General features: G+C 34.9%; 4 protein-coding genes and 1 long non-coding RNA gene across 8 annotated transcripts; 1 reads left to right on the plus strand and 4 right to left on the minus strand.

Annotated features, from left to right (window-relative positions):
• Positions 1-23,171: 23,171 nt before the first annotated feature.
• Positions 23,172-27,990, plus strand: LOC126706687 (basic leucine zipper 23-like). Of its 4 annotated transcripts, XR_007648688.1 has the most exons (4): positions 23,178-24,688; positions 26,655-26,777; positions 27,216-27,268; positions 27,412-27,990. XR_007648688.1 is itself a non-coding variant. In XM_050406218.1 (3 exons), exons 2-3 carry the CDS (start codon positions 23,905-23,907, stop codon positions 26,681-26,683), a joined length of 813 nt encoding a protein of 270 aa, XP_050262175.1. In that variant the 5' UTR covers positions 23,178-23,503; positions 23,655-23,904; the 3' UTR covers positions 26,684-27,127. The 4 variants fall into 4 exon arrangements, 3 of the variants coding, with proteins under 3 accessions (XP_050262177.1, XP_050262175.1, XP_050262176.1); XM_050406218.1 differs by lacking the exons at positions 27,216-27,268; positions 27,412-27,990 and having other exon boundaries at positions 23,178-23,503; positions 23,655-24,688; positions 26,655-27,127; XM_050406219.1 differs by lacking the exons at positions 27,216-27,268; positions 27,412-27,990 and having other exon boundaries at positions 23,178-23,503; positions 23,752-24,688; positions 26,655-27,127.
• Positions 27,991-28,353: 363 nt separating this feature from the next.
• On the minus strand, positions 28,354-34,881 carry LOC126706685 (uncharacterized). Its single transcript, XM_050406215.1, has 2 exons — positions 33,311-34,881; positions 28,354-28,791 (listed from the first exon to the last, which is right to left on the minus strand). Exon 1 carries the CDS (start codon positions 34,622-34,624, stop codon positions 33,365-33,367), a length of 1,260 nt encoding a protein of 419 aa, XP_050262172.1. The 5' UTR covers positions 34,625-34,881; the 3' UTR covers positions 28,354-28,791; positions 33,311-33,364.
• Positions 34,882-36,949: 2,068 nt separating this feature from the next.
• On the minus strand, positions 36,950-41,296 carry LOC126706686 (WD-40 repeat-containing protein MSI3-like). The gene is made up of 6 exons (XM_050406216.1): positions 40,909-41,296; positions 40,284-40,607; positions 40,037-40,180; positions 39,469-39,593; positions 38,427-38,522; positions 36,950-37,464 (listed from the first exon to the last, which is right to left on the minus strand). Exons 1-6 carry the CDS (start codon positions 41,224-41,226, stop codon positions 37,245-37,247), a joined length of 1,227 nt encoding a protein of 408 aa, XP_050262173.1. The 5' UTR covers positions 41,227-41,296; the 3' UTR covers positions 36,950-37,244.
• A 4,562-nt stretch (positions 41,297-45,858) lies between these two features.
• LOC126705897 (heavy metal-associated isoprenylated plant protein 26-like) lies at positions 45,859-47,843 on the minus strand. The gene is made up of 2 exons (XM_050405118.1): positions 47,602-47,843; positions 45,859-46,533 (listed from the first exon to the last, which is right to left on the minus strand). The coding sequence occupies exons 1-2, from the start codon at positions 47,680-47,682 to the stop codon at positions 46,153-46,155; spliced, it is 462 nt and encodes a 153-aa protein (XP_050261075.1). The 5' UTR covers positions 47,683-47,843; the 3' UTR covers positions 45,859-46,152.
• Positions 47,844-53,781: 5,938 nt separating this feature from the next.
• On the minus strand, positions 53,782-54,895 carry LOC126706167 (uncharacterized). The gene is made up of 3 exons (XR_007648534.1): positions 54,529-54,895; positions 54,252-54,436; positions 53,782-54,109 (listed from the first exon to the last, which is right to left on the minus strand). It is a non-coding gene; the product is annotated as an uncharacterized LOC126706167 (long non-coding RNA).
• Between the last annotated feature and the right edge of the window lie 6,152 nt (positions 54,896-61,047).

The following is a 61,047-nucleotide window of genomic DNA, read 5'->3' on the forward strand; positions in this document are numbered from 1 at the left end:
CATATTCGGCTTCATTGTTCGTAGCCGGAAATCCGAGCCTCAGCGACTTTTCAATGGCGGCACCGTCTGGTGATATTAGAACTATCCCAACTCCAGATCCTCTCTAGTTGGCCGCGCTGTCCACGTAGACCTTCCAACGCAGGGCTCCCCCTGCCGAAATGACACCAACCGGTTTTCCATCCATGTCTTTCTTCTCGGTTATTGTTTCTATAGAGGGTTCAGCAAATTCTGCTACCAGGTCTGCGAGGACCTGACCTTTGATGGAGGATCTGGGCATATATTTAATGTCAAAGGCTCCCAAAAGCGCACTCCACATAGCGATCCTTCCTGTGTAATCAGCGCTTCGAAGCACTACTCGAAGGGGAAGCTGAGTTAGAACGATAACCGTATGCGCCTGAAAGTAATGAGGGAGCTTCCGGGTGGCATGTACTACCGCCAGAATTGCCTTTTCTAGAGGTAGGTATCGCATCTCGGCGTCATGTAATGATTTGCTCACGTAGTACACTGGTCGCTGCACCCCGTTATCATCCCGTATCAGTACCAGGCTTACGGCATGGGGAGCTACAGCGATGTACGCAAACAACACTTCGTCTGCTTTAGGGCTGGACATAATGGGGGGTCGTGACAGATATTCCTTAAGCTGCTGGAAAGCCCGAACACAATCCTCCGACCATTCAAACCCTTTCCACTTGTTTATCAGGAGGTAAAAAGGTCGGCATCTATCTGCTGACCGCGATATGAACCGGTTTAATGCTGCAATCATACCAGTAAGCTTCTGCACTTCCTTCGGGTTCCGAGGAGCCTGTAGGCTGTTTATTGCTTTGATTTGATCGGGGCTCACTTCTATTTCCCTGTGGGTTACCATGTACCCTAGAAATCTCCCCGACCCAACCCCGAAGGAACATTTGGAAGTGTTCAACCGCAACCGGTGTTCTCTTAGGATAGCGAAGATTTCTTCAAGGTCTTTCACGTGCTCGGACACCCTTTTACTCTTCACAACCATATCGTCTATGTAGACCTCAATGATCTTGCCCAGCTGTGGTTCGAACATCCGGGTCATCATCCTTTGGTAGGTTGAGCCTGCGTTCTTTAGCCCAAACGGCATCACCTTGTAGTGGTAGTTTCCGATAGGCGTCATGAAAGCCGTTTTCTCCTGGTCCTCTGGCGCAAGGGGGATCTGATGATAGCCCTGGAAGGCGTCCAGGAAGCTCATCCGAGGGTGACCCACGGTTGCATCCACTAACCTATCTATTCGTGGTAGGGGGAATGGGTCCTTTGGGCACGCTTTGTTCAGGTCCGTGAAGTCCACGCAGACCCTCCATTTACCTGTCTTCTTCTTTACTACCACCGTGTTTGCCAACCATTCGGGGTAAAAGACCTCTTTAATAGCCCCTGCTTTTTTCAGTTTTGCAACCTCGTCTTTCACGGCACTAGCGTGTTCCTTTGAAGGGCGTCGGGGTGGCTGCTTCTTCGGAGTGGAAGACGGGTTGACGTTAAGGTGGTGACAAATAAGACTAGGATCAACCCCCGGGGCGTCATAGGCGTCCCATGCAAATACGTCGACATTCCCTCTGAGAAACCTGACCAGTTCCTCTTTTTCTTGAGAAGGCAACTCAGAGCCGACCTGAAAAAACTTATCTGGATCGTTGTTGACAGCGATCTTATCTAATCCTTCGCACCTTATCTCCTCGGCTAGCCCATCGCCTTGCCTGACCGAGGAGGCTGGTTGCTACGAGCTCTGTGGGGCTGAGGACTCGGCAGCGGGCAGATGTAAGATTGCGGCAACCATACACTTCCTAGATACGGCCTGATCTCCTCGGATCTCTTCTACTTGTCCTCTGGATGGGTATTTTGCTTTTTGGTGGAGTGTGGAGGTCACGGCTTCTAGGGCGTGGATCCATGGCCTGGCAACTATTGCCGTATAGGGGGAGTAAGCGTCGACCAAAATAAAATTTACCTCCACCACTTCTGACCCAGCCTGCACGGGTAGCCGGATCTGCCCTTTCGGCGTAACCATCCTCCCTTCGAAGCTGAGAAGAGGGGAATCATAAGCTGCCAAGTCTTCCAGCTTGAGGTTCAGCCCCTTGTATAAATCAGGGTACATTATTTCTACCGCACTACCTGAGTCTACTAACACCCTTCTCACATCGAAGCCTCCAATTCTTAACGTAACCACCAAGGCATCGTCGTGAGGTTGAATAGTTCCCTTCTTATCCTCGTCCGAGAATCCCAGTGTCAAAGAGCTTCGCTTTTTCGACCTTTTGGGTTCCCTGTGCCTGCCCTCGGAGTAGGGCCGATCAACAGCCAATATTCTGGGGATGGGTGGCCCAGTTCTTCCTGGTGCAGCGAGAATGACATGTATCGTTCCAGTAGGGGGTCTTAAGGACACATCCTTTCGAGACTCTGGTATTGCTTGACCGGGGTGTCCGCTTGAGGGGTGTAAAAGGTGACGTAACTTCCCTTCTCGGACTAGCTGATCTAGGTGATTCCATAGATTCCTGCAATCCTCAGTGGTATGCCCATGGTCCTGGTGGTAGTGACAGTATAGGTCCTGGTTGCGCTTGGAAGGGTCTCCGGCCATCTTTCCTGGCCATCTAAAATAGGGCTCGTTCCTTACTTTCTCCAGCACCTGCTGTACTGGCTCCCTGAATACGGCATTCACTGTTTGTGCGTGGCTCTGTCCAGCCTGTCGCGAGAAATCTCTCCTCGGCTGGCTAGGGTTATATCGTTCCGACCTAAAGTCATTTGCTTTGGGGGGAATGACCTTTTCCTTTCCCTTTCCTTGCAGCTGATCTTCCTCCACCCTTTTGTACTTGTCGATCCTATCCATCAGCTGATGAACGTCGGCAACTGGTTTACCAGTGAGGGATTTCCTCAAGCCATGCTCGGTGGGGAGGCCGCTTTTGAACGTGCTGATAGCAACATCATCATGGTTGTCATCTAAGTCATTATACACCTCCCAATATCTATCCGAGTACGCTTTCAGGGTTTCCCCTTCGTGCATAGACAAGGATAGTAATGAACTAAAGGGTCGAGGGACTCTGGTGTTTGTGATAAAACGGGAGCAGAAAGCCTGAGTGAGCTGCTTGTAGGAGCCTATGGAATTTGTCTTCAAGCTGTTAAACCACCTCATCGCCATCGATCCCAAGCTGGATAGGAAGATCTTGCACATTAGGGCTTCGTTTTGGGAGTAGATTGCCATTTTCTGGTTAAACTGGCTCACGTGCTCTACCGGGTCTGCTCGGCCATTATAAATGACGAATGCCGGTTGGTTGAAGCGTCGTGGCAGCTTAGCCCCTTCAATTCTATATGTGAAGGGTGATCTCGAAACCTGGTCCAGCGCCTTCTTCATAACATCGTTCCCTGAACCCTTGCTGGACGGGTTCTCATATTTCCGTACAGGGCATGGTTCCCTCTCGTAGGAAAAGGTTTCTCTTGGGGGGGTCCTTAACCTCCGTCGGTAACTCGCATCCTCCGCATTAGAAGATTCGTCTGAGTCAGAGTGGGATTGTTTTCGCCGCACACGTCGTAACTCCCTTTTCAGATCGTCTATTTCCCGCTGCATGGCCTAATGACTATTTCGCCTCTGGGACACATGACTACCTGTGTGAGTGTGACTCTGGCTCGTCCGGATAGTATGCACACTTCCCTCACGATTCCCCCTGCCGCCTGGGTTGGTGGGGTTATTTTGCCTCTGGGACTCGACGGGTTGTGTTTGTTGGGAGTTTGCCTGGTGGGAATTCTCTTGGAGTGGGCCTAGTTCTGCCATACTTGACCGTTGTGCCAGCTGATGCTCTAGTTCTCCCCACAGACGGCGCCAATTGTAGTTGCACGATTTTTCTGGCCCAAACCCTTTTGATCAGGCCCTGGCCCAAAGCGCAACACACAATAAATGTTTGTAGAGGATGGGTGAAAGAACTTAGCCTCAGTGAACCTAGTCGGCCTTGTGTATGGAGAAGGTTGTAGCAGGGATAAAAACACCAGAATGAATATTCCCCAGAAGATTTTATTTCCTAAGTGATGAATACAGTTTTTTCCGTCCCCCCTCTTTGAGGGACTCTATTACATTATATAGCTCTATTATTCTTATCTGAACCTTACACTTGTTGATCATCTAAGCCCCCACTTGAGCACCTGTCCTATCAGACACCTTTATCATCCCCTTGTGAGTTGCAGTGGCCAAGGCAGTACTGTTCAGGGGTCTTTTCCTCAATAATGCGGCCAAGAGGGTGGTTGTGACACATTTAATGTGGCGGTAGCAGCTTTCCATGAGATATTTTGGGTTTTATTCTTTTTATATGCTTGGAGGATGAGCTGCAGTGGTAGGGGCGAGCTCTTGGTCTGGACTTCGTAGCGTCCGAGGAGATGTTACTCCTCGGACAGGTTTCTTTTACCGTAGTTGGGCTTGAATAACGTTTTGGCTATGACTTCTCCTCGGACATTATGCTTTTCGGACGGGCCTGTGTTTAGGTGGCCCATTGTTTTGGGCCGGGCCCCACAATATAAATTTGACAAGGGAATATATTTTCAGTAAGTATAAATAATAATAACTTTTAATTGTCTACTCTTTTTGTTGGTATACTAATTGTCTACTATGGTCAACCACAAGTCTCCAATATTATTCTAAATTATGTATTTACATAATGTACGTATAACATATCATCACTGCATAGTATCTGCCAACAAAAAAAGTATTTGCCAACAAATGCAATTCTCCTAAACAATTATCATTCATTATATAACAATATTATTAGTTTACAGTAAAGATTGTCCCATGTAAAAGCAATTTAGAGCAATATAGGTACTATGTTTAAAATTTTCATCTTTTACTTCATTCTTTCTTTCTTCTTCTTCTTCTTTTTATTTTATTTTTTATTTTTTTGCACTTTATGTATGAAAAAGAAGTAACTTTTGCCTAGAATCCATCAAACTGAAAATTTCTTAGAGAAAAAAGAAAATCAAGCTTGAAATTCAAAGCAAAGAATTGAGATTTTGGTAGAGAGGAATGAAATAATTACTACTACAAATTTGTTCTCCTTTGCAAGTCGGAGTTATTGACCGATCAGTGAAGGGAAAATAAAAATCTAATCAGAGAATTGCGTTACAGAGGGGAAGAGAAACATGGAGAAAAGAGAGAAGAAAGAGAGAGAGAGAGAGAGAGAGAGAGAGAGAGAGAGATCTATGGGAAGAGGAGAGACCAAAGTTAGTGACAGTGAGGGTGTGAGGAGAGAAAAAGTAAAGGGAAGAGAGAAAAAGTGAGAAAACTTACCATGAGAGAGAGAAGGCGCAAAAAATTATGTTTCCCACGGCTATAGACGAAGATAATATTTATAGGAGATGCAACGCGTGAGAAAGAGATTGTTTTCCAAAAAAAAAAATTGGAAAACGACCTATAGAAAATAAGTCTTATTTTTATTAGAGTTTTCTGTTGACCAAAGATAGTTTTCCATTGACCAGGTTTTTTTTGTGCTACCAAATACTGGAAAATGTGGAAAACTATCTTTACAGAAGGTTTTCCTGCGAAACAAACAGAACTTTCCTCTCACACCCTTCTCTCTATGCCCTCAACCCTAATTCACCTCTCTCAATCGGTTCCCATTCCTTACTCCATGTAATGGCACCACCATCACCAATTTCCACTGGTGTCGGCATCACTGAATTCCAATCCCCACAACCCAATTCCAAACACAGGAGCACACCCAAACCCAAAGATTTACAATAACCATACCCGAAATATATTTTTCCAAATCAAGCAAAACCTAACCACCCAGAGCCATGGGTGGCGCCATGTATAGTTTAGAGGGTTCAATTGAACCCCTAACCTAGCAATTATATACCTATATATATATATATATATATATATATATAGACACACATAATATGTGTTGTTTTTTTATTTGACCCTTCTAAATAAAAATTTGAACACCTTGATTCTAAATTTTTTTTTTTAAACCCACTTGAAATAAGTTTAATATAAATATGACAATCTGATTTTGATCTTTTTAAACACAAAAAGATGCATAACAACAATATGATTTTATCTAAAATCTGGGAGAAATACTAAGCCCAACAACAAAAGTTTTTTTTTTCATTTAAAATCTTTTTAAAAAGCCCATTTAGATCTTAATAAATTTGAAATAAACTAATGGAAAATTTATAGTTTACATTGTACTATCATTGTAATATTTATATTGTTTATAAACAAATGTGTATAGTATAATAATTTATAATGTAAATCTTACATTGATAGTACAATGTAAACATATAATCGTCCTAAACTAATAAATAAAAGTATTTTAAGCAGTAATAATTAAAATTCACTTAACAACAATAATTAATGTGGGGGTAAAGTTCGCCAGTCAACGTTGGGCCATACTACTTGTACTAAGCCCAACCACAATAAGAAGTGAAGACATGGGCAGAGGACCCCCCAGCCCAATCATGTTGGGCCGGGCTTGCTTAGGGGCGTCCGAGGAGGAGTACCTCCTTGGACGCACCAAATGGGAGTCCGATTCACACCCTTTACATGGCGAAAGGTCATCCAACATCAAGGAAGAGTGCATGACGCTCCGGGGGGGGGGGGGGCAACCACAACTGCCGCATTAAATGCCAAGGAGCTACTTTTCCAGCCGCATTAATGTGGAAAGGACAGGAGAACAGAATTATCTTGGCCAGTGCAACTCACAGAAAAGAAGGAGGATGTCCTATGGGACAGGCACTCAAGTAGAGGCCCAGATGATTAACAAGTGTAGGGTCATTATCGTAGAAAGGATGCTATATAAGAGAAGAAAATCCCCATGGCCAGGGCATCGCAAAAAGGAGGAAGAAAAAGCAGAGAGAAAGAGAAAAGGAATTGGAGAAACAAAGCATAAGATACAGCCCCCACGGACTGTTATCCCAGGAAGCATAGAGGAACGTCCCCACGTCCAAATGGTTGCATGGCTTGTTCATAACTATGTTTACTCTGTCAAGACCTAGTTCTGTAACCTGCTCTCTATAAATTCATTGTTGAGAGACTTTTGGGCCAAAATCGCTCGTCTGTTGGGCCTGAGCCCCAAAAACAGCCCCTACAATTAACATGATCATTATATTAAGAAAAAATATGTCAAATGAACGTATAGTTTATTTTTTATTCTATTACTAGTACGTACTATAGACAAATTTGTAATAAGGAAACCATGTAGACTGTAAGATTCATATTTTATCTAAGATGTATCTTCTTATTGACCCCTCTAAAAAAAATCCTAGAGCCGCCACTGCCAAGAACAAATCCAAACCCTAAACCTTTGCTAAGAAGAGAAGTAGAAACCTGAGCTAATATGGCTGGACGTCGACCAAATCCTCTTGGTCGTGCATATGGTCTTCCTTATCGTCCTCATGCTCCTCATCGTCCTCTTCTTTCTCCTCCTCGTCAATTGTGTGAAATCAATTACTTACCTACAATAGATGGGACACTCCCTATATCTTCATTTCGAAGGGATGAAACTTTAGAAACCTTACCCGAGCTACCAAATCTCATAAAAAATCTAGACAAAGTTAGCTCTATGGTAAATATTCCACTTGTTTCTTTTTTATATTGTTGTGTTCTCTTATGTTTTTTATATTTTGTTTTTGTTTTTGTTTTTTTTTTATAGAATTTTTCCAAACTAATTGCAGAGGTTCCAAACACTCTTATCTGGAGGGATTGGGAGAGAGACAAGGATGAGTATATCATACATTTTGGGGTAGGTTTTTGTTTTTTTTTTTCCTAAGATAGCTAAATTTCTTTATACAAATTTTTGTTAGGGTGAGTGTTCGGAGGATGTTCTAAACCGTCTTAGAATAAGGTGTGACCTAACCATCTACCACCCCTATGATTTTGTTAGGGACACTGACAATGTCGGGAGAAAATTTTATATAATGCACTTCAAATACCTAATATAATCTATGGTTTTGGGTTTTCAAAAGTAGAATATCTTTCAAAAAATTTCACTCTCACTTTTTCTGAGATTTATCTTAATCCTCAGGTAATTAGTAGCTATTTTATGTTCCAACTATTTAATCCAATTATCTATGGGGATTGGGAAAAATTTAAACTTTGCAATTCACTCTGTGATATGCGTATACATGATCAAGACCATTTCTATAGTTTATTTGGATATCATATTAAAATATATGGGTATGGTAAGTGATGGAAAAAAGTTGAAAATGAAAGACCGTGAATTAATTCTTGGCCATGTGTATCACTATGAGAATCCCAAAGGGGAAAAGTATGTCCGTGACGGCTTATTGCTGGTTTTCCTAAAGAATGGTCATGGCCAAGGTTATCAGGATTGAGATCATACACAACATCGATCATGGCAAAGTATTTTTGACACAAATTAGTAAAATTACTAATAAAGTACTAAATTACAAATCACTGCAAGGAAAAAAGCCTTATTGCAACGACATATTTTGTTGCAATAAACCTCTATTGCAATGAAAAACTTATGTTGCCCACTGTTGCAATAAAGTCTGTGGCAATAGACTATTGCAACAAAAAATTTCATTGCAATAGAGTTTTGTTGCAATAAAATATTTCTATTATTATTAAAAATACTTTATTGCAACAAAAAAATATTGTTGCTATAATTTGTTGCAACAAATTTTTTGTTGCGATAGATTACCACAACAGTACGGTTAATCATTAAAAACAACATTATCTTCATTATTGCAACAAAAATTTCGCTGCAACAAACCATACAACAACGTTGCCAAGTTTGTCTCTCTTTCAATTACAAACTTTGACACAAAAATAGAAACCCTAACACTAAGCATCGACGAGAAGAAGAAAATGAGTGATTTTCTCAACGTGGATTTATACCCTGACCTGAATATTATATATAAGAAACCATCGGCTCATCTAGGACACTTGATCGGTGAACTTTCTGAAGAGCTTGGACAAATATACGAGAAGAATGTTTTTGTTTGTTTTGTTTTGTTTTTTTTATTTTTTTTTATTTTTTTTATTTCATACTTTGTCTGACAAGAATGTTTTCTCTCTGTAGACTTTTCAGGATTTTATACGATCCATAAATAGATATACGATGTGGATACGGGACGCAAATCATAATATAGTCGAATTTAGCCCTGAAATCAAAGTTATGTCCATGAAAGTTGCAAGCATTGTTGCTGGGATTCACCTCAATGGTCAATGTACTGGGGATTTGATCAATCGTATAAGAATTTACGAAGATCTTTTCGTAAACTTCCCTTTTCCAAACAAGTCAACTGAAGGGGATACCACTTTGGTTGACGGCATTTTTACAGAACTTCTTCATTTCAGGCGAATGGTGGCCAAAGTTATAATTTCCACAATTCCTAATTTCGATGTTGAAATCCCATTTTATGTGAAACTATTTTTCTCGGAGATTTTCCTACAACATCCGGAAGAGTATGCCTATTTGTAGCTAATGCATCCGGTTTTCTATGATGCAAACCAAAGGTGTTCTTTTTTTCAACTCAACAAAGAATATATGGAAGAAAACAGTGTAGCTGGCAATGCACTCCATCTTCTCAGTGATGCGCGATTTCCATTTCATGCATGGTCTCAGAGATTTCTTAGTAACCAAGGATCTATTGAGAAGGCACTTTTTCGCCGCATGTATTGGCATAACCCTTCAACGTACAAACATGGCATGTCCTCTACCTTACCCATCTATATGCGGAATTTTCAGTATCACTGCCAGACTAAGAATATCCTGGTATACTTATTCTTTAACTACTATTCTTTCATTCTTTCGTTTTTATTGATTTATTTATTTCTTGCTAAAGCCTTCATAGCAAAGCTGTTAAAATGATAAAAAGTTATAGTTTTGCAACACAAATAACAAAAGCATGATACATCAAATATGCTAAACTTAAAACAGGAAACTGTCAAACATAATAGTTTACTGCAATCTTTTAAAAAATATTAATTTTTGTATTTAAAATTTACTGTAACTGTAATCTTATATTCTTTCTCTTCTTTTCTTAAAAAAATATTTATTTCTCTTTCTTCCTTAATGTTCTCTCTTCTTTCTCCTCTAATCATTTCCGTATCTATCACTTTCTTTCTTTATTTTCTCTCTCTTCTTCTCCTCTAGCTCAAACTCTCTCAATATATATATATATATATTTATATATATCAGTGGTGGCATGAGATGGCGGGTTTGGTAGTTGTGGGGGTGGCGGATGTAGTGGTGGTGCTGTGGTGGTGGTAAATGATTTTGGGTGTAGTGGCTAATGGTAGTTTGGGTTTTGGGTGAAGTGGCTGATTTTTTTTTCTTTTTAATATTCTGGTGGTGGCTGTGTGGGTTTATTGGGTTGAGAAGAGATAGGTGGGTTTGGTGTTTTAGGTGTGGTGACTAATGGTAGTTTGGGTTTTCAGGTGGGGTGGCTGATATTTTTTTTAATATTCCAGGGGTGGTGGTGGTGGCAATGTGGGTTTGCTGGATTGAGAAAAGGTAGCTAGGTTTGGACCGTTTGGTGTTTGATGAAGAGAGAGATACAGATAGGAAGAGAAAAATAAATATTGAATAAAGAATAAATAAATAAAATTTGAATGAAGTTTGTAAAATATAAAATTTTTGATGTTGGGTGTATTGCAAAGTGATATGTTAAAATAGATAAAATAGGGATTTGAGATGTTAAAAGCTAAAATATTTTCCTTCTTTGATGTGAATGCTAACACTTTCTTTTTTCTTTTCTTTTTTTCTTTTTTTAGAGACCTACTAATGAAGAAATGGATGCATTGTTACACGAAACGTATCCTGGTGTAGTAGAGGCCGTAGTGGATTCTCATATTCGGGGTAATCACATCATTTGGTTTCAACCACAATTTCTGCCTTAGAATCATGATTGTTGTTATCGAACACTTATGGATTACCTAATATCGAAACCATTTCCTTTTGTTATTCTTCCGTATGAGTACCAATATTGGTGAAGGATATATTCATGAACAGTTTTTAGGATATAATGTATAATTAATTTGAGATAATTCTAGCTTTTATATTTATATCTTTTCTAGCCTTTGTTATTACTATAGCTGCTATAATTGTTATTTAGATGTATAAATCATGATATTTTTAATTTTTATGCAAAGTAGAAGGAAAAATATCTTATATCATCCACTACATGTAATACCTTTCTTATATTGTGTGATTTTCATCCACATGTAAGATTTACACAACATGAGAGAGATGTTGCGAATATATTAGATACTGGACAAAGTTTCTCTACAACCTAAATTGGAGGAAATCTCTCCAAACTACAACATGTCAACACTAGAGAGTGACACGTGTCCTGGCTTAACTAATGCTTAAATTCAAAAATAATGCCGTTAACCCTAGATGTTAGAGCACTTTTTTCTTCTCTTCTACAGACCAATCAAACCTGAACCATCCTCTCTCTCTCTCTCTCTCTCTCTCCCCTAAATTCTCTCTAGTCCAGTAGCCAAAGCTCCAAACTCGTCCCTCATGGAAATCTTGTTCCATCCTCCACTTAATCCCTTCTTTGTCTTTTTGCCGGTCTTTCCAAACCTCCTTTGTCTCCGTCGGTCCCCCCCCCCCCCCCCCCCTGCGTCCATAATCTTGCCAAATCCTGTACAAAGGTTGGTTAGCAACCCAAACTCCACTGTCAAATCCTCCTCCAAGAATCTGCCACCCTCCTTCACAACTTCTAGTATCCTTCCTCAACCTTCTTTTGATCTAAAATATAAAAGAATCTTTAATTTGTTAGAGGCTTATAGTGAGACTTTTTTATTCTCTTGTTACCTTGATTTCTGTGTGTTACTAATTGTTCTTGTTCTAAATATTAGTTCCTTTACATCCTTTGAAAAATCAAACAATAACCCATAATAATTGGTACTTGTTTTATATATTAGTACCCCAAAAAGCCATTATAGGCATATGTTAAAGTAGGAATGATACACCAATACTCCTAATAACTGCATAATTTAGAGTAGACTAGGGGAATGATTCCAAGTTCAAGGGACAAATTGGGGGGACCAGCAAAGGGAGCATTGGTTGAGGGCTGAGAACAATGAAAAAAAGAGAAAAAGGATCTGGAACAGAGAGATGGAGAAGGGATTTGCGTTGAACGAAAGAGATAGATAGAGAGAGATGGACAGAGCGTTTAGGTGATGATGTTGGAAAATAGATTTTTTTTTTTTTTAAATAAAGAAAGATATGGAAAAGTAGTCTAACGTTTGGGTTAACGGAGTTTTATTTCTTGAATTTGAGCTTTAGTTAGGTCAAGACAAGTGTCACTCTTTGTTGTTGACACATCATAGTTTGGAGAAAGTTCCTCCAACTTAGGTTGTAGAGAAACTTTATCCTTAGATACTGCCTCCAAGAGTAAAAAAGTGAGATGTTTATGTTTAATAAAAGCAACAAACTTGTTAATTAAAGTCCACAACCTTCTCATACTTGAGATTAAACAAATGGAAGCAATGCTCCTCACCTAAATTCTTAACTATCTCCACACAACCACCCCTTCCACTTTTCTTCAATTCCTTGTAGTAATTCCCACCCACAACCATCAAAAGGTCCTTATTAGCAACAAAAATCAATAGCCTCTCACTAGAACCCTTGCAACTAGTTTCAACCTAGATCATCCAACCCACCATTTGTAGGAGTAGGACACATGTTCAGCCACATTTTATCGTCATCCATGCCACATTTTTATCCTTGCTGGATATATGGTTAAGACTTAATACTCTTCTTAAATTTATTAACTTTAATTAAGGGCATTTACGACTCAATTCAAACTCACGAGAAACCAAAAAGATAACAATATCCCATTAAGAAAAAATGAGAATAAAATGAAATGCTCAAAAATTAGATTATTATTATATTTTTTTAGGAGAAGATAAAGAAGCTTTATTCTAGGCCTAGTTAATTACCATACTAGTTAATTACCATACTAGTGATGGTGAGTGGTGACTATACAATAACAATTAAAGCTTTTCTTTATTATATTTTTTTTTAAAAAAAATTTACTAAGAATGTAGAATTTGTATTAATAAATGGACAAAAAGTACAAAAATAATAAAGGGTCCTGTTGCATATCAGTGCTACTCAATTAGCCTAGTATACAAGACAAGAAAAAATAATAAAGAAAGAAAAATATATCAACACTACCACTCCCTGAAGCCTATTATGTTTGTTGGTTTGCCACCAACTTCTGATATTATAATTAAATGTGCTTAAATCCCTGCTGTGATTACTTCAACTCTAACCACATGTTACAGACGATCTAACACACTAATGTGAATAGAGTGTACCCTATTAGTCATAGATGTCGTCTCTATCAATATCTGCTGGGGGGTAAGAGCACGCCTAAGAGAATCATCAGAGATTTTGGCTTAGAAAACCCTTTGACCTAAAGGGATGTTTGTATTCATATGTACTGCTGATGGCCTCACTTTCACGTCTTTGGCAAAACCACCTCTGATTTCTTGCACTTCTTGTTCTCGTTTACTCTCTGAGTACAACAAACATTAATGTTGCCAGCCTGTTCCTTAATTAAATGCTCTCTCTCCTCTGTTTCTACCAACTTTTTTGTCTTTTTTTTCCCTTCTTCAGAATCCAGCAAATCTCCACAAACCACTCTTGTTCTAAACCTCATTCATATCTTCTGAGATATTTTTTTCTCAAATGCACAACACGTGCGGTCCTTTCAAGCTATCTTTATAAGTTATATATTTTTGTCATTTTCTATATGTAACTCAATTGTGAAAAGAAAATTACTTTTTTTTTAGAAGGAAAACAAAATTACTTGATTAGATTCTTTTCCCAAAATGTAATAGTTTATCCTACATAAACTGATTCGAAATTAATGAAATACACTTAGACCACGTTATGATAATTGATAAATGAGAATACTATTAACGAGGATGATAGAGTATGGTAATAAAATTTTAAAGAAATTGCAGCAGTGAGCCGATGTGAGTGGTAAATTTTTTGCAAATAAATCGCTGATGAAGTTGGTTGTTGAATTTGAACATAGTTATTACTTATTAGTTATTTACTCGAGCACCCTTATTACTAATAACTGGTAAGTAACTAAACTAATTTCTTCTTTTTCTTTTTGATGAACTAGTTTCTTCTTAAATGCAAGAGTGATTTTCAATATACAACTATTCATGAATTTGAATCTTGTGTGTCTACCACCATTTCACCACCAAGAAGGCATCTTGAAAGTAATTCCTATTTTTTTCCATGAAGCACAAATTGAAATTCTTTTCTAAGTTTCCATGAAAATCATTAATAAAGATCCTAAACAAACATCCTCATAGAATTCCATATGTATTATCCCCTCATATGAACACATCTACACATGATCACAATTCACCAATTTATCTTAGAACCATCTTCACTCACAAACAACACTAAATCAATCAATCATCAAGCAAGAAATGTAAAGTGACTATATATAGCATAAGAGATGAAAGACATATATATATATATATATATATAGAGAGAGAGAGAGAGAGAGAGAGAGAGTCCAATAAATCTAAACCAATACGCTCCAACAAGTACTTCTGAATGGAAAGAATGGATAGAAGAGCACCACAATTGAGGTCAAGGATGATACAGTGTAGATAATGATCATATTCGTGATAGGTGACCAACAGAAGGCAGAATTTCAGATCATGTAAGTGGAGAAAACCACACCAGTCTGCATGAAATGTTCTCTCTCAGCAGTTAAAATGGGTTGAATTTTGAGCGCTCTTCGAGTCCACACACCCAAAGATATATCAAAACCATAAATGTCAGTCTCATCATTACTCTCAGGCAACTGGTCAGTCCAATAGAGGGTTGTGAAAGAAAGATTCGTGAACCAGCAGGTGATTCCAAGATCGCTTCGTTACATCATAGGTAATCAACTGGTCCTTCTTCATTGATTCTCCTCCAAGGGAGGGCCTATTCACCAAAATGTAGTTCTTGCCTTCCAAGACTAGGTGAGCATAAATGAAGTCATCTACGATTTCAATATAAATGGGGGGATTTTGTAAGGTATCTTAGGTTTCTGATTCGGGGTCATAAACCTCCATCCAACCAAAGCAAATATCTTAGGGTGGCAATAACATTATACCGCCAAGTACATAGAGCTTACCATCAATAACAATGGTTTGAGGGTTTAGTCTCTGATATTTCATGGGTGGAGCAGATTTCCAACCCTGGTCAGGACATTTGAGGTTGAGGGTCCAGACTTCCATAGTGCGGATAGAGCAATTGACATCATAAGAGTGTCTAGGTGAAGGTGGAACATGTATCCAACCTTCTGTGGTGGACATATAGTACTTGATTTCAAAAGGATGAGGGGTGTCGTCGAGAGTATAATTTTCAATACCTTCAAAAGTTAAAAGGTCAGTGTGATGAGGGAAAAAGATTTTGCCACCAACAGAATAAAGATGGTCGTTTAACACTAAATAGTAGTGAGCAAGATAAGGCCCTGACACTTTGTTGTCTACTTTCGAAATTGGAAATAGCTTCTTTGGGGTCAAGTTGTTGCTATTGCTGTTGAAGGATTAAGGTTTTGGTATTTGAATTCGATAAATCATAAACTCCTCGTGAACATTTTTTATGCATAAAGTGATGTCAAATATACAACCATTAACAACGTGTAACTTCTCCCAACTTTTCAGGACATCCTCATCCACCTCCACCTCTATAGGTGGTTTGACTTTCAATTGACAAAACAAAAGAGACTCCACCTTAGCTAAGGGGGTGTTTGGTACCGTTGTTTAAATAACAGTTTTCAGTATTTAAATACTGAAATGTATTTCACACGTATTTTCATAATATTTAGGGCCTGTTTGGTTGGAGGGATGGAAAAGTAGGAAGATATAAAAGATTTTATTCTCTCATTTTTGTTTAGTTGGGAGTAGAAAAGTGGAGGGATGAAAAAAATGAATTTGAATAAATATACTCATATACCCTTGTTAAAGAATAATGTCAAATTAAAACAAAAAAGTGACAAATAATCACAAAAAAAGAGCAATCACCCAAATTTATTAAAAACATAAAAATCATGTCCCAAAAAAAAAAATCATATCTAGTTAAAAAAAAAAAAAAAAAAAAAAAACAACTATCATGCCCAGGTTCTAGAAAATCAAAAGAAAAAAAAATAGAAAAAACTGCCCAGGAAAAAAAAATAAAAAAAAAAAGGCACGCCCAAGCTTAGAAAATCAAAAGAAAATAAAAAGAATAGAAAAAAGAAAATAAAAAAGAAGCAACACCTAGGCTTCACCATTTATTTTTTTTCCTTCTTACCCAACCAAACACATTCCAAAAAACTTTCCCTTCCCATTTTTTCTCCAAAGTTTTTCATCCATCCTATTTCACTTCCAAATAAACATACCTTTAAACAACAATATTAGAAATCTCTATTCAAACAGGCCTAAGGGTTTGGAATTGGGATTTGGAATGCAAGCGAATGAGAGATTTGGGACCTGTTTGGTAATGTTGTTCTAGTAACGTTGTTTGTATTTTTTGGAAATATGTGTGAGTAAAAAAAATGTGTGAAAAAATATGTAATGTTGTTTAAATACTAAAAATTGTTGTTTAAACAACAGTAACAAACGGACTCCTAAGTGAATATATATATATATATATGCGTCAACATGGCAGTGGAATGAATAAATATATTTTTTTTATACTAATTTTCTACATGGGCTTTTTTTTGGATCGTATAGTTTGGTCATACGGGCTATCTATTAGCTTAAATTTCTCTACCTGATTTGGGGTGGGCTCCGGGCCTTGGGCTTCAACCTTTGGCTCATTACTCATTAGTTCAACAGAAGCCGATCCATCCATGACTTTTTTAATAATCATCTAGTATATACTAAAACATTTTACAAAGGGAAGCAAAAGCAATTATGCTTTTCAAATAAAAATAAGAGAGTTTGCTCAAAATAATAATAATAATAATAATAAAAATAAGAGAGAGAGAGAGAGAGAGAGAGAGAGAGACCTACAAAGGAAGATCTAAACCTGTGCATGTGGATTCTGAACTTCTACCCCACTGAATTTATGAGATGAAAGTTTCAAGAACACTCATCAAGGTTTCCCTGTGTGTTCTCAGTATTGACAGAGTGATTTCACAGACCCTCAATAAAATTCCCTCATATCCAGTGATGCCGCCCAACCCAGGCAGCAACAACAGCCATCTGTTTCCAGCATATACCAAAAAAGAAAATGTGACTTTTAAAGAATGTGAAGTATGAAGAAATCAGCTACAAGTTGTCACCAAATTGAAGACTATTCTTAAGAGATCAGTGACTTACCATACTTTATCAGTTATTCTAAAACTGTTAAGAAAAGATAAGGGTTGCAATGGCTAATAGGCTTTTTTTTTTTTTTTTGCTTCAGAGTTTAGATGCTCCTTATTTTATTTGGATATTTACTTGATATGATATATTGATTCATGCTGGTTTCTTATTCAAAATTCTATAATTTGTAAAAAAGTTTAGTGTAAAGTATTGTCATATTTATTTCTTGTTCGACTAAAACTAATCATACAGTAATATACATGCAAATTGACACCTTGTAGTGATTGTAGTTTTAGATTCTTATAGTAATTAAGGACTGATTCCCACCATTGACATGTTGATTAACTAAAAGATTATTTTCGATGACATTTTCTTGCATTTGACAGTGTTCTTGTTTTGAAAAGGATTGCATATTACAGCATAAGTAATTATTATATTTTACGTGTACGTGAGACAAATGCTATGTTTATGTGCAATTAGATATTTCTAGTACCACATAAATTGCCATAATTTTCATTACAACTATCTTACATGTCAAATTGTGACTAGTTGTCTTTCACTTTCACATGGACCCATCATTTTTTTTTCACTGTTCATAATCTGCCACTTGGATAGTTGTTGTACAAGTTGTGCCATTTTATGTAGTCCTAGAAAATTTCATTAGATAGTCCCTTATGAAGTACTTAAACTTAGTTTATTTGAAATCATTGTAGATATCAAGTGATGTAAGGCTTCTTAAAATCTTCTACTTTTTTTAATATGTTTAAAGTTTATTGAACTATCTAGTGATGTAAAGCTACGATGAAATGAATTAGAAGCTATCTTTATTTAGTGGTTAGTTTATGTTTGCAGGGGTTTTAATTTTTTTGTTAAGTACTATTTATGCATTTAAGCTATTTCTGAAGCCATATTGAATTGTTTATAGATGAATATTTGTCCACCTTATTTTCCCCCCATGTTGAGTTTTGTTCCATGTTTGGGGGAATTCTTAATTTAATAAATGTATTATTTGCCTAAGCAAGTGTAAGTTGTACGATATGATGTGTAGTCTTGAAGATTGTGATGTGTTGTTAAGTGAAGGGCTTAGCAGGTATGGAAGAAGCTAAGATTGTGATGTGTTGTTAAGTGGAGGGCTTAGCAGGTATGGAAGAAGCTAACATATCAGCTTAAGCTCATTGAAAAGAGAATCAAAGGTCCAATTTGGTCAATCTTGGGATTGCAAAGACTTCATCTCTGATGCAGAAGATATGATGATAACCTTTTGAATATGAAGTTATAAGATATATGGGGCCATTTAGTAACTTTGTTCTAATAATGTTTTTTGTATTTTTTAGAAATATAATGGGTAAAAAAGTGTGTGAAAATACTTGTAATGTTGTTTAAAAACTAAAAATATGTGTTTAAACACATGTACCAAACAGACCCATATTCTCATAAAAAAATAAGGATAAATATTACTACATAAACAACAACTAAATGAATTATTAAGTAATTTAAGAAACTTACTTAATGTGTCTCATGCCTAGATCTGTGGTTGTTTGTAATGTCTGCGTATGTTTTATTTTATATTAAATTAAATTATTTGAACTAGACCATTGGATCCTTTAAATATAAAAAATAAGGCTTTTTACACCTAAAAACTTGTTGAACTACTCTTAATCAACTCAAAACAAAGGAAAACTAGCTCAACATTTTAAAAATTGACCCAAAATAAAAGGAATATCCAGATTTGGGCTAGGCCAAACCAACCCAAAAATTTGAAAGGCTCTCCTCAATTCAAGTAACAAAAGCTCTCCTCAATCCAAGTAACAAAAGCTCTCCTCAATCCAAGTAACTAATGCTCAAGACTTTTAAGTGTATTTTACTAACAAGTGGGCTGGCTAGTTACCATTCTCCTTGTGCGTGAGATTTGAAACTTTTGGAGTTCATTTGACAAGGAATATATAAAGAAATAGATAAAAATACATTTTCATTGGTCTTAAAAGTTAAAACTTCCTAAATAAATATTCCAAATGGTATACAATGTTCCAGAAAGAAATTTCTCATAAACTTCCTAAATGCCAATCAATCAATGTCAATGCATACCTTCTTCTAAAGTTACACATTTTCTCAAATTTTTATCACAATTTGATGAAAATTGTAATTGTGATGGGTGAGTCATCACTTTCACACAAATCTATTTATTTTTTCCCTATTATTCATAACATTGCATATAATGTTATTTTGTAGCAGTGGAGCTAAATAACTATAATACTATTTTAGCTCCACCAAAATACCAAAAAGGGCCACGCAGCAATGGAGGCATAGCAATAATTTTTAGCTAAACTGCTACAGTGCACGTCTATAGATAGATGTGCACTGTAGCAGTCATCTAAAAAAAAAAAAAAAAAAAAATATTCAGCACTCCCGATTAAAATAATACATTTTTTTTTTCATTCTTTTATTCTTCATCTCACCGTCCTCTCTCTCATCACTCTTAAGCTCCCATCTCTCCATCTCAGAGCATTAGCATTGGAAAATTGCAATGCTACTCTATTTTACAATTCTAAAAACCACTTTATCATTTATACCATACTATTTTACAATACCTCTACATCCCAAACTTCTATTTTTCCTCTTTTACTCATTAAAATAATATATCTACGTAATAAAATAATATATCTCAAAATTATATATTTTCTCTCCATCTCTCTCGTCTCTCTCATTTTCAGCCCTCTTCCGCTGGAGCCTTCATTTCCAGCGAGGTGGTGAAATAGTCCAACAATAACCCATCAACTCAAACATCCAAAACTTCATAGATCAACCAAAAACGCATCAATCAACAAAACCCACAAACAAAAAATCCTAAATTTCACAACTCGGCTTCAATAAAACCCAAAACTTCATTCGCTCCATGAGGAGCTCGTACTCGCACTGCTCCGGTCATGGATCGTGAGTCGTGGATCGCGAATTTGTGATATGGGTTTCGCTGTGCTCAATGGTTGTGATCCTGTGGGTTTCGCCGTGCTCGATGGTTGTGATCCGTGGATCGCGAATTCGTGATATGGCGTTGCCGTGTTGGTTTCGTCGTGCTTGATGGCGTGATATGGTGCTGGGTTGGCTGTGCTCTGTGGTGCTGGGTTGCGGGTGGCTGTTTCGGTTTTTGAGTTGGCTTCATATGGTGCTGGGTGGCTGTTTCGCCGTGGTGCGTGTGGCTGTTTCAATTTTTGGGTTGGCGTGATATGGTGCTGGGTGGGTGGCTATTTCGCCGGGGTGTTGGTTTTTGGGTTCAGCGATGGAAAGACAGAGATGAGAGACAGAGACGAGAGCTGAGAGACAGAGGAGAGAGAGTCAGATAATTTTTTTTTTTTTTTTTTTTTACAATACTTGCTACAGTGCAATTCTATGTTTAGAATTGTACTGTAGCAGTATTGCAAAAAAATTTGCAATACTTCTGTTTAGCATTTTCCAATGCAGATGGTTTTGGTGCTTAAAATTCCAAATTTCCCTTAGATTTGGCATTAGCATTCTCCAATGCTAATGCTCTCACCTCTCTGAAACTATCCGGTTCACTCTCACCATCTCACCATCTCTCAAGCTGACCGACGCCGTCCCAGTCGAAGCTCGACCCACCGCCGCCTCATCCCTCAGCTCGTCGGCCAGCTCCCTCATCGCCGATATGTTATGTTGACCTAGCTCGCCGACCCACCCCAAGCCCCATCGCCGATCTCCCCAAGCCTCATAGCCCAGTCCGTGCCTCTCTCTCTCTCTCTCAGTCACTCTCACCTCTCTCTCTCTCAGTCACTCTCACCTCTCTCTCTCTCAGCTCTTTGACCCAAACCAAGCCCCATCGCCGACCAGCTCGCCGATCTCCCTAAGCGCCATCGCCCAGTCCGTGCCTCTCTCTTTGCTGTGATTGAGTTTTTTTTTTTTTTTAAAATGTATTTTCATATGAGTTTGGTGGCTATGGTGGTGGTGGTGGTGGTTGATTTTGGCTATGGTAGTGGTGGTGGATGATTTTGACAGTAGGTTTGTGGATTTTGGTTGTGGTGGTGGAATGATGTTTGAATTTATTTATTTATTTTTTTTTTAATTTTTTTTTTGTGTGGGTTTGATGGCGATGGTGGTTGTTGTGGCTATGGTTTGGTGGTACGGTGTTTGATTTTTTTTTTCCCTGTGGGTTTGGTGGCTGTGGTGGTGGATTGGTGACTATGATGGTGGTTTGATTTTTTATTTTGTTTGTGGGTTTGGTTGTGTCTGGTGGTGGTGGTAGTGGTGGTTGTGGCTGTGGCTGATGGTAGAGGTTGGTGTGGATGGTGCTGGGTTGTTTTTTTGGGTAGTGGGATATATTATTTTATTGAATGGGATATATTATTTTATTGTGATGTTTATATTATTTTATTGCATTGATAGCTAAAATAGATCCACTGTGCAGTATGTGTGTAGGTATAATAGATAAAGTAATTTTTGGTGAAACTAAAAAGCTAAATTTTTAGCTCCATTATTGTGGATGTTCTAACAATAATTATAACAAAAATTGTGTCTATATACTATCCACCAAAATGAATCTTTTCTTTTTGGTGAATTAAATTAATCATTAACATGTACGACTAGTATTCTCCATAGATGCCACAAAGTGTAGTTCTATTTTAGTAGGTCTCACATGGGATGCCATTTGATTTTGACATTAGAATCTCGGTTGGCAATCATATCATGTAACTAGCTACACAAACAAACTATACTTCCATAGGAATACTTTTTGCCGACTAAGGAACACACGGTCAAGATTAAAAAAAGAAAAAAAAAAGTATACAACAAAAATTCACAATAAATTCATATATTCCTAAATTAGCATAATATTTTGTATATTTACCTACCAAAATTTGCAATTTAAATTCTTTTTTTAGTATCCATATATAAAGGGAAAAGTTAATTTAAGAATGATGTAAAATTATTGTGATTTAAAAAAAAATCAAAATTGGTTCCCTTGTGGTAAAAAAAATTTATGATGGGGAAGAAATCATGAATTTGCCTACATAAAAAAAGAAAAAGAAAAAAGAAAATAATCATGGTTTTGACCAAAAAATAAGAGTAATGTTACGTACATAAACTATTTTACAACATTTTTACCATCTTCTAATGTGGTAAATTCTTACTAGTTCTAATATGAGCCTATCAGTAATATCATATTTTTACTTACAATAACTATTTGGAAAATGCTAAAACCACATCAACAATTTATAAAAATATTACAAAATAATTTATGTCGGTAGCATTACTTGAAAAATAATAGATAGAAGAGAACGAAAGCTAGATGCCATAAATTTTTTTTTTTTTGAAAAGCAATATATTTTTTTTGAATAAAACGTAAATAATTGGACCCACAAATACATATGTGTACCATTGCCATAGTCTCTTGTAATGTCCATTCAATTTAAATAATAGGCTAAAATGTAAAACTAACCCTTTAACTTTTTTCAGATTTTATTTTAGTCTTCTAACTTTGTTTTCATTCATTTCAATCCTCTAAATTTCAGATTTATTCAATTAAGGCATTTTCGTTAACTTTTGTTAAAATTTAAAAAAAAATGTAAAAAATTTTCAATCATTAATTGAATATTTTTAATTTAAAAAATTTGAAGAAAAATTTATAAAATTAAAAAAATTAACCACAACATATAACAAAAGTTCATGAAAAAGTATTAATTGAATAGACTTGAAATTTAGAGGACTGAAATGAATAAAAACATACTTAGAAAACTGAAATAAAATTTAAAAAAACTTTGAAAGTCATTTTTATATTTTACCCTAAATAATATTATATATAAAAGTATTAGTTGGAATTTGGAAATAATAAAGACTTTTATTGACTTTGTCACTTTGAGAAACCGCCTTTGGAATCTCTGACTCTCAGCCAATCGTACCAGTCTCAATTATCTTTGTAACTTTTTCTGATTCGTTTATTTTTATGGGTTTTTCTCGATCAAAAAATGTGGGCTAAGTAAAAATCATTATAAGAAGACCATCACTGTCTTTCATTATTATCAGCTTCTCTCTAGGGTTACATATATTTGAGCCCACCTCAGACTCCTTAGGTTTTTCAATTTTTTATTCAAAGCTAGGATCTTTCTTCTATTCTCATCCTGATTTTTCAATCCCCATAACCTTAATCGCATCGAATTATTTGATTAGGCTCGTGATTTGAATCATGGGTATATTTCGTTTGGTATAAGGTTGTCTTGGTAACCGGTAAGCATTTTTCTTTTCTTGTTGAAAAATCTGTGTTTTTTTTTTTTTTTTTTTTTTTTGCCTTGAATTAAGTACCTGTTCGTCTTTGCTGCTATGAAATCTCATCTGGGTTTCTACTGAAATGGTGGAATTCATTGTGGTTGTCTCGTAGGGTTTTTGATTGATTTCTTGATTTAGACGTTTAGTTGTGGAAAATGGTTTTTGGGCATTCCTTAGTGGATTGATTGTGGTGATTTGTATCTGTTCAGAACTGAAATTTGCCATCTGGGTATTTGCTAATTGACATCAAAAAGGAAAATTGGGCTCAAAATTTCATCTGGGTCAAGTTCAAAAATCATAAATTGGGAACCTTTTGACTAGGTTTAGCATCTCTAAAGTGGTGGTTTGTTAACAATTTCGATATGGTAATGGACGACGGAGAGCTTGATTTCTCGAACAATCAAGATGTGTTGGACATGGGGGAGCTTCCAAGCAGTTGCTCAATGGATAGTTTCTTTGATGATTTACTTAAGGAAACTCATGCTTGCACTCACACTCACACTTGCAATCCACCCGGCCCTGATTTTTCTCAGCATACGCATACTTGTTTTCATGTGCACACTAAAATTTTGCCTTCTCAAAGTGAGGAAAAGGTTGCTTCAGATGATACCGCGGAGTCCACTGAAAAGAAAGGGAAGAAACGTCCGTTAGGAAACCGGGAAGCAGTTCGCAAGTACCGTGAGAAGAAGAAGGCCCGAACTGCGTCGCTGGAGGATGAAGTTGTAAGATTGAGAGCTTTGAATCAGCAGTTGATGAAGAAGTTGCAGGGTCAATCTGCATTGGAAGCAGAGATTGCAAGGCTGAAGTGTTTGCTTGTGGACATTCGGGGAAGGATTGAAGGCGAGATTGGATCATTTCCTTATCAAAAACCAGTCAATCCAAACTTGCCTAGTTCAAACATGCCCAACGCATATGTGATGAACCCCTGTAACGTGCAATGTGATGAACAAGTCTATTGTCTTCATCCAGGTATGGATGGCAATAGTGGAGAAGGTGTATCATTCAACGGGCAAGGCTATAGTGGTTGTGAATTTGAGAATCTTCAGTGTTTAGTGAATCAGAATCCGGTATCCAAGGAGCTTCCTGATTCTGGTGTTGGAAATGTGGCATCCGATGTCAATTCCTCTGGTACAAATAAGAGGAAAGGTGAATTTTGAGTGCTGTGCCCCTTTTGTTTATTTGAAATTGAATATAGTGATTAATTGGCACTTTATGTCATATTTTTATTGATTAATTTCTTTAGCAAAGTGTTTGTGATGTGGAACTTGTTGCTTGTCTCATTAGCAGGATTGTCATGATGCAAATTAGCAACTCTGATAGCAATATAGCATATCTGTTTTATGTGGAGCATGCCTTTTTTTTCCTCGTTAGGAGTATTGAGCTTATTATTGTGGCAATGATTGGTGGTTAAGTTATATAGCTGTATTGGATTTATGCCTTTGCCATAAAATAAGTTGTATTCTAAGTGGTTGCTTTGATATGGGACTGTGAATAAGTACTACTGGTCTTGTTTCAACTTAGTAGTTCATCTTATTGTTTTCTTTTATTTGTTGGAATGTATTATGGTTGCATTAGGAGATATGTTCTGAGGTAATGTTTGGCATTACAAGAATTCATAACCAAAGGCAATTCTCCTCTTCCTCCACACCACCCCACACCAAACCCCCCCACCCCCACCACCCCCCCCCCCCCCCCCCCACACACACACACACACACACACACACACACAACAACAAAACAAACCAAAAAAAAAAAAAAGCATGTGTGTTTAAGGTGCGAAGATAATTACTCAACAAACTAGCAAATGATACATGGTTGGACTAGCCTGTCCCCAGGCAGATTGGGTCTCTCCTAAGAGAGTTTGAGGATATTTTTTTGTGAGAATGAGATTGTGATACACACAAAATGCAGCCCCTGCAATGATGAACTATCCAGGTTAGCTACATGAGCCCTTTCTGCCATTTAGCAGGCTCTGGGGTTAGATTCTCTATGTTATTTTTATTGGAAACTGTAGGACTGGGCTTGGTTGAAGCAGTTAAAAAGTAAGTCATAACATGAGCCTCACTTGATATATACATGTACTTTTATTCTTAATTGATATGTCAATTGCAATGTAGTTTTGTTTACTTTATTTATCAAAAAAAAAAAAAAAGTAGTTTTGTTTACTTTGAGATTCTTGTAGTTGGTTTTGAACTTCTACAAGATTCAAACTTGAAAGAGTATTTCTGTGCACAAAGTCACATTCTCAAAATTGTTTTTTTTTTCCTCTTTGTATGAATTATTAAAATTTTGAAGTTGTCTTTCATGCATGTCTTACCATATGGTAAAACATTGTACTTCATGCACTTTAAAAAAGAAGTATCTATGTGATGTCTCATCCAAACTCAAGCAACCACATGACCTATATTATACTCAAGTTGTGGCATTGACATTTGGGGGAAGTGGATTTATTGCAGAAAGAGTATTTCTGTGCACAAAGTCACATTCTCAAAATTTTTTTTTTCCTCTTTGTATGAATTATTAAAATTTTGAAGTTGTCTTTCATGCATGTCTTACCATATGGTAAAACATTGTACTTCATGCACTTTAAAAAAGAAGTATCTATGTGATGTCTCATCCAAACTCAAGCAACCACATGACCTATATTATACTCAAGTTGTGGCATTGACATTTGGGGGAAGTGGATTTATTGCAGATAGTTTGCTTAATTTTTTTTTCAGTATTGTACTTGAGTTAAAATCCATTGAATGTACCTAGTTTAAGCCTAGGAAGTAGGAAGAGAAGGCCCATTGGTTTATGTTCATGTGAAAATGAGAAAAAGGTGTGGAGGCTATAACAGGTTTTATAATATTGTTTCCAGTGGAGATTGACAAAGTGCAGACATATTGGAGATCAGCTTATCTTAATAATAGTATATTTTCATATGTATAAATATATGTATGAGATTGCAGTGTTTTCAATCATACAATCTAGGTTTTTTGCATTGCTTATGATCCTGTTTTTTGGGTATTGATCAACAAATTAATGCACTTTAACACAATGTTAGGATTTGTACCACTTATTGCTTTTTAGCCTTTTATGACCCTGATTATTATGGTGTTTATTTTATTAGGAGGGGCTCGCAAAGCAACAGCAAATTGAAGAGCTGATTAATTGGCAATGTCTTTATGCTCAGGGGTACATATAGTGTTCCAATAAGTATTTTTGTTGAACTGCAGCACCAACTCTTCCTCAGGTCGTTTTGATCTTTTGTTATTTTAATTCTTCTTTAAAAAAAATCTGTTTTATCTTAACCCACTGTTGGGTTTGTGGAGCTACCGTGAGTTATCTATATCAAGCACAAGTTTTTCTGTACTTGCTGCTATCTCAGTTGGTGGGGCAATTTATGACATATAGTCTATTTTAATGTTTTGTAAAGTGGAGAGCTTAGTTGATGTGTAGTTGGTGGAACTTATGGCAGAGCCCAACTTTATGGTTTTCTATGAAGGTGAAATGCCTTTTAGTCTCAACCTTCATATTCTATACTGCTACACATAAACCAGTTAAATGAACTGCCATCATTCCATGTTGCGCCTTTTTGTTTGATTTTCGTTGTCTTTGTTCCTTTGGGTGGATGTTTACAGCAATTTTCTTCATATCTAAACCTTTTGAATTCTTGATTGCTGAATTACAGAAATTAGGGAGATGGGATGCCTTTCATCTTTCAATACTATGAGCTGTGAACAGGTGAGAGAACATATCTCACTTTGTGTGATCCATACTCATGATTTGTGTGGAAGGGTAGAATCACCATGCAATGTTTCCAGTATTTGTTATTCTGGTTTTAACTTTGCAACTTTATAACATAAGAAGTTTTTTCCTGACAAAAGAATGCCAGATTTCCATCGAAGGAAGCATGGTCTTCTAACTGAAGTTTTGAAAAGGTGTTAATGTCGTCCATGAGTTGTGACAAACTATTGGGTAAATTGCTCAGTGTGCTGTCTTTAATTGATGCAACTGGCCACTGCAACTACCAACCAATGGGACTCTCTTTCACATCATTAGGGTGAGAAATGAAGATGGCAAGGACGATATCTACGGGCTCATCGCCTTTTGATGGTCATCTCCTTAAATGAAGAGCCTGTTTGGTAATGTTGTTTTAGTAACATTGTTTAAGTGTTGTGAGAATACGTGTAAGGGAAAAAGTGTTGTGGAAATACGTGTTGTGTTGTTTAAACAACGAAAACTGTTGTTTAAACAAGACAACCTAACAGGCCCAAAATATCTTTTAGGTTGCAAACTTTTTGAACAGATACTAAATTCATTTGGCATATTTCAGCTTGGTTTTTCTATAGTCATACTTAAGGAGGCAAAAGAGCATATATGTTGGTAGGATGAGTTCTTTCCAGTTTGTACCTTTTTATGGTGGACTATTGCATACTCATAATAAGAACTCCAAGTTACAACTATTTTTGATACATTAGGTATGAATATCTGGTTGCGTGGATTTCATGTCGATTGAGTCATGAGGGAAGCCCTTCTTCTAACTATTGCTAAATAGTCAGTTTGAAGCCATAACAAACTAGAACTATAGAAACCTTTCTATTATGTTTGAAGCCATAGATGGTATATGTACAGTATGCAAGAAATAATTATTGTTTTTCTAACAAGGATTTACTGATAATCGCTGGAGAAAGAAAAAACAAGCCTTAAACGATCCCAATGGGAGCACTAGGGCACTGCAAAAACCCATAACAAGAGGATGTAAATCAAAAGAACGTTTAGAGTTGTCATTACAGTTTGGAAACCCAATATGCCCTGACCAAAAAGACACAACATCCAAGATGGTTCCAAACTAACAATGTTACCACATGACAATTTATATATTAGGACCCCAGAGTCTAGAAGATTTTCAAGTCTGGTGATTATTTCAAGCAAAAAGTTGAATATAGTTTCCACCTAAACCTCATAACTTAAGGTGAAAGATTGTCTATTCCACCTAAACCTCAAGGTGAAAGATTGACTTTAGAGCAATGGACCACATCCACGGTTAGTCAGCAGCAGCTTGCATGTCATCATCGTCTTCTCAATATAAACTCTCAGCCATTTGCCAGACCTGAACAGTCTCGTCATCACCTACACTCTCAATGACCCATGGCTGATATTTGTTCCACGAGAGATCTGATATTTTTGCCTTGTGATCCCGCAGGAAAATGGAAGCTCAGGAGGACCATCATCAGCATCTCCCTCTTAACTGTTCATCTCCAATCCTAAAAGGCATTACGCAACAATTAGACAAGGCTAAACATTCGTTGTGTGCAAAAGTCTAACAAATATATAAATCTAAACTTACACTTCAAAAATAAGAGGACACCATAACTTTAATGTTTTTCTGTAAAATACCTATCAAGAAATAGCTTCCCAAAGTTTCATTTAAGTTTTGGAAATGGACAAAGTTTTCTCCAAAGCAAGTTGGAGGAGTCCTCTAACCCCATTATGTAGAGATTCATAAGATTATCCACGTGTATTAAATCATGAGTTATTAATTAAATCTAAACAAGTCACAAGACCAATATTATACTTGGAAAGTCATGTGAATAGCCACTTAGTGGGCTAAACCGGTTTGGAGGACAATTCTGTCCACATTTGGTATTAATATGAAAACACCTCAATATTAAAGAAAATATTAATAATAACTAGAAAATTCTAATATTGAAATGCCAAACTTGCATCTAAATTATCATCATGCATGTTAGTGTATACTAATCATGATTCATAGATTGTGGTAAGGGATGTGTCGAGCATTAACCAGACACAGAGGATATGCAAGTAAACTCCATGACAAAACATTTGAACAACCGTTATTTCACTTCTACCTGAAAAGAAAATTAAATTAAAAAGGATGTTTCTAATTCCTCTTCTTTAGTAGCAACAAAGTTCGTGAATAAGAAAGATTTATATGGGGAAAAGCATGTGGAGAAAAAGTAAGATACACTCATACACATCAAACCTGCTCAGCTGTAAAAATATTGACTGCAATTAAGGTAAAGAAGCAGAACAAAAAGGGCATTGGTAAATCCTCATTCTTATTTCCTACATACAAACAAATATATAAATCACCAGGATTAATTTCATTAGCCTAGCTCATTTTTCAAAAACAAAAATCAATAATATCTTTTACTCAGAGATATTGAAGCAAATAACATGGTGAACTCAAAATAAGACTTAAGATACTACTTCCCTTCTTCAAAACAAAATTTAGAAACAATAGTATGAGAACACAGAGTGGGTGAGGTTAATCTCACAATAGGTAGGTTCAACACATTTGGCCCTAATGCAAGTAACATATGTACAGGCATACATTCCTACATGTATATATATATATGCGTACATATACATATGTACATATTTATACATCATATGTAGTGACCTTTCTCAGATAAATAATCATAATGACAGTTAACTAGTTTCAAGTTGATAAGGTCAGATAACCTAAGAGGCTAAGTGAGCCCAACAGGCACCCAAAACCAACAATTCATTTCAAGATGGTTACAGATGCTAATTAATTAAACAAGACCTTAATTTTAACTGCTTAAACCAGGCTTCAAATGTTGGGGTTCTGCTATTTAACTCTATTTAGCCCTGCGGCTGCACTACACTCAAAATTTTGATTTTAACACCAAGAGAACCACCAGAGTAATATATATGTGTATATATATATATATATATATATATATATATATCACTCTGGATTACAAGGTTGGTTTACTAGTGTTATATGAACAGAGTGCACTAAAAAGAAAAGACTTATACGCATATGCCACTTTGAATCATCTCAAAGAATTTTCTCATTACTCAGCCAGAAAAACACAGCTGCAAGAATTTTTAAATTGCATGGCTAAACCAAAAGGTCATATTAAGTATTAACAACCAAAGATTAATGATTTTTTTTATCTATGGCTAGTCAGTTAGTGTTCTTATAAATTTCAGCAGCATCAACATCTGCTAAGATAGACTATTTGCATGACTTCATGATTTTGTGCTGCAAAAGACCTCTAAATTTATAAAAAACATTTATTTACTTGCATACTTAAGGATTTTGATGATTAAGTCCTGCAGGTATTAATATTATTCTGTAAATAATTCTACTCAAAAGAATAAGAGAAAGAGAGAAAGAATGAAAGAATGAACATCTTTAATTTTAGATAAATCACTACCAAATACCCACACCATTTACATATTAATCACCCAAATAATTGACAAAATACCTTGTACAAAGCTAAATCATAATTCAGTAGTGTCACACTCACTGAATAAACGATGGTATTAAAATTCTAAATGGCATTACGCAACAATTAGACAAGGCTAAACATTCATTATGTGCAAAAGTCTAACAAATATATAAATCTAAACTTATACTTCAAAAATAAGAGGACACCATAACTTTAATGCTTTTCGGTAAAATACCTATCAAGAAATAGCTTCCCAAAGTTTCATTTAAGTTTTGGAAATGGACAAAGTTTTCTCCAAAGCAAGTTGGAGGAATCCTCTAACCCCATTATGTAGAGATTCATAAGATTATCCACGTGTATTAAATCATGAGTTATAAAGTAAATCTAAACAAGTCACAAGACCAATATTATACTTGGAAAGTCTTGTGAATATCCACTTAGTGGGCTAAACCGGTTTGGAGGACAATTCTGTCCACATTTGGTATTAATATGAAAACACCTCAATATTAAAGAAAATATTAATAATAACTAGAAAAATATAATATTGAAATGCCAAACTTGCATCTAAATTATCATTATGCATGATAGTGTATACTAATCATGATTCATAGATTGTGGTAAGGGATGTGTCGAGCATTAACCAGACAGAGAGGATATGCAAGTAAACTCCATGACAAAACATTTGAATAACTGTGATTTCACTTCTACCTGAAAATTAAATTAAAGAGGATGTTTCTGATTCCTCTTCTTTAGTAGCAACAAAGTTCGTGAATAAGAAAGATTTATATGGGGAAAAGCATGTGGAGAAAAAGTAAGATACACATCAAACCTGCTCAGCTGTAAACATATTGAGTGCAATTAAGGTAAAGAAGCAGAACAAAAAGGGCATTGGTAAATCCTCATTCTTATTTCCTACATACAAACAAATATATAAACCACCAGGATTAATTTCATTAGCCTAGCTCATTTTTCAAAAACAAAAATCAATAATATCTTTTACTCAGAGATATTGAAGCAAATAACATAGTGAACTCAAAATAAGAGTTAAGATACTACTTCCCTTCTTCAAAATAAAATTTAGAAACGATAGTACGAGAACACAGAATGGGTGAGGTTAATCTCACAATAGGTAGGTTCAACACATTTGGCCCTAATGCAAGTAACATATGTACAGGCATACATTCCTACATGTATATATATACGCATACATATACATATGTACATATTTATACATCATATGTAGTGACATTTCTCAGATAAATAATCACAATGACAGTTAACTGGTTTCAAGTTGATAAGATCAGATAACCTAAGTGAGACCAACATGCACCCAAAACCAACAATTCATTTCAAGATGGTTACAGATGCTAATTAATTAAACAAGGCTACAAATGTTGGGGTTCTGCCATTTAACTCTATTTAGCCCTGCGGCTGCACTACACTCAAAATTTTGATTTTAACACCAAGAGAACCACCAGAGTAATATATATATATATATATCACTCTGGATTACAAGGTTGGTTTACTAGTGTTATATGAACAGAGTGCACTAAAAAGAAAAGACTTATACGCATATGCCACTTTGAATCATCTCAAAGAAATTTCTCATTACTCAGCCACAAAAACACAGCTGCAAGAATTTTTAAATTGCATGGCTAAACCAAAAGGTCATATTAAGTATTAACAACCAAAGATTAATGATTTTTTTTATCTATGGCTGGCCAGTTAGTGTTCTTATAAATTTCAGCAGCATCAACATCTGCTAAGATAGACTATTTGCATGACTTCATGATTTTGTGCTGCAAAAGACCTCTAAATTTATAAAAACCATTTATTTACTTGCATACTTAAGGATTTTGATGATTAATTCCTGAAGGTATTGATATTATTCTGTAAATAATTCTACTCAAAAGAATAAGAGAAAGAGAGAAAGAATGAACATCTTTAATTTTAGATAAATCCCTACCAAATACCCACTCCATTTACATATTAATCACCCAAATAATTGACAAAATACCTTGTACAAAGCTAAATCATAATTCAGAAGTGTCACACTCACTGAATAAACGATGGTATTAAAACCTTTCATATAAATTATACACACATACACACACTTATCAGTCAGGCACACAGAGACAGAGACAGAGGGAGAGGTTCGTGAGCTAAGGATAATATTACGTAATTGGGGTGTGGAATTTTGGATTTAAAGGGAGTGGAGAAGCAATATTCACTAATCGCTGCACTCTCTGCTTTAAACTGTAAACAGTCAGGAAATTGCAAACACCAAAGCATGCAAAGAAAAAGTCCTTATCTCTATAATCTGCCAAGCCCAGCAATTAGGAAAAATTAAAGGAAAATAACAAAAAGGTTGTCAAATTTCACAATCATAATCAATTAAAATAACCACATATTGTGTTCAACCCCCATACATCATATCAATTTTCAACAAAGAGAAAAATTGAATCATCAAAGAAAGACATATATTAGAATGAAAATCTAAAGGTTACAATACAGCAAAATCACATCAGGAAAAAAAAAAATCAAAACATGTAAGCACCTAAGGTAAACATCACATCTGCAGAGGAGGAGCCACTTCCATCAACGGCTAACACTATGGCAGCAACACATTATCCCAGAGGGAATAAACTTCATTCAGGGGATACTTTTGGACAGAGATAATAGAAATACTCAACTTCAACTTGTGGAGGTGATCATCTTCTTCTTCTTCTTCTTCGTCGTCGTCATCATCATCAGATGATATTGGTGATGATATTGGTTCAATGTTAACTATGAGACAATAAAGGTAACTAGTAGTAGAAGAAGAAGAGTAGGCGTGCAAGAGAAGGCAGAAAATGTGATCACGTAAATGGAGCAAACGAGGTGAACTGTAAAAAGATCGGGGACCTTCATGCTTCCCAAAAAGTGGGCGAGTGTTGAGACGTCCAAGGAGCCACACATCCTTATCTAGATCATAAGCTTGAACATAGAAAAGATATAATTCGTGCGAGTCTTGAGAGAAAGCACCCCAATAGAGAGTAGTACCAACAGCTACAGCTCTTCTATCATCATCAGGAGGAAAGCAACCATACAATTTGCGCTTTAGGGGCTTAAGTGTTGTCCAACATCGAGTCACAACATCGAAAGCATATAATGTAAAAAAGTAAAGGTTATCATCATCGTTAACGAAGTGTTTAGCCAAAAGAATCTCCTTCTTGGATTCAAGAACCGCGCAAGTAAAATCATTGTGACGAATTTGATGACAAGATGGAGGAGGAGAAGGAGGATTAGGCAAGGATTCCCATGTCGCTAAGTCGGGATCAAAAACCTCCATCCACCCACATTCAGATGGTGGAGAATCAGTAAGAAGAGAATCTAAAGCATACAACTTGCCATCCAAAACCAGTGTTTGAGGATCCCATCTAGAAACATTCATGTTAGGACCGCGGTTCCAACCATCACTAGGAGAGTTAAGGTCTAGTCTCCAAGACACGATGCTATCTTCGGAAGAATTAGAAAAAACATCTTCATTGCCGCCAAGAGAATACAAATGTGACCCTATTGCTGCATTGTGGTTGTAGAGGTTACAAAAGCTTACCGAAATTGGTTTCAGAGTCTGGTCCGTGCTCAAAACTTTTCTCTTTTCCTTTGCTTCGTTTCCCTTTTCTCTCATCTTCAACTTTGACAGATAAGAAGAAGGATAGAGAGGAAGACAGTCTGTATCTGGGACGTTGATGACAAACCATCCTACGGGGGGACCTGATTCCTCTCTCTCAGATAAGCCTGCAGATTCTGCGTCAACAGACCCGCAGAATGCGATCTTATAGCGTTCTTCTTCATCTGCCCAAACACCTTCTTTCTTCTCCATCTCCATCTCCAGAAACTACTCCAATGGAAAATTTTATCTAAGAGAGCTGAGCTAGAGGGATAAAAACAGATTTGAGGACTGGCCTCCGCCTTTCCCTATATATATATATAGTATTTTGGGGTCGGTGCATGCACTTCAGGCAGGGAAGTTCTAACAAATATAATGGGTTCGGCAATTTGGTTAAAATAAAAGGCCACGTTAAGCTATCCTATTTCCCATTGCAATAGGATACGAATCCTAGTATAACACCATTTGTTGTTGTTGTTGTTTTCGGGTAGAAGTGTTAAGAATAAGAATATGAGTCCTAGTAAAACACCATTTGTTGAAGCTATTGAAGATAAAACTCCTTTACCAAAAAAAAAGGAAGAAGATAAAAGTCGCACAGCAGATAACTAGAGTTTATCTCTGTTTGTTGCAGTAATTTCTTTATTTTTCAAATGCTTGTAATTATCCTATAAATGAAAATCCATACGGAAGCCTGGAGATTGATTTGGCCATACGGAATGATTTTAGTCATTTTACCCATAAATAATAATAATATATACCTGTTTTAAGGATTGATTTTACCATAAATAATAAGGATAATAATATGTTTGTGAAGTTACTTCCTAGATACTTGAATTTCAGTCCTTACTCCTCACACCCTACAAACACTTATATATAATATATATATATATATATATAAAAATTAACTATCATGACAAAAGTGGTTATACCTACTCTAAAGTTGTGAATGAGTTTTGATCTTAATTAAATAATTCGAATAGGAAACCAAATAATATACTACTAGCCTCTGAGTCTCTTCTATTTTTTGGGTAAAAAAATAAATAAATAAATACATGGGATAAGTTTTGTAGATTGGAGGAGTTTTAAAACTAATAAAAGAGTGATTCTATTTTGTAGGGAATTAATGAGTAGAAGTAGGAATTTAAATCAACCTAAAAGTAGGAGTTTATTAGAAGCAGGAAGATAAAAAAAAAAATGAATACGTGGGATAAGTTTTGTAGATTGGAGGAGTTTTAAAACTAATAAAAGAGTGATTCTATTTTGTAGGGAATTAATGAGTAGAAGTAGGAATTTAAATCAACCTAAAAGTAGGAGTTTATTAGAAGCAGAAAGATATTTCAACGTAGAAGTAAAAATTTATTATTTTTGTCAATTTACTATTTTAACCCCATTTTTAAGTTTTAAGTAGGGATATTTTTGACAGTAAATAAAGCATTAACTAACTTTCTTTTGCCAATTTACTATTTTAATCTCATTTTTAAGTTGTTGGTTAATTAATTTAGGGGTATTTTTTACAGGAAAAAAAGAAATAACTAACTTTCTGAATCCTCTTAATATATACAGATAATAAAAATTAATTTTTTTAATTAAAAAGGCTAAATTTTCACAGCACAGGCTAAGATTATTATTTGTAAACATAGAAAATTCCATGATTTATTTCTAAAATCATGTGAAATTGATTTTTTTTTTTTTTTTTTTTTTGGAAGGAAGAAATTGAATTGATTCTAGTCTCATGTTTTCTTTGGGAGATGTCCCACAAAAGATGTCCACATTCCAAAATAAGTTTATAAAATGATACTTTTCAAAATTACCTTAAGAAACCAACGTCTTTCTGAAATTTTTTTAATTAGTGTTGGATAAATTATGCTTTTATGTGAATTATACAAACCAATAAATAATAATCCCTTGAAAGTTGAGTTTACAAAGATGCACAACTAATCTGGGGCAAGCAGGAAGGAGCATTGGAATTCAAATCATCGTATATTATTTTTTATGATAATGTTTTATCCGCTTCAAAATCAAACTCAGATACTGAACCAACCCATTGATGCGTAGGTTTTTTTTAATCACTATCCATCGATAGCACAGTAGATAACAAGGTTAGAGAACCGACCCATTGATAGCGTAGGTTAATATGATCTTCATTCACTAATGAATATGAAGGATCCCTTGTCGATTGCACTTCTCATGAACATTACGAAGAATGATCTGCTAGATAATACTAAGCATGGGGAGCATATGCCAAAAACCAAGCACACCATTAACAAAGAATGTAATGGCTAATGTGATCCATTTCAAATGGACCTTGGTATGGTAAAGTGTCCCAGAGAGGAAGCTCATAACAAACTAGAACCTTAAGAAACCTTATGTTAAGTGTGAAGCCCACAGGTAAGAAAAAGAGATAATATATGTACAATATGCATGAAATAATTATTGTCTTTCTAACAAGGATATACTGATAATGGCTGGAAAAAGAAAAATAACAAACCATAAGTGATCCCAGTGGGAGCACTAGGGCTCTGCAAAAACCATAACAAGAGGATGTAAATCAAAAGAACATACAGAATTATCACTACAGTATGGAACCCCAAGATGTTCTGACCCAAAAGACACAACACCTAAGATGGTTCCAAACTGACAATGTTACCACACGTCAATATATTAAGGAATCCAGAATCTACAGAATTTTCAAGTTTGGTGATCATTTCAAGCAAAAGTTGAAAATATGGTTTCCACCTAAATCTCGCAACTATAACTGAAACTGAAAGTAAAAGATTGCCTATTCCACCTAAAACTCTAAGTGAAAGATTGACTTTAGAGCAACGGACCACATCCATAATTAGTCATCAGCATCTTGCACGTCATCATCGTCTTCTCGATATATACTCTCAGCCATTTGCCAGACCTGAACAGTGTTGTCATCGCCTACACTCGCAATGACCCATGGTTGATACTTATTCCATGAGAAATCTGATATCTTTGCCTTGTGACCCCCGTGGGAAAATAGAAGCTCTGGAGGACCATCTTCAGCATCTCCCTCTAATTGCTCATCTCCAATCCTGAAGGCATTACGTAACAGTTAGACAAGGCAAAAGATTCATTGTGTGCAAAACTCAAACAAATATATGAATCTAAACTCAGTATGATATACTTCAAAAATAAGAGGACACCATAACTTTAATTCCTTTCTGTAAAATTTCTACCAAGAAATAGCTTCCCGAAATTTCAATGAAGTTTTGGAAATGGACAAAGTTTTCTCTAAAGCAAGTTGAAGGAGTCCTCCAACCCATTATGTAGCGATTCATAATACCTTCCACGTGTATTAAATCACATGAGATTAAATAAATCTTAACAAGTCACAGACCAATAGTATACAAAGATGGTCTTGTAAACAGCCACATAGTGGGCCAAACCAGTTTGGAGGACAATTCAGTTTGTATTTGGTAATAAGATGAAAGCACATCAATATTGAAATTAAAGATTAATAATAGCTAGAAAAAGCTAATATTTAAATGCCAAAATTGCTTCTTAACTATCATTATGCATGATTTAATGTATACTAATCAAGATTCATAGATTGTGGTAAGGGAAGTGTCAAACATCAACTAGACAGAGGTGATATGCAAATAAATTTCATGACAAAGTATTTAAACGATTGTGATTAATGCATGCATTGACCACATGTTCAGCAAGAGGTTCCACTGAGAATAATTACTGATAGCTTTATCTGGTATTCCTATTATATGCCTTCCATCATTTTGTCTAGAGCAAAATATAACAGTGGTGACTGTATGGTTGGGTAAGTCAACTATATTCGATTGCCAAGTCAGTCCAATTATGAGACATATCTGAAATGGCAGGTGCTAATGTCCTGTACTCAATCAACCAAATGTTGCATAAAGAAATAAATAGAAGTAAGAAAAATATATAGTGGCTGTAAATGTTTTTTTATTTTTATTTTTAAAAAAAGAAGGAAATAAAACTGAGGATATTCCTAACAGCTAGTCCTGATGTGCAGTACCTGTTAAGATCCCAAACCATCAACCTTCTATCATCAGCAGATGATGCCAGCACGGTTTCATGATTAGGGTCCCATTCTACCTGGAAGACTTCCTCCCTGTAAGAAACAAATCCAGGGTGAGATATTGCCATTCCATACTTCATACTCTAATTTATCTCAAAACAATATGACAAGACCCACAGAGATTTCTTGGCATAAAAGAATACAATGTCAAACTATAGTAAGAACATAAAATAGAGAATCATATAAACACATTTGAGTATCAACCAAGATGTCAAGCAAGTATAATTTGCTTCTCTTGTGCCATATTAGTTTGTTAAAGAGTAAATCAATCAATTGACCAAGCAGCAAAAGTATCAGTTTGCACTTAACACTCCCAAGAAACAAAGTTTGAGATAATGATAATCTATAACCCTAATTCCATTGCTAGACAAAAATGAGTCAAAAAATGTTATAATCTAATGGCCCATGGAAGTCTAAACTTAACAGTATAGACCCCCAGCATTCAAGGAAATATCAAGGATATCAATATTATTAGCTCTTAAGAGAACAAGAAAATGAGGGGTTTCACCAAGAACTTATTGACTACCATGCAAAAAATGGAACCACTGCTTCAAGAATCAATTAAAAATTAGTTCTTGATATACATACTACACATGCTTTGAACATGTAAAATAGTTTAATTTTGTCAACAGATTTGATTTCAAAGTAATATACTGACTAAAGGTGCACCAAAAGCCAAATATCACTTCATTTTCATAGCCCATAATTCATTAAAAATTATTTATGAGAACCTTTTTAGTCTGTCTATTTTGGGGAGTTGGCAAGAATTCTGACATGATGAAAACATTGCATAGATGATAGTTTCAACTACAATAGCCATTAAGAGAAGCACACATTTGAGAATAAATGTTATTAAAATTAGCATTGCAAGAGAAAAAGAGGAAGAGGGGGAAGGGGGGGGGGGGGGATTGGGGCAAACAAAGGGCAGGTCATTCACAGATAATTCACTCATGATACCGAAATATGAAGAAGAGCATACGTGTGACTGCTTAAAACATGCAGTGGCACGCTTAGCTTCCTTGTATCAAAGAGACCAATGGTGGTATCTGAAGATGCTGTAGCCAATATCCATTCATTGTAAGGATTGAAAGAAAGATAGTTCACCTGGAATCACCATAAAAGAATCATCTCCATAATATTCATACTAGAACCAAGAATTGCAGAAAATCAGAGGCCAACAATGTTTGCATTTCAAGAGATGGAGATGCAGAGAGAGACAGAGGGTAACAAAGATCTCAATTCAATATCAGTAACAAAGGTTGGTTGACACTATGAAACAGAACTTGCTAGTATATATGTTATACATAAACTAACCAGCAGGCTTTCCCAAGACCTTATAATTAATTGCATCAATAAAACACAATTAAAGATTTTTTTTTTTTTTTTTTTTTTGCTGAGGACAAAACAAAATAAAATGCATCCAGCACACTTATTATTATGGAAATTCAGAAAAAAAATTCATAGAAAATTTAGAGCACATGGTAGGTAAGACATAAACAATTGGAGAGCCACTGTCACAGAAATGAATATGCTTTCAAGATTGTCACCTCTCTCTCGTGAGCTTTGACAGATTGTTGGGGTTGGTTTGTGCGCAAGTCCCAAATCATCAAATGACAATCGTCCCCCACAGACCCAAACAAATTTTCATTCTTTGAATGCCAGGATACATCTTCCACCAACATTTCATGAGCCTGTGAGATACATTCGCAAGTCCCATAAGCAAAGTATCAAAAGCAGCATGACTAACACACCAACATCAACCACCAATATGTAAAATTTGACTTGGAAAATTACCTTGTAAACATGCAATGCATCAAGCACCTTATCTTGAGCCGCAGCAGACACATCCCACATACATATCTTACAGTCGTGCGAGCCACTCAAGAGGTATCCCTCCTTACAGGGACTCCAAGACAACCCATATCCTTCCATATCATGACCCCTTAACCTCAAATCAGGCTCACAGTCACCCCCTTGTTGCTTCTCCAATTGCTTGCCACAATCAAATACATACACATCACACCCACTTGTCTTTGCACCCACAACTACCGGGTTCTGTGGCATACACCGTGCCCTATTCACTTCTCCATCAACACGTATCTTCTGCGTCACCTCCACCTACAAACATTCCAAACAAAACAATCAAACCTTGAAATCTCAACACTGAGTACCCACAAAACAATTCTTGAAAGGAATACTCTTGAGTCATTTTGTTGCCCATGAAACCACCAAAGACTCAGTTCATATAAATACATTCAGCTAGACATTTTAACAAACACTTGGTACGCACAAAAAATTCATAAAAATATCAAAATACAAGAAGACCCACAAAACAATTCACAAAAACACTAAACACCCACAAAATAACTCTCCAAAACAAGCAATAAAAACCACAAAAAAAAAAAAAAAAAACACGGACCTTAGGTGTGATGGGGTTTTCGGCATCGCCATTGATGTTGGCTTCAGAAGCTTTGCTAGGAAGGTGAGCATCGGCGACCATGAGAAAATTAGGGACACCCGAGGAAGTGTGGGTCCCGAAGACGAGTTTTTGAACGGCGAAAGATGAATCCGAGGTGTGGGTGGGCGGTTGTGGGACCCATTGGACAGTGAGAGACGGCCATTCGATAGGGTGGGATATGATCAAATCGTAGAGGAACGGCGAGTTCTTCTTCCACACTGTGTACTCTTCCTCTAATTGAACCAGACTCGGCTCGTCTTCTCGTTGTTGTTCCGCCATTTCTTTTCTGTGAGAGTTGGATATCGGTTTCCCGCCAGAAAAAAAAATATGGGTATGGAGGGAAATAAGGGAAAGGGAGGGTTTTGAGGGTTTTATATATGTGGTATAGAATGGGACTTGGAACTTGGAAGAATCAACTTTTTTTGGGGGCCAGTGGGCTTTTTGGGCTTTTATATTGTTTAGATAAGCCCAAAATGGAAATTCATAGTTCAGGTTTATAAGTGCCAGGTCCAAATAAAAGGATGTAGAAGATGGGTCCAAATAAACTATTGATAATTTTACTGTTTTGTCAATGATGTTAGATTTTTCTTTTGGAAAAAAATAATGTTATGAAATAATCAATATGACATTGATTTTGGTGTCAAATTGTGGGTTAGGTGTCAGATCGGGCAATAGTTTTGTTTACTTTTTCACTACTTGAAATCACTAGATCATTAAGAAGAATTGAGGTTAGATTATGGTTCAACCCACATGAATGAGCACTTGTAACTCTCTTACTAGCCCTCTTACAAGTTACTACATTAGTTCTTAAAAGTATTGATGTTTCTTTTGGAAGCAAAAATGTTATGAAATAGAGCATTTTATTTTTCTTTGAAGTTTAAATAATCAATATGACATTGTTGTGGTTAAGGTTTTGGTGCTGGGTTATGAGGACTAATAAATTAGAATCCTTAGATAATGAATTCAAACTTTAAGAAACAACGGTGTGATGGTCTTAACTCAGAGATTATTACTTTTTACTACTTTGAATCACCAAATCTTCAAGTGGAATATTGAAGTTAGACCATGGCTCAATCCACATGAACTAGCACTTACAGGTTGCAGCCCTCTAACCACATAAGTTCTTGGGGATTGATTTTTCGACGGGAAAGGAGCAATTATAGTTACATTGGGATAGAATTTTCACAAATTATTTCCGCTTTACCCTTCTTATTTTTTATTTATTAAAATTAAAAAAAAAAAAATCAATATGTGATACATGACCATGTAATGTTCACGTACTAGACAGTAGACCTCATGTCTAGCATATCACAAACTGTTATTTAACTTATTTCCAAGTGGATAACTTTGGTCCTTTGGCAATTTGCAATTTTTTTTTCATAATTTCTACCCTTTTTTTTTGTTTGACAATGACTTCTTTCATTGCTACGTAGTTTACTTGGGTCAACTTATGATTATTCTTTACAGACAATACATACACAATGCAATATGCGACAAATAAAGAACCGATAAATTTGCAAATACTTTGTGTCAACTGTGTCAAGTAGATGGAAAATAAGATTATCCTTCAATCTGAATTTGTCAAATGTTTTCAGAATGCTACACATTCAAACCGCCCAATTGAGATTAAGAATCCAACTATATTTAAACTCTCTACTTTCTCAATAGTGATGGCGATGTACATAGAAAAGTCATGCATAAGGATCTCCGAGAAGGAAACAGGAAAAATCCCAGTTGTTGTTACTTGGTTTCCAATCTAAGATTACGTGATGTAATTGTAAAAAATGACCCCTAGTACAGTCCTGCAATGGATGTAACCAAAGAATTAATCATTTGTTTAACATTTTTGGGTATAAGTGCTGAAACTTGAAACTAATATAATATATGAAAAGCCTAAAATGCATTTTGAAAAAAAAAAAGAAAGTTTTAGGGGTCAAGATTTGGGCGGTTGGTTTACGACTTTTAAGTTTTAACATTGATTTTCCAATTTCCAATTTCCTGGAAAGAGCAGTAGCTCTTGTTAAGAACTAGCCTACCACTAGTTCAAAACTCATAAACTAATATGTCAAACATCTTTATCCATTTCACCTTTTTTTCCTTTTAATTTTCTCACCACTTTTGGTAACTAGTTTTACTAAGGGCATTGTTTAGTAGTAATTCTTAAATATATATCCTTGTCAGATGAACTTTTCTTTTCCCTCAAATAAACTCTTATTTTTTTACATAACCATTTAAGATGGAAAATACAATCCTATGAAAACACTCATAACTTATGTTCGTTAAAATAGTATCTTTGATTTTTTGTAACATATTTTATTGGTAATGATTAATGATAAATTCATTGATTGGACAGTTGACATAAATAATAGACACTTGCAAAATGAGTGGTTATATCGATAGTGATGTGTTGCTGGCTATCAATTATCCGATGTTTAAGTTAATGGATATTTTTAGAGAAAAAAAATAATTGTAAGGTATTTTAATGGTTTGTTGTACGTATGTTGTTCTTTTTTCTCCTTATAATCTTTATGGCTCGTTATGTTCCTATAAATTTTTATCATAGTTAATGAGAAATAGTAGTCATAAACTCATAATTATTACCACAAATCTAGGAATGCAGGCTGATCAGTTTCTTGGCAAGCAAGTTAATGTCATCCTTGTTTCTATTAGGTTGTTGAATTGAGCCAGTATCAAGATATTTGGCTTTGTCCTGCTAGGTAGATTATGTGGATCGAGTACCGACCATATCCATATCGATCATGAAGTTGATGGAATTGGTGCACGTAACCACATCAAACTAATTTGACATAAAGAAAAAAGAAAAAAAAAAGTATATTATTATCTTTACAGACTATAATTTTTGTTTTTTTTTTTTGAGAAACTTTACAGACTATAATTAAAGTGGGAGAATTATTGGAGTTTTTTTTTTTAAACCTCTAAATAGATATACCACATTTACTGTATATACACACAATCCTTTGACTTATCGTTTTGTATGATACTTGGCAGGAGTTAAGTGGTTCGAAAAGTAGCGCTTCACCAAATGTGTTGTGCTCACACCTTATGATAATAGTCATATCAAGATCCAATAAAACACGAGATATTATCCATTATCGCCGTGTGACGTGAAGTTGATGAGTTCACACCAGAAATCTCCTTTTTTTTTTCATTTATTAATAATAAAAATACTAAGTTGTGTTAAACGTCTGTTTGGATATCACTTATTGCTGAAAACTGAAAACGCCATAGTAAAATAATTTTTAAATATGTGAATAGTACCATGAGGCCCTGTTTTAATAAAAATTTTACTGAATTCCGTACTTGTGAATCCTATGAACAGTACACAGAACCCACTATTTAAAACGCAAACACACTAAATTTCGTTTTCAGCGTAATCCAAACTAGCACTAAATCACACAAATATCTTCATGACAGCGGTTGTTTTGGTTTGAGCATGATTGGACCATAGAATTTTCCCACCACGCGTTTCCGATTTGTCAAGCGTCATTCATGCTTGTTGATACAAGATTAGCATCCTGTCATCCATCCTCAATATGAATATATATAAACTTGTGGACCATACTTGAGCTTTGATTATTCAAGCTTCAATTATGTTACCCAGGTAGCAATCCCCCCACCTTTCATCTATGTATGCTTAGAGTAATATGGACCACTAGAGCAATAATGATCTCCACCACCATATATCACCAAACCCATCCAGTACCACAATGAGAGAGACATATCACACACAATTGCACATTCATAGTTGGGCCAACTTAGTGAATGAAGACAAATATATGGATAGAAATGGAACACAGCTACTTTTGAGAATTTTATGGAATGAGGCATAGAATTTACATATATAGCAAAAATACATATTTCACACTAATGAAAATAGAAAGTTCGAGTTTATGTTAGTCATAGATAGATAGTGAAATTAAATTCTTTGAGATCTAAGTTTATCTTGTGAAAGCACATGCCTATGTATAGGGGTACTACAAATAATTCAAAAAAAGCAAACCCTATTTTGATCAAGATCTAGTAACATAACTTTTTTCTTTTTAAAATTATTAATATAATGATCTATAAAATGATTTTTTTTTTTTTTTTGGGGGTAATAAGTGTGGTACATATTGACTTTTAACTACAAAATTTTATTTGCATCTCAAATATATTCACAACTTTTGTTTTTGTTTTTTTTTTTTTTTGATAATCAACAAATTATATTAACAAAGAAACCAAAAACTACAGAAAAGAAGCCAAAATCTTATGTACTAGCTCTTGAGCAATACATAAGATTAGTTGTGATGTATTAGCTCTTGAGCAAGCTAACACAACTTTTTCTTTTTGAAATTGTTTATGATCCATAAATTATAATGATTTCCTTTTGGTAATAAGTGTCAGAATTGAATATTGATGTTCAACAAACTAACTTATAATTCCTTTTGGTAATAATTGTGGTTCATGATGTTAGAATTGAATATTGATCTTTCAACAAACTAGTCAAATTGATCTATAAGACTTCACTATAAAAAAATTTGGAATTATACCAACACGATTCATAAAAATATATAAAAAAATTGGAATTATACCAACACAATTCATAAAAATATACAACAAAAAAAAGAACATAATGAAACATTTGAATCTAAGATCTAAACAATTCATTCGATAATTTTTACCTGGACTACTCCCCCAATTCAAAGAAATAATAAGTGTGATTCATAATGACAATTTTATATATAACTACCACTATAAACGAATATCACAGCTAATTTGATCAAGATCTAATAACTCAACTTTTTATTTTTGTAATTGTTTATGATCTATGAGCTAATTTTTAGCTGGACTACTCTCCAAATTCAAAGCAACAAAGTTTTAATATCAAAATTTCAGAATTGAATATTGATCTTCAACAAACTAGTCAAATTGATCTAGTCATAGAATTTTCCCTTAAAAAAAAATATTGAAATTATACCAATACAATTCATAAAAATATACAACAAAAAAGAACATAATGAAACATTTTTGAACCTAAGACCTAAAAAGACCAAAAATTCAAAATAAAAATTGCAACTTCACACAAATCCCAATACAAATTTATGAACCTGGGGGTCCTAAAACATTAAAAGTCCATCTTCTTCTTCTTCATCATCATTAATAATAATAAAGGTCACAATTTCTATCTTTCTTTTCATTCAAATTTCACATGATGGAACAAGCAGTTGGGTTCTCATCACTAAATGCTGTGGTGTACCGCACCTCAAGCGAGCTGGCACGTGCCAGCTGCGAGACTTGCTGGTCTGGGTTTCGCACGTACCCGGCAGGGGCTTTTCTGTCATAAACCCCAGCGGCGTAAGGGTGGGCAACTTCGTCGTACGGCACGTATGGCCAGAGCTCGGCCTTCTTGCCCGTTCGATGTTGGACACGTGACACTACCTTCGCTGGTTCAACGTATCCGACGACTGTTAGCTTGTGGGCTTTGCGCTGTATGTCCACTTGCTTCACACCCTTCATTCCCTCCACTGCCTTTCTTACCCTCCTCTCGCATCCTTCACAGTCTATTTTTACCTTGATCTCCACCGTCTGATCGTATCACAAAACCAAAATCATCAATCAGTTCATACGTGCCAAAATTTTATTGGGGTTTATTTTAAGTGTACAAAATGCAAAGAAAATTAATGATACTTCAATTACAAATTTATCACTTCAATTTTAAAATCCATTGTAAAAGAATTTGGACAATAGTGAAAATAGGTGTGAGAAAGTGTTGTGAAATTCGTGTTTAAATACTGAAAAAAAAATATTTAAAAATTTGACATATTCATTTGTTTATCAACAATTTATTAAAACCTCAAAAATCCATCTTTCACCAAATCATTTTTTGACCAAATTTCGGCAAATAGGCAATAAGTAATAACAAAAAACTAAATCGAACAGCAAACCCATTATCAACTTAATTTGTAAATCTCTTATAATTTAAAGTTTAGCATTTCTTTAAAATGTTGTGTTTTTAAGCGGCTGTTATGGATAAATAAAAAAATAATTTAAGTTTTGAATTCAAATAATTAAAATAAAGGTGAAAAGAAAAGGTCATCAATTAGGTGGGCCTAACACTCAAAAGAGCATCATTGTAGTTTTGGACTATTATGGGTATATTCCAGAAAGACACGTTACACAGCCTGGTTTTCAGGTGAGAGCTGAGCAAATTAAAGACTTTTTTGATGGACCAAACTGAAACTACACCTTCTGTTTCACCATCTCAGCTCAGGCTTGAGAGATAAAGCCATAAAAAATACCTATATTCGAAACTTTTTCAAGAACAAAACAGTAGGATAAAGATTCAAATCAAAGAAGTAAAAAACCAAGGTGCTATCAGCTATGTACTATATCTAGTCTAAACTACTAAATTTAGAAACTTTGTCAGTCTCTTTTGAACAAAATGGACACTGTACTAGATCGAACAGTAAAAAAGGACAGTCCACAACATATAGCATCCAATATTAATCAAAATCTCGTCTCTTTTTAAGTTGGAAAAAAGCTAAGAAAAGACTCAGCCAAGCTTGATGATCATCTCAAACACTAGGATTGAAGTTCATATATGTACAAATAAATCAAAAGAAATGGTTGAGAGATTTAAGAGTATAGTTATACCTGTAATTGCTTGCGTTTGTGGAGCTTGGAGCTGCTAGTAGAGCAATCAAAGAGATGAGAAAAATGATCAAGAGCACCCATTATCACACTTCGATATTGGACCTAAAAGAGTGTCTTTAAGAAATGGGAATTATAGGAATTGTGAGCAAAGAAAATATCTTGAAAGCTTTTGTTATTGTTGTTGCTGTTGTTGTTGTTGTTGTTTAAGAATGATTATGATAAGTATGGGACACAAGAGTCAGTGAGGGGGGTCCTCTACTTTTATAAGCTAGCTCTAGTGTGTGAATGGTACGTAGTCCCACATCGAAAATCTGAGGGGTTGTTTGGTTATGGGCGATGAAAACCGAGAGTGATGGGATTGAAAATAACCAATCCAAACAGTCCTGAGTCGTCGGTCACTCTGTTTGGGTACTGGGTTTGCGCCACGTGTCCCTGTTAGGCTGGCTTGAGATTCGATAATTGACGCGTCTATTCATGCAGGTGAGTATTCTCATTTCACACGCAGACCGACCAATTGGGAAAGTGGACCCCACTGTGTTTGGCTTTGGCTTTGATTTTGGGACCGGGAGCTTTAGAAATGGGACCCAGTGATTGGTTTTGGGTTAGCTCATTGGTGGGTCCACAGTGAATATGGGCTGTGTGTGGAGAAGCAAGTGTGGAGGAACTATCCTTGGCTTTGGATTTGCGGTGTTTGAATTGAAAACTCTTTTTTTATTTTTTGGGATTTTGTGAAACATTGAAAGCTGAAGTAGCATAGTTTCGCTTTTCTTTTTTTCTTTTTGATAATCGCATAGTTTCGCATATTAGAGTACAAGTAATGTAGAAGTCCAATGCATATGTTTACAAACAGTAATAATTTTGACCCAAAGTTACCAAAGATATGTCTCACATTGGCCTGGCCTATGGCTTAGGCTTTGGTATGGGTGCTTGTATTTTCCCAACCCATGATTCGAATCTAGAGAAAATAAAACCCCTACCCATTGAGAAATTAAATACTTTTGGATAGATACTCGACCTAAGTTATGATGTACATTCTATATGATTTTTCATTTTAAAAACTCAATATATATATATATATATATATTTTTATAATCTTGTTTGTGCATATATATGATATTCAATTATAAATTTCTTATTCGATAAGAAACAATTTTACAATTTTGGCTAATTATAACTTACTATTATTGTTTTAAGAATTATAAAGATTCATGAGCAGGAAAAAAGGTGGGGGTATTAAGAAGCTAAGATTAATAAGAATTTTCCAGAGTTTTAGATTTTTTTTACTTTTTTCAAGGATTAGTATGTTAAAATACATATTTTTTTTGGTCATGATAGCAAGTGTTTTTAAAACAATGGTTAATAAATAATAATAGGAAAGTTTTGATATTATGTTTATGAAAAATATAAAAATTTATCAATAAAATTAATTATTTTATCATTTTTTCATAAAATATTTATAAAAATAATTTTTAAATCAATGCCATTAAGAAATTCGTTAGCATTTTTTTTTTTTCTTTTTTGGCTGGATAGTGAATAGTTAAGAGGACAGCTTACCCGCAAATTGAAACAAATGGTGTTGCTTCTTGCTTGAAATGCAATTTATCTAAAAAATGTCACGAGTGATAGATGGCTCAGCTAAATAGTTCACCGGGTTATATAGGATTTTGTAGACCAGCACTACCAGCTGTTTCCTTATTATCTTTTCCATGCGAGACATATCTTAAGAATGAAAATTAAGAAGCAATTATTATCTGTGTTGAAATAGAGTCAATCATTTAGATTAACTGTCATTTCATGTTTGTTAAATCAGTCTTGCACTGAAATGATACAATAACCAATAAATTTATGTGTTGGATAAAGGCTCTACTTTTCTTTTCTTTTTTGATGATAAAAAAAAGGCTCATTTAAGCTATTGACAACCAAAATGACAACCACATTTAAGCTGCTTCTTCTTCTTATTTTTCTTTTCTTTTTTTTAATAGAAAAAAAAAGGGCACATTTAAGCTAATTATATATCTTTATCTCAAAAAAGAAAAGGCTAATTGTTTATCTAATTTGATAATGGATTTGTGCCGCTTAAGGTTAATATCACGTTCCTTGTTCGGTTTGATATTAGTTTTCGTACTAAAAGAGGATAATGAGTAAAATATATATACAAATTTTACATAAATATTAATTTTTTTCAATGATAACATTTTGCTTCACAATTTGGCCCTTTGGGAGACCTTTTGTAATTGGGTGAGCTCGTCTTCTTCTTCTTTATTTCTTCTTGGGTTCTTATTTCAGAAGTTGGAGATGGGCTGTAACCCTCTTTTTTTTCTTCTTAATATATTCTTGTTCATAAAATAAAATAAAATAAAATAAAAACTGAAGCTTGCAAAAACAAAGAATTACTTCTAGTTTTCAAAGTTTTCAATTGCAATTAAATATGAGTCATGTTAACATATACTCTTAAGATAATTGTTAATAAATCATAAGAGAAAAATTTTAATACAACTTTCATGAAGAATATAAAAATTTGTCAATAACATTTATTATTTTATCATTCTCCTAATAAAATGTTTCTAAAAATAATTCGTAAACCAATACCCTAGAAGTATTGGTTAACATTTCCCGTTAAATATAGATGATTTTGTCTTTCTTTTGTCAAGATGTATAGGTTTTTGTTTGATATTGGTTTACCATAAACACATCAATTTAGGGACAGAATTTTCTTTATTATACAAAGCCAAATCTCAACTATGATCTCTAGTATATCAGTACTTAGGGTCCGTTTGGATATAATTGAAAACTGAAAAACACTGTAGCAAAATAATTTTTAAATATGTGAATAGTATTGTGGGACTCATTTTTAATGAAAAAGTTGTTGAAAAGTGAAATTTGTGGATCCATAAACAATGCACTTCATGGGAAAAGTCAAACATTTCAACCAAAAAAAAAAGAAACAGCTAAAACGCAAAACGTGCGTTTGGAAAGCGCAAACGCGCTTCCCAAACGCTTTGCGCTTTCCAAACGCACACTTAGTTACTTCAATACTATAAGTTTACATTAGTATTTTAGTGTCATCATTCATGTTGAGCACATGCCCAACATAGTATATTATTATTATAATTATATATATTTAACATAATGATAAATTAATATGCTAGTAGACCCGTCATAGATCCCATAATTTTTTTCCAAAATAAAATTAATTATTCTATTTAACAAAAAATAGATTCTAAAGGGCCAAATCTCACTGCTTTCTTGTTGTCGTTTTTGCTTATTCAATCTCTATTACACAGTTGATGTTGCCGCTTGCCACATGGCACATGTAGGTGCATAACGCTCCGAGATATAAAATTGGTCGGTGTTCACAATTTTAAAACAACATTATCCTGAGTGCTATAAATAGATGTGGTTACTTGTTACTGGTTGTATATGCCAGATCTCACATTTATTTTGTGTTATTATTATTATTATTATTTAAAGAATCAATAGGAACTTCAATAGTTGAAAGTTGAAACTGTTCAATAGTATCTACCTTGTTCATCTCAACTTAGGGGTAGAAAGGATAAAACATAAAATAATAATAATAATGATTTCAACTTGCAAGGCTTAGTAAATAAGGAATAGATTTTTAAGAGTTATGCTAACGGTGCTCTTAGGGTAATAGTTAACCATTCATTTTAAAAAAGTTTTTACATCTCTTTTATGGGAAATAGAAAAAGTTATCAAAATATTAGTTACTTTTTTTTTTTTTTCCTTTTACCATAAAAACTTTTTTTAAATGAATTATTAATCATTACCCAAAGGACATCTGTTAGCATTTCTCATTTTATAATTATATTTTTCCATGGGTTTAAAAGTTAACATGTAGCTCAACTGGTATTTTTTGGTGTTTTTAACTTTCTAACAAAGGTATGTTTCAGTTAGCTCAACTAGTAAAGTTTTTGATGTTTGAATAAAAGACCTGGGGTTCAATCCCCGTCTACACCAAAAATCGATTAGTGTACTAGTCTGATGATAAAGAGCTATTATCAAGAGCAGATGCTATAGGTTGAAACTCTCTAAAAAAAAAATTCTCAAAAAAAAAAAAAAAAAATCTAACAAAGATGTCCATGATTTTTTTTTCTATGTTGGATCCAAATCTTTAACTCATTCCCTCCCCCCCTACTATAATATATGTTCCGACTCTATATCTCTTATTCAAAAAAAATGTGATTTTACTTGTTGAATTAATTGAAACTCACAAAAATTTTCACCTTCATTATTTATTTGTTTTTTTTTTTTTTACTATAAGTTCCAATTTTATCTGATGCACTCAAAGGGGTTCTTTTCATAGCTTAATGTTAAAAATAATGTTCATATTCAGATGTGTAAGTAACATTGATCTCTAATTTAGAGGTCTTATGGAGAAAGCGAGTGAAGCAGAGTAGATTGGGAAATTATAAGTTGAGCCCTTGGGGGTAAGAAGGACAAGGTCTCCCCCTCGATATAATAGAAGTACATTGAAAATTTTCAACATACAGTTTATTATTTCTTTAGAAACACTATAAAATTATTGTAAACTCTTTATTATCTAATAGTGAAAATTATATGGTCACATAGACAAACTACATATGTTATGCATGTGGCTTGACTTTGGCAATACAAAGTCCGTGGCTTTGCTATAGTGGCTCATAGGAAATCAATTCCTAATTGGTTTTGGATTCGTGTAAGACAAGACTATTGTTGTCTACTCCAAATAAAGTAGGAAGCACAAACCAACCTAGCCTAATATAAACATATGGCTATGGCTAATATTATTTATAATTTCATATAGTTGAATTGTATTGTCCTACTATTGTAATCTCTTTATTTTATAGTGGAACTTTCTTTATTATTGAAACTGTTTGTAGGCATATTGCCGAATCTTGTAAATTTTTTGTTTCTATTTTTCTTCTCTCTTCTTTAATCTTATGTAAGTGGATTTATTTTCACAACAACATAAATCTCTATCTCTATGTTTCTCTCTATTTTTCACTAATATTGCTAAGATAGGAAATTGACAACACTTTACCAAGTTGACTTCCTAGGAGTTCGAGCTAGGAATAACCCGAGCCCAGTGCCTCTGAACTTTGGAGTACCATATTCAAGCACTAAATCTGAAGAGATTGTTGCTCTACATTATAGAAAATCAGCACCATAATGAAGTTGGATATCACCATTTTAGACCAATTAAAAAATCACTAAGAAAAGTGACTAAAAATAAGGAAACACCCGACAATCCTATATACACAAGGAAATTACCTAATCAGAGACAAGTGTGAGATCACAATTATATTTAGTGAATAAGTTATTTCAATTGGACTTAAGAATTGGTCTATTAAACTCTAAAAATAAGTATTAAAGACAAGTGTGAGATCACAATTAGAGTTGTTAGGTTAGTGTCACACCGATATCACTCCAATTTTTCTCTACTTTTGGTAAACAGTCATTCTATCAGTCAACATTTATAAACCAACTACATGAAAAACTAATATGGGGAAACATAACAAGCTATGTTTGATAATATGAGAGACACATAATCATCATTTTGCCATTAATAATATACAAAGTCCTCTTGATCTCTGTTGGCTAAACAGGTGTCCTATAACTTTAAGCAAGTCTGGAACCTCATTCAGCAAAAAATAAAATAAAAAAAAGTCCGGTAGGACATATATTAACCATCCATTTTACTAAAGTTTTTATGAAAAATTGAAAAAGCTACCAAAACAGTGAATTATTTTTTTCGTATTTCTATAAAAAGTTTTCTATATTTTTTTTAAGAAGAAATTTAAAAAAAAAAATGAATTACTAATATATAACCTAGGTACGTTACTAAATCCCAATAAAAAAAAAGCAGGCTGGAACCTCAACTCTGAATAATGGCTGCCCAGTCCACCAAACAGAGAGACATGCAACCTCACAAGGCATGGGCCCTTGTACCCCCCAAGGAAATGCCACACTTTCATGGTCACTCATATAAAGGCTGCCCAGAGCGCTCAGTCCTCCAAAAAGAGAGACATTCAATTTCAATCCCCACAAGGCATGGGGCCTTGTACCATAGTCTTCTTGAGGAGACTTTACTGTCTAGGGTCAGATATTACTCATGGCACTAATAACTCATAGTAATAAGCATGTCTTAATAAATAAATAAAATAAAATAAAATAAAAACCTTATAATAAGCATTTCTAAGGGGATCTTTATTCAATGAAAATTCTTAAAAGTGCAGTATGAATAAAAATTCTTAAAATTGCAGTATCTTTCAGTTGAAATTGTGCGTTCTTCCAAAAAAAAAAAAAAAAAAAAAATGAAAAAGTGTGAAGAAAACACTCATAGGAGCATTTCATTCTTTCATAGGTGCCGCTTGGTCCAACATATCTCACAACTCACAAGTACCAAGTTGGTGGCTGGATTGGATGTGAGCCTCAAGGCATTGATCATTAGCAATATTATTCATGCAACCTGGTCCGCAGCAAAGTGCCTCCACCGAATCTAGTTTAACTACATTTGTCAGAGTTAGCAATAAATAAAATTTCAACAATTTAGAAAGACAGTTTTTTTTTTTTTTTCCTCCCAAGAACAATGTTACCAGATCATCTACAATATCAACTAAAGAAGGATATCTAGAAGCAAAGCAACTCACTATGTGATTTGTCATGCTTTTGCAGTTTTGATGAAAATCTGAAAGCCATTCCACACCCTATTCGTGTCATGCATGTTACCTTGGCCACAGTTTTCTTTGTGCTAAAGAAGATGCAGATGCTGAGTCAAGTGGTCCTTTCTTCAATAGCTGGAATGGCAATCATCAACTGGACAAGTGTGTGGCCTCTACAAGCAACAAAATTATAAGTTTTAAAAGCAACACAGACAAAGGTAATTACAACTATATCTACATATGCACGAACAGGAAGCCTCCAAACCTCAAATTCTTCGGACATCCACTGCTTCACACTTTCAAAATCCATAAGATTTTTGTCTTTCTCAAGCAATAACTCATGCAAAACAATTCATCTTCAATTGACATAGACACAGTTGACACTTGACAATTAGGAAATAAAGCAGCAGCATTCGGGCAATGTCCTCAAGAAAGCACCCTCCTGGACCACTCATAAAGCTGACTTTTGCTGCTAGGAGATAGCTAGCCATAACCAGTTATGTTTATGTATTTTCTACAAAAAATTAATTTAGTTGGCTAAAAAGTGCAAATCAGTTTCTAGAACAAATTTCACCACATGTTAGATTGTAACATAGAAAAAAGCTGCAATTAGCTACCAGTATTTATATATATATATATATATATAAAATCAGTTTGGTTTACCACTACTATGTTGTAGTTGGTCTTAATGGAACATATTAACCACAAATTTTAGTTTATGAAGTTTAAATTTACCCTTTATTAACTATGCAGCGGATTTATCAATTAAGTTCCAATTAATCAATTACGTGATCACATTTTTGACAATTCAAATACCACAATCTATAGCAAGTCACCAAAACATAAAAAAAATAAATAAACATAAAGCAATCAACATAAAGATATGGCAACGAAGTGGAAAATTGATAGAAAACAATTCCAAAGGGAAAACTATTACGGGTATCCAATAGACAAATAAAAGTTTTACAATCTAATTCATAACCATGAACCTGGACTTTACTCAATTGATAAATTTACTTAGCTTTAGATCTTCTGAAATCTTCTTTAAGAATCTCTTCTCTCATGAACCTTGTACGTGATCATAATAAGTCTCTCTAATCGACTCCAAGGACCACATTAAAGATTTGATCTCCTCAACAACAATATTGGGATTAAGATTATGTTGTTCCTAGCTCATGATCGTTCGAATGGACATAACCTAATAAGAATGTGCTCTTCTAAATTTGTAGGCACATCAAGATGAAGACTAAGATGTACTCTATGAATAGCTTAGGGTTTTTGCCTAAGAAAAAGAGTGAGATAGAAATTTTAAGCAAAGCTTAAGGCAAACAAAAATATTTTTAAGAACCAAACACAAAATTGTGTGACTAAAAAGACCAACAATAAAGATTTCTCATAAACCCCCACAATCAATTCAATTGACTGGGATCATGCGCATAGGAGAACAAACTATGTTATTGAGCTACAAGGCTCTGAGGAACAAATAACTGTATTGCATTATTATATTAACTTTTTGACTCAAATCAAGCCTACAATCAATGTTTAGGCTCAAACTTGTCAAAAAGTAAAAAAAAAAATCGGGCTTGGCTTGGCACGGTTTATTTCATTAGTCAAGCTAAACCTGAGCTTAATATTAAGATCTTGAACTCGAAATTCAATACAAGTAAATTATTAAGCCCATATCAAGCTTATTATTGAGCTCATTTGGTTTGAACGAGTGGTTTCAACTTCTAATTAATTAAAGGTTTAGTAAGATATGAATTTATTTGTCAAGTCCATTTCAAGTTTATTACCAAGCCCATAAACAAGCATAAGCTAAGCTTGTTTTGGTTGAATCCTTTTATTTACAAGTCTGTTTATAGACAATTTATTTTGCCTAAACTTGGTTCATTTATTAAACAAACTTAAAACTAAGGCTTAACTAGAATTATTTATAAACAAATAAACAAAAATGAATGAGTTTTTTTTTATCGAGTCCAATCTAACCATTTATGAATGGCTTGGTTCATTTATAACTGTACTTATGAGTAGTGTTAAAATTGTAGATAGCAATGAGAAGAATCTGGTCCAAAGTGCCTTGTCTTGATGAGGTTCCACGTCATAAAAAAAAAGGGTCAAAACAATAGATGATTATAGTGAGCAGTTTTTCCCTTGGAAAAGCATTTGGAAGCAGAAGATTTCCTCTAGAGTGGCTTTCTTTGTAAGGACCACAACCTTGGGGAAATGTCTGACAATTGACAACTTAAGGAATAGAAAGGTTTGCATTTTGGATTGGTGTTATATGTGCAAGTGTAATAGTGAAACTATTGACCATCTTTTCCTTCATTGCCCGGTTGCTTTGGAATTGTGGGATATGGTTTTTGGGTTTTTTGGAGTTTGCTGGGTTATGCCATTCTCTATTGTTGGGCTTTTGGCTTGCTGGCAAGGTCGTTTGGTCGCTATCATAATGGAGATATATGGATGGTTGTTCCTCATTGTTTGATGTGGTGTATTTGGAAGGAGAGAAATAGTAGGTGTTTTGAAGACAAGGAGCGTTCCATGCCTGATCTCAAGCTTCTTTTTTTTAGAACCTTACTTGATTGGTTCTCTATGTGGAGAAACCATCCTTTTTCTTCTATTTTGGATTTTCTTGATTTTTGTAATGTTCGTTTTTGATTTGTTCACCCCTGTATACTCCCTGTGTACTTGGGTGTCTCTCTGTCTTTTTGATATCAATGAATCTTTATTACTTATCAAAAAAAAAAAAGCTTCCAAAAATTTTAAAATGCAAAACATTAGTCAAGGTGATGACACCTAGATTTTGGGACCTTCATATATATCATTATAAATCAACTTGCAATAGGAAGTTTGGAGCATCTCCCAGTATAACTTATTGAATTATTTGATCCTAAATAAGGTCAATTACGAGTTGAGGCTTATCCTTTTTCTTATTATTATTATCACTAAGTTGTACGTGCACCACCCATGACTTCACCCTACACATTGTTTTTACAAAGGGACAAGATGCTACTTGAACTATAGCTCATTGGTGAAGGGGTAGGTAAACATCCAAACTTCTAAAAAGTTATATTTATTGGAAACTTCCTACAATCCACAAGATTGATGCTTTGATTCACCAATCCTAGGGTCATCTATGCCCTTTTGCAAATAGCAAAGTGATTTTGAAGCTTGGATGCATACATGTTTTTCCCAATATTAGCAATTCTCTCTTGATGTAAAAACAATGTTTAAGGCCTATGAGATGATTTTGGAATAGGTACACTTGCAAGGAGATGATGTATGTGTGTTTTCTATTCCTAAAAGCATATTGAAAATGAGCAATAACTAGGTGCCACATTGATAATATCTAGTAGCTTTAGTTCGAGAATCAAAATTTTCAAGTTCAACACACACCCCACCCCCCCCCCCCCCCCCCCCCCCCCAAAACCACCCAAAAGAAAAGAAAGAAGAAAAAAAGTTTACACGACGGAAATGAAAGAAAATAAAGACCTCAATGTGAAAGCTCCAAAGTCCTAGAGCAAATCTTTGGCCAAAAGGCAAAGCAGTAATCCTCATAATAGTTTATGGAGAAAGTCACAGATAAACATCCACTTATGGGAGGGCAAGTCTCAATATGTCTTCTCCCATCACCATACTCATATCATATGTGACAAGAAGCAAAAGGAGTGCACCAACAAAAGCTCTAGGATGCAACACCTAGGGTTGGTCGGAGTAAGCACCAAACTATTTGAAAAATTCCAAGAGAAATTTTATTAATCAATCAAATTGTTAACTTCTCCATAGGAGTATAATATTGTGTTTATATAGACTACTAGGACAAAATCCTAATTCTAATTCTAATTGATTAAGGAAACCTCATTCTAGATGACTTGGGAGTACCCAATTATTGAATTACAAAAATAGTCTTGACTCTAGAAAATTAAATATGATAGTAATAACCTAATTAGCAACTAAGAATTAAAATGAACCCATTTCTTATATGGAGTATTCCCCCCATTCACACTCCTATATAAAGGAACATACTTCCTTTATTTTAAGACGTGAACTTGAGAGTGAGTTGAATTCTTTGTTTATGGAAGCATGACTTCCATTCCCTATTAATACAAATACAGGGGATGTGGTCAATCATTTGACTGTGAATTCCTTCCAATATTAAAGAAACTTATATTACAATAAATGTTTTCTTTTTTCATTTCTCACATCAATGGGAATTGGCTATACCAAAGCTACGGGCAAAAGAAAACAATAACAAAGTTGTGGTTTTAGTCCAAAAAAATTTCATTGGCTTAATTTCAGCAAGATTCAATTCAAAGGCATTTTAATTATCAGAAAATATGTGTGTGTGGCCATCAGCATAACAAGTATTAGAACAATATATTTTTCTACTTAACATCAATAAACATTATAACGTGGACATATACAATAAATCTATTACAAAGCATTCCAAACTGATATACCTTCCTCTGTTACAAGCCTAACAAAAGGGACTTGGATTTGGCCATTCAAACGCAGCCCACTTGTGTCCTTTTCCTTCTTTGCAGCCTGAAAGTTCGAGAATACATCATATAACACACATCATCTAAATTTTTTTTTTTTTTGTTAATCACACATCATCTAAATCCTAATATCACCAAAAAAAATATTAATTAGATGCCCCAAATGACTAACAATTCACACCCACACATAGATACACACTCATTCCGCATCCTTGACCATCCATTACACAACAGCACCACAACCAAAAAAAAAAAAAAAAACCACTTTTTATTTATTTTAAATTTACTCTTACTAGCTGAATTCAATTATGCATATGCAACTGCCCATTAAAACCAACCCCCACTCCTCCTAAAAAAAAAGACATTTACACCAAAAGCCAAGTGATCCACAAACTACACCATAACACAAATAATTGAATCAAACCCAGAAAAATAATACAAAATATCCAGTACCCAGTTACTGATTTTTTTTTTTTCTTAAGTAAAATTCTCAAATAATTATCAAACTACCAAACCCAGATCATTACCTGAACTGGTGCAGCTAAAAACCTGACATTGTTGCAAAAGCTAATGGGTCCACTGTGAAATACCCAATAAGGCTTTTCTACAACACATGGGTTGGTGTGTGAAGCATTTGAATTGCCAAGGTAGTATCTTTGAACAATTTGATTTGGAAGGTGCTTGAGCTTGAACCTAGACATGGCAATACGGGTCAGAATTTTCTGACCCGACCCGAAAAATACCTAACCCGAATCCGATTTTTTGACCCGAAGTAAAAACGAGTTGACCCATGATCCAATCCGATTTTTTACGATCAACCCGACCCGACCCGAATAACCCGTGATCCGACCCATTAAAAAATTCACTAAATCTTTTTTTTTTTTTTTAATTACGTCCTGATACTTTATGTATAAATATCAAAACTAATAAATTAGTAATAAAGCATCAGTACACAATCGTCCATCAATGCTGGACAGTTTACCCAAAAAAAAAAATCAATGCTTGACAGTAAACAACTAAGACTAAGACAAGACTAGTCACTAAGTCAGTGAAGTCACTACTCACTAGACTCACTACAAACACAACACAAGTAACAAGGTTAGTCAATTAGTCAAGGACCAACCGGCCAATGGCTTAGAAGGCTGTCTCACAACCATTAAAAGTTAAAAAATCTCATCCAATTTCAATGTTTTATCATTTATGCTTGCTGCTAGGCTGCTAGCTGTAGTCCACTCCGATTCTCCATTGTCCAAGCCACAAAAATGAATTAATTAATTATACAAACAAAGTTACAAACGGTACAAACCTAGTGCCCTCTTTCACTCTTTGCTAGTTAATCATATAAGTATTGTAACTAAGCAGGCAACTCTAGTGCCTTTGAACTAGCCCTAGTTGAATTCAGCTTTGTATATGAACTCTTAAATTCTTAATGTCATTTGTTTTGTACTGTTTTTGGTATAAAAAAAAAAAAAAAAAAAAAGATGCTTGTTAGAAATTTTGAGTTGGTTACTTGATGACAAAGGTGGTGGAAGGCTTGTAAGTTGTATATGAAAAAATATGTGCTTAGCAGCTTAAGTTCCATGCATTAAATCAAGATGTAGTTGTTTTGCTTTTGTTGGAAGTTGAATATAAATCTAGAACTTTTGCACTCTCAATGTGAGTTGCTTTTCTTGCTTAGTCTTTTAAGTTTAATATTAGTCTTTTTGTAAGTGAAAAAAAAAAAAAAAGTTTGAAAAATACGGGTCAACCCGATTGACCCGTGAACCCGATTGACCCGACTCGACCCGCCCGTTTTGCCACGTCTACTTGAACCAGTTGATTTTACACCAAAATGCCATCTTTTTTGTTTCTTTTAGTTCAAAATTTGCATTTGTATGGTGTGAATTTTCACAGAGAGAGAGAGCGATGAACGAGAACCCAAGGAAAGCAGAACTTTCAGTTTCAGGTTTCAGCTCCGTGACACACAACTTTGATGCGCTTTACACGGTCGAAATTTCAAATGGGCCAAGGCTAGCCCAATGCTTGTACTGTGACAGAGCGCCCCAATTCCAGATTTTTTAAACTTTTTGAGCAAAATAGTATTTAGGTCCTGAACTTTAATGTTTAGGAGTTATAGAATGAAAAATAATTTTTTGGTAAAATTTAAAAAATAAAATAATATTTTATCTTTAAATTTTTTTAAGAGTCATAAAAAAAATTAAATAGAAATACTATGAGATAGGCTCATTATTAATAGATGTCAAATTTGATCTAAAAATTTTATACCCAGATACTCGATCCTCGAAACC

Source organism: Quercus robur, chromosome 11 (genome assembly GCF_932294415.1).
Source record: "Quercus robur chromosome 11, dhQueRobu3.1, whole genome shotgun sequence".
Taxonomy (NCBI): Eukaryota; Viridiplantae; Streptophyta; class Magnoliopsida; order Fagales; family Fagaceae; genus Quercus; species Quercus robur.

Bases quoted from the DNA above. Each gene is read 5' to 3' on its own strand.
- LOC126706687 (XM_050406218.1), top strand. From the start codon at position 23,905: ATGGTAATGGACGACGGAGAGCTTGATTTCTCGAACAATCAAGATGTG. The intron at 24,689-26,654 runs GTGAATTTTGAG...TTATTTTATTAG, and splicing joins TGGTACAAATAAGAGGAAAG to GAGGGGCTCGCAAAGCAACA.
- LOC126706685 (XM_050406215.1), bottom strand. From the start codon at position 34,624: ATGGAGATGGAGAAGAAAGAAGGTGTTTGGGCAGATGAAGAAGAACGC.
- LOC126706686 (XM_050406216.1), bottom strand. From the start codon at position 41,226: ATGGCGGAACAACAACGAGAAGACGAGCCGAGTCTGGTTCAATTAGAG. The intron at 40,181-40,283 runs GTAATTTTCCAA...TGTATCTCACAG, and splicing joins ATGCATTGCATGTTTACAAG to GCTCATGAAATGTTGGTGGA. The intron at 39,594-40,036 runs GTGACAATCTTG...TGGTGATTCCAG, and splicing joins TCAAAGCTCACGAGAGAGAG to GTGAACTATCTTTCTTTCAA.
- LOC126705897 (XM_050405118.1), bottom strand. From the start codon at position 47,682: ATGGGTGCTCTTGATCATTTTTCTCATCTCTTTGATTGCTCTACTAGC. The intron at 46,534-47,601 runs GTATAACTATAC...TGATACGATCAG, and splicing joins ACAAACGCAAGCAATTACAG to ACGGTGGAGATCAAGGTAAA.